Source organism: Sceloporus undulatus, chromosome 1, assembly GCF_019175285.1.
Source record: "Sceloporus undulatus isolate JIND9_A2432 ecotype Alabama chromosome 1, SceUnd_v1.1, whole genome shotgun sequence".
NCBI lineage: Eukaryota > Metazoa > Chordata > Lepidosauria > Squamata > Phrynosomatidae > Sceloporus > Sceloporus undulatus.
Window position 1 is genome coordinate 256,174,952 of NC_056522.1, and position 60,908 is coordinate 256,235,859.

Here is a 60,908-nt window from a genome sequence, read left to right on the forward strand (position 1 = left end):
AAGAAAATACAATATACAACAATAAAAACAAGCCCCACAAAACCGCGACCCAACCCTCCCTCCCAACTATAAAATTAAACAGTAAAAAAAAATGTTTAAAAAATACATAACAATACATCAAAGTTAAAAACAAATCACAAGTAAGAAAAATAATAAAAGGAGGATTCAATTGGTTCTGGACATTATCAATTGGGGAAGGCCTGCCGGAAGAGAAAGGTTTTTGTCACCATTTTAAAAGCCTCGAGTGAGGATAATTGGCGAATCTTTTCTAGCAGGTCATTCCAAGTTTTTGGAGCGGTGACAGAGAAGGACCTCCAGGAGGTCATCGCCAGTCTGGTCTTTCTAGACTGTAAGAGGTTTTTCCTGGAGGATCGGAGTGTGCGGGAAGGATTGTATGGGAAGAAGCGTTCCTTCAAGTAGACTGGACCCAGGCTGTGTAGGGTGATAACCAACACCGTGTACAGTGCCCGGATACTAATAGGCAGCCAATGTAGTGATTTTAAAATAGGTGTAATATGGTCGAACTTGGATTTTCCGGTGACCAGTCTGGCTGCCATGTTTTGAATCAATTGGAGCTTCCGGACATGGCACAAAGGTTGCCCCATGTACAGCACATTGCAGAAATCAAGGCGAGAGGTTACTAGAGCATGTACGACCATTTCTAGGTCCCGCTGCTCCAGGTAGGGGCACAACTGGCGTATCAGCCGAAGCTGATAACAGGCACTCCTGGCTGTCGCATCAATCTGAGAAGACAGTTGAAGTGACGAATCCAGGAGCACCCTCAAGCTGCAGACGCAGTCTTTCAGGTGAAGTGTAACCCCATCTAGAACTGGCAAACTTATCTCCATACCCGGATTGGGGTTACCTATCACGAGTACCTCCGTTTTATTTGGATTCAGCTTAAGTCTATTTTTCCTCATCCAATCCATTACCAACTTCAGGCAGTCATTCAGGGGAGAGAAGCCCTCCTTGGTCACTGAAGCAGCCCAAGACATAGAAAAATAAATTTGGGTGTCATCAGCGTACTGATAACACCCCGCCCCATGTCTCCGGATGATCTCACCCAGTGGCTTCATGTAAATGTTAAACAGCATGGGGGACAGCGCCCTGAGAGACACCAGATGTCAGCTTTCTCGTAGAGGAGCAGCTGTCCTCCATCTGGAATCCGCCCGAGAGGTAGGAACGTAGCCACTGCAAAGCAGAGCCAGTGATTCCCAACTCTCTCAGGTGTTCCAGAAGGATACCATGGTCGATGGTATCGAAGGCCGCTGAGATGTCCAAGAGCACCAACAGGGCCACACTTCCCCTGTCAATGCACAGATGAAGATCATCGACCAGGGCAGTCTCCACTCCATATCCCGACCTGAAGCCAGTTTGAAATGGATTGAGATAATCGGTGTCATCCAAGACTGCTTGGAGCTGGTTTGCAACCGCCCTCTCAATCACCTTACTCAAGAAGGGAAGAAGAGATACTGGCTGATAATTGTTTTTGTCCAGGGGATCAAGGGAAGGTTTGTTTAGAATGGGATTCACCACTGCCACTTTCAGGTTCAATGGAAAACAACCTTCCCTGAGGGAGGCATTGATTATGGATTGTAGCAGCTTCAAAGTTGCCTCACCTCCCTGGATGGCCAGCCAAGATGGACAGGGATCGAGAGGGCAGGTGGTCTTTTTTACCTTACCAAGCAGCTTGTCTACGTCATCAGTACTCAAACACTGAAACTGATCCAAGATTACCTCATTAATGGAGTCACTAGACGCCTCTCTTATTGACTCTGTACTAATGCCGGGGTCCAAGTGGGCCCTTATCTGAGAGATTTTATCTGCAAAGTGGTCGTTAAAAGCATCACAGCAGGCTCTCTTAGCTTGAAAAAGAGGATTCACGGTGGAAGGAGTTTGAATCAACTTCTTAACCACCTTGAATAACTCTGCTGGACGGGACTTTGCAGATGCAATAGATGCAAAGTCCTCTGGGTTGTAGCAGTCAACCTGGTCTTTATAGGTTGCAGTAAATTCTTCCAGATTATCTAAATGTGCAGGGTGAATTATACGGAAGGAGGCGATTCTGTTAGATAGGTTGGACCCAAGCCATGTAGGGCTTTAAAGGTTACCAACATAATGGGTTTTATTTAGTGTTGGACTACAATTGTGAAAATCCGCATTCCAGGGCAGACCCACCCACCCTGGATCCAAAGGGCTGACTGTATATGCAAATTTCTTTTTGTAAACTTTATTCTGTCCTAAAACCTTGATTATATAATCCATAGTAGACCTTTGAATCTTCAAGTATCCCATAAACTTGAATGGTATGGTGCTAGGGCTTCCTAAGCTAAAGAAGTCATAATACTTTCATTAAAAATATAATTATGGCAAAAGGATGTAAAGTCAGATCTGCACTCCTATGCCTAACAACCAATCCAAGTACAGGGCTTTCTTCAAAATTGAGCAAGCCAATGTAAACTTGCACTGTGCTGCCTATTGACTGTACTTGTGGCCTGTGAGAGGAACAAAAACTGCTTCTCACATCTGACTGCAATATGTTGCAGCCCAAATCAATCCTGGTGAACACCACACTCACACATTACAATTTTTCTAATTGTAAAGGCATTTTACTGCTCTGACATGAATATTTCCATTATATTTTATATCAATTTATTATAAGTCATAAGAGAGGTCGAATCAACCTAAGCATACAAACAAAACTGTCACCAGGATACTTCTCTTAGAAATGTCCTAAGGATGCCAGAGCAACTAACTTAACCGTGGGACATTTTCCCTAAGATCCTAAGAACATATTTTCCATAGTTTGCATTGCCTGTTACAAGTATCTCATTTATAAACATTATTTTCAATGATGTAAACATTTAGAGCCCTGGTCTACTTCAGAGGTGGGAATCATTTGGCCCTCGACATGTTGTTCAATTACTACTTGCAGCTTTCCTTGCTGTTATTCATTTGACTGGTAGACTGATTTTTTTTTGTTTTGCAAATATTGACCAAGATGAATGTTCAGACTGTCACATGAAATAAGAAACACTAAAAAATATATTGATCTCTAGATAGTAGTGACACTAGGAGTAGAGGTGGGTGACACTGATGTAAGATCTCACAGAGACAATAGCAGTGACACCATAGTTAACATATGTTAGCACTGAGCGAAGGGAGGCAAAGGTGAACATCCTTGCAAGACCGTCTCACCAAGAAAACTCTATCATGAGACATCCTCAAAAGAAACAAAAGGAATGACTAGTACACAGAGACGTAGAAAGGAACAACTCAGAGATGGCAAGTCAAACAGAATACATGTTCAACAAGGCAAAACTAGTTCAAAGCAGCACTACACACATCATTGGAATGTGGAATGCAAGAAACATGAGCCAGGGAAAGCTAGAAATAGTAAAAAAAAAAAAAAAAGGGGGGGGGGGGAATGAAATGCATTAGCATAGCAATACTAGGGGTGAGTCAGCTAAAATGGATAGGAAGGGGTCACCTTGACTTAGATAACTACACAGTGTTCTACTCAGAAATGAAAAAAGACAAAGATACGGAGTATCTTGAGGAGAGATATAGCAAAAGTAGTCAAAGGATACAAAGTCAGACTGAATCATACCAAAAAGGCTCAAGGGAAAATGTGTATCACCATAATCCAAGTACAGTCAGCCCTCTGTATCAGTGGGCTTGTCACCAGTGGATTGGAGCATCCACGGATGGCCCTATCATGTTCTCCTCAATCGTGGTGCATGGCCATGGCCATGCTAACATGGTCATGTGCACGCTGTGCCATCGTTGACTATAATGGGACTTGAGATCCCATAGTATTTGACATTCATGGTGCTGGGAGCCAGAATAGAACCCCCGCAAATAAAAAGAGCCCTAAATTCTAAAAAGTGGAAATTGAAAAGTGAAAGCTGCAACAAAAGAAATTGGGGAAAATAAATCACCACTGGATGATTATCCAATTGAAGGATGATAATCCAGTTGAACTGCTACAATCCATACAGGTAGAATCAGCTCTATGGAAGACAAAACGGTGGCCAACAGATTGGAAACAATCAATTTACATTCCCATCCACAAAAAAGGAGACACAAAAGAGTGTAGCAACTATGGCATGGTACAGAGCACCAGGAAGAGGCGGCTGGGAGCTGCCTCTCTTTGCTGCGTGGTGCAGCTACGCAAAAAAGACTGCTAAAAAGCGGCTCCTTTTTGTGCTGTCGCAAACAGTTTGCGGTGCCACAAGCACATCACTGCTGTGCGGCTCCATCTGGAGGCCGCACAGCAGTGACGTCAGCACTATGTGCGCGTCTATTCAGCGCCGCGCAGCAAGGATGCCCTCATCACGTGTGAGGGGTGAAGGGAGTGTGGGCAGGGTGCCCCTCACACATGATGAAGATGTCCTTTTCAGCCCGTCTGTACCAGGCTTATAGGACTATAGCATTAATTTCCCACACAAGCAAAATTATGCTCAATTTTGCAACAAACTCCAATCATACATAGAGAGAGAAATCCCAGAAGTCATGCAATTTAGAAAAGGAACAGTCACTAAGGACCACATCACAAACATACAATGGCTAACCAAGGAATTCCAGGGGGGGAAATCAGCATGTGCTTTATAGACTATAGCAAAGCATTTGACTACACAGATAATGAAAAGCTATGGATGGCTCCTAAGGTCATGGGAGTGCCACCATATCTGATAGTCCTGGTGAGAAATCTGCACTTAGGACAAGAGGCTACATATTAGAACAGAATATGAAGAAACAAAATAGTTTCCAACTGGCAAATGGGTCAGGCAATGCTTCATTCTATCATCCACCTATTCAACGTATATGCAGAAAATATACAAAGAGCAGGTTTAGACTTAGAAGGATGAGAAGTGAAGATAGGAGGAAGGAATATCAACAATCTAAGATATGTGGATGATACCATACTACTAGTGGACAGCACAGATGTGGAACAGTTACTAAGTAAGGTCAAAGAAGAAAGTGCAAAGGCAGTCTTAATGTTGAATGTAAAGAAAACAACAATTATGACTACAGAGGTTTTTGTGGGTTTTTCAGGCTATGTGGCCATGTTCTAGAAGAGTTTCTTCCTGATGTTTCACCAGCATCTGTGGCTGGCATCTTCAGAGAAAAGACTACAAAGGAATTATAGAAAAGCAACCTAGATACTGAGGAAATCAGAATAGTTAAAGAGTTCCCATATCTTGGGTCAAATATTGACCAGAACATAAACTACAGTCAAGAAATCAAAAGAAGACTAGGAATGGGAAGGGCAGCAATGAAAGAACTAGACTAGATCCTAAAGAGTAATGATATATAGCTGAAAACTAAAATTAGAATTATGCAAGCTACTGTATTTCTCATCACCATGTATGGATGTGAGACAATGAAGAAAGCTAACAAAGAAAATAAGCTCATTTGAGATGTGGTGCTGGAGAAGAGTATTATGGACAGCCACAAAGACAAACAAATAGGTCCTTGAACAGATCAAACCAGATCACTCCCCCTGGAAGCCAAGATGACAAAACTGAGGCTATCGTACTTTTGCCACATCATGAAAAGACATGACTCACTCAAAAAAACATTAATGATTGGAAAGGTGGAAGGCTGTAGAAAGAGAGGAAGACATCATACCAAATAGCTAGACTCAATTAGGGAGGTCACAGGCTTGAATCAACAGGATCTAAGCAGCCATGAGGTGGGGCTGACTTGAGGGCAGTTAAAAACAACAAGAAGCTAATACAGAAAAAGTGTGCAATGTTGACTCAGATAAAGTGTGTACTTATTTTAAAAATAAGATAAAGTCAACTGAACTGACAAGCATCCCCTTAATTTGTACAAAAAAAGAATGCCAGATGTTGTTCGACTGCAAGCATTCCTCAGGATTGTCCAGATGGCTAGTGAGAATTGAGTTTTTTGTTTTGCAAATATTGACCAAAGGCATATCTAATTTGTCACATGAAGTAAGTTTATCAATTCCTAGGTAGCCCTGAAAACAATATGGGCTATTGATCTGGTGAAATTGTATTTGTTTGAAAAATCAAACAAAGAAGATCAAACTGAGCCAATGATACACATTCACTTAATTTACATGAAAAGAAATTATCTTCATCAAAGTCAACGAACTACTCCCCTTCAGATACAGATGTCCATCTCCATTCCTCTCCATAGTGTTAGCCAAAGAAAAGTAGGGGGTACTTGAGAGGTCCCTATCAACTGTCACCATTACTCCAAATATTGGGGAAATTAGTTTTGCAAGAGGCTGGGTAAACTTTAAGACCATTTGCACCTGTATATACCATTAATAACTTGGGAGAACTCTAGATTGAGGTGAATTAAGATGATTTTATTTTGAAAAATGCAGAGTGCAATCACACAGAGACAATAGCAATTCACAGAGACACAGCATTCAGAGCTAACTTAAACAGAAATATGGAAATGGTACAATGGATTTTGAGGGGTTTAGAGGGCAATATTTATTTGTCTGAAGAGTACACCGTGGAAAGTGGGAATGGCTCCTTCCTCCAGAGGGCGGGATTTCTCCCCTGCCTTTCCTTGGCCACCAGCTGTTTCTGAGAGACAGCTAGAAGCTGGGGAAGGTCCGGAGGAGGGCAGTGGGCATGCGCTGGTTCCTCCCCCTGCCCTTCTCCCGGCCTCCAGCAATCTCTGAGGCAGCTGGAAGTTGGAAAGGTTCCTGGAAAGGAGGAGGGATAAGCACATGCCCGTTCCTCCCCCCCCAAACCTTTCCCTGCCCCCAACTGTCCCTCTGGAGGCAACTGGGGACCTGTAAAGGTCCCTGGGGAGGAGGGGAGATGGACCTTTCCTTGCCTCCTCCTTTCAGATCTTTCCCTGCCGCCAGCTCTACCTCCGGAGGCAACTAGGGGCTGAGAAAGGTCCCCGGGGAGGAGGAACAACGGGCACACACCGGTTGTTCCTCCACCCTTATGCTGGTCCCCAGCTGTCTCCAAGAGACAGCTGAAGGCCAGGAAACATCCGGGAGAAGCAGCAATAGGTGCATGCCTGTGGCTCCTTCTCCCCAATGGCCTTTTCCCAGCTGTCTCAGAGAGGCAACTGGAAGCCAGGAGAAGGCAGAGGGGAGGAGCCAGAGGGGTGCACCTGTGGCTCCTTCTCCCCAGTGCCATTTTCCAGCTTCCAGCTGTCTCCAAGAGACAGCTGAAGGCCAGGAAATGTCTGGGAGGAGGATCAACAGGTGAGCACCTGTTTCTCCTCCTCCCTGACCCATGCTTGGTGAAATGGCATCACATGCCACCTGTGGCACATGTGCCATAGGTTTGCCATCATGGCCTCAGGTGGTATATAAATGAAGCTGCTATTGCTATTGCTACCAATAGGCAACATCACTTTAGTCAGAAAGCAGTTTCACTTACCACTGCTGCTGTTCTTTGCACCATGCACAAGAAATGAAGTTCTGGGCATCTCTCTGTGTTTTCTTGTGATCTTCTTGATACATAGTGAGTCCAAACTGAGTTGATGAAGCCGCAAACTGGATTATTTCTGCAGTGTGTTTTGGGCCTTAGTTTATAACATAATGAAAAATAACTTCACTCTTTTTTTTGGTGCCATAAAATAAAATTGTAGTACTCATTAAACTGAGAGACATATCATTAAATTTTTACTCATTAAAATGGGAGAGATCCTTTGTTCCCATGGCTTCTCTGACACTGGCTGGGAACAGTAGATTAGATCCTCTGTTCCACTTGTTTAGCTGCTTTAAAATGTCCCAGTTTCTCTCTCCTGCTTCCACTTTCCTCCTCTGTCCTCTGGTAACTTCCATTGCTGAAAACTGAGTTCAAAGTGCAAAACTAGTTTGTATTCAATTCACTGAGCAAGGAGGAAAGGGGAGGAGGGAGACAGAATCTTGCTTTCCCAGTAGGCTCAGGCAAAAGCAAACTTCTGCAGCCTCTCCTACCTTGTCTGTTCTTCCCCATTAATAATATTTGCTATCTTAACCATACTCTAATGTTCCTTGGCCACACACATCCCAATTTTCATCTGTGAAATGTTGGAGAGTAGAAATTCATGATGTTACTATAAGTCGACAAGTGACTTGAAGGCATGCGCGCGCGCACACACACACACACACTATCAGTGATAGGATGCTCGACTTATTGTTCTTTGTTCACTTTTCTCTTGGCGCTGTTACCTTTGCATCTCACCAAACCCAGTCCCTCTAGAAACAGAGTGAAAAGAAGTTGGCAAACATTGACCAGGAAGAAAGGAAAGCTTAAATCTCTCAGGTTCTGGGTTTTACTGAACATTAAGGGCTGTTGACCTGCTGTTGTGTATTTATTGAGAAATCCAATAAGGAAGAACAACCTGAACTGAATAGAAGAATTTGCTTAATTTGCATGAAAAGAATTTCCCGTATTTGCAATTGCTCCACTTCAAATACAGCTGCCCATCTCCATTCCTTTTCATGGTCAGCAGCAGCAGCAACCTCAACCAGAGAACAGTTTCATTTGCTGCTTCCTCACTTCTTGTTCTTTGCGGCTTCTCCAGAAATGGATTCCTGGGCATCTCTCTGTGCCTTTCTTCTGACCTTCCTCATACACGGTGAGTTCACTTATGAGCAGGGCGAAAAAGAACCAGAAGGCTTCTCATAAATTAAAAGACAAGTGAATGTATCCATTTTACAAAATGTGGAATTCCCTTTTGAAATGGAAATCAGAGCATGGAAGTAACCAGTTACAGATAAATAGTTTGTAATTAATTTTTTTACCTCTAATAATGGAATTATAGTTAAGCTACATTTTGGTTAGAAAACATGTTAGCCATGTAGCAAAGTATAATAACACCCCAAACCCATGAAACAGTGATACCGTCATTGAATCAACCAAATGCAAAAAATACATGTTGCAAGCTTTCAAATCTTCACTGGCTTCTTCATCAGGCAAATAAGAGTTTCGTGATTTTTAACATCTTTGCCTGATGAAGAAGCCAATGAAGCTTCAAAACTTACAACATTATTTTTTTTGCATTTACTTGGCCCAAGGAAGGCTTTGTGCATTTTGGATGTTGCTGTACTTTGCCACATGATTGTCACTCAGTGAGGAATAACATCAATCCTTTTGTGGTATAACTGTACATGTAATTAGTTTTATAGTTAAAAGGGTATTGCCTCCCTAAATAGGAGGGGAGCAGATTGTTTAGGTGCTCACTTGTGCTTTGCTCTGGTTGAATGGATGGACAGGAGGAAACAGCATATGTAATAATAATAATAATAAAAATAATTATTTCTATTTCCTGCCTCTCCCAATGGATCGAAGTGGGATTACAAGCATAAAACCACAATAACATCTAGATTACAATAAAATATCATTACTTAAAAATACAATTCAGGACAATAAAAACATCATCTAACATGCAGAATTACGGCCAAAAGTAAGATTTTCTTTAGGTTCTTCATAGGAGATCCGGTGGGAAGGCCCACCAGAAGAGATCCATCTTTAGTGCCTTCTTAAAGGCATCTAAGGTGGTAATAAGACAGATCTCTTCCAGCAAGTTATTCCATAACTTAGGGGCTATGGCTGTATATGCTCTGTGGGTGGCTTGGAATATTCAGATGCTGTTAATGGTTTTATTTTTTTTTAAAAAAGGTATGACTTTAGTTATTTGGGATCAATTGAAAAGTAAAGGATTGTTTTTAAAACCTGAAACTATAAATAGCAACTATTTTTAGTGGGATTAGTAACTAGTTACTTTTTCAAGAAATCTTCTGAATTCTGAGAGAAATGCAGAAACAAAATAAATGAGGAACATGAAGAGAACTTTAGTACCAGTGTTCAAAGAAAGGGATCAGATGTCCATTCTCCTGCCTATTGAGAGTGAGATCAACATAATTCAATAGTTAAACTATCTTCCTAGGAAGCATGCTTGGTATTGCAGTCTTAAAAGTGATCTAAAACATCTTCTTGATCATGGACCTGTGTTTCTGCAGATGAGTAGCCTGTTCTATTTTTGTTCTGGTTGATTTGAGCCATGGGGGGGGGGGGTAGGTAGTTGTGTTAAATGTCTGCTCCTACCTGGTATGAGACAATTCTAGCTTTTGTTTATTGGAGGATTTTCAAAGGGGGGCCTCTATAGAGACAGATTAACCTGACTGAAGGGAATGGACTGGACTAAACAAAGCATAGAACTCATGGAGAAAATTGACATTTTTATACCTTGTGTGTGGCAGTTCTTCCAACACGAAGGTCTCTCACTATTTGGCACATCCTAAATCATTCCTGAGAATCAGTGTGGTGTAGTGGCGTCCCTTCAGGCACACAAAAATAACTGGCCCAGAGGCGGGTTCATTTTGGTCCCTCAGGAGGCCACAGCATGTGGTTGCCGTGGCCTCCTTCTGGGGCAAAAATGAGTGGCATTTAGCCACCTGTCTGCACAGCCCCACAGTCTCAGCTCCAGAAAACCCTATGATAGGTTCATCTTAGATCACCATAACTCGGAAATGACTTGAAGGTGCACACAACAACAACAAATAATTCCTAGGGGACTAAGAGCTTTGTATCTGGATTCATCTGCTAGGTAATTTTACACCACCATCCTTTTAATATTCAGCCTACTCTCTGTAATGTGGGAAATAATGATAATTGTGAACTATGGGGGGATACAGACAGGGGGAAAGGGACAGCAAGATGCCACCCCTTTTTGCCCCCGATGGAGCCCACAGCAACCAAATGGCGTGGCCTCCGGCAACCCTAAAAAGTACCTGATCCCAGCAGGTTTTTTTTAGGGTGCGTGTACAGCACCATTGCCACCCTCATGCATGCTGATGATGTCCGTGTGGCCTGGTGCCATTTGGATTCTGCACCATGCGCATGTCATCATGGCGGCCCCCATGTGGACGGGGACGAGCCATTACGGCGTGGTACGGCTTGGAAGCATGCAGATGCTCCGCTCTCCTGAGCCCTAAAATTGGCCCCAGGCTGGCGCTTTGCACCAGTCGGTATCAGGCCCAAGTTGCAGAGTTGTTCTATCTATTGAATCACACAAACACACACACACACATATGAATAAAAAGGTACAGATTCTGTGGGCAGAGTCTGAAAGAGGTTGATCATGTAAAGAATAAACAGAGTTGGGGTGGACACTCAAGGATAGTTAGCAACAACAAGGAATTAAAAAAAAAAGACTGAGGACTGAAGTAACAGAAAAAAGAAACCAAATTTTGAGTCAAAGATGAAAAGCAGCAAGTTAGGAAACACTGGAGTTTTGTCTGTGTTCTTTTGAGATGCATCAACTCTGTAGTTTAGACATGAGTTTAGAACAGAGAAAGAGTGTACAATCATTTTAGTTATAAATGGGAGGTGTTTTAACAGTCATTGGAAGAAGAAAGTCAAAATTAATACATGTGTTAAAACACATGCTGCTTTGAAGGCATGGTTTCCATAAACCAATATTTTCCTGATTTGAAAATAATAAAAACTAGAATTTGTCCCAACCATAAAGGGTCAATTGGAACAACTGAATCACAGGCTTAGCATACTTCTAAAGAATCAATGGGGTATTATCCTTTCATTCATAGTTATCCTATTAGTATCTTTCAAATGGGCAGGTGGGAAAGAGAAATATACAAGTATGTAATACACAGAAATGCAAGGCAATCTAATATTTCTTCTTGACCTCTTAAGTCCATCTTCTCCCTGCATTAGATACCTCTTCCCAAACATGTCTTTGTGCCCGTGGTTTTTGTGAGACTGGCTGGGTGCAGTATATGAATGCCTGTTATAAAGTCGAGACGGTACCAAAAATCTGGACAGATGCTGAGGCAAGTGTGGGATGTGGAGTCAAAGAGGTTATGGGGGGGGGATGAATGGAGCAACCACATGTTCAGCAAGAAAGCTTCTAACTCCCTTCGTTAAAACAGGTTCACTGGCTACCAATTCATTTCTGGGTGCAATTCAAATTCCTGGTCATAATTCATAAAGCCCTTTATGGCTTAACGTCCAGACTATCTCCAAGACCATATCTCCCTGTATGAACCTATCTTAAGATCTAGAGCAGAGGGATTTCTCTCAATCCTGTCACCATCACAGGCTCACTTGGTGAGGACACGTGAGAGATCCTTCTCAGTGGCTGCTCCTACCCTTTCAAACTCCCTTCCACATGAGAGGTTAGGGTGGCCCTAGCCTGTTTTCTTTTTGCAAACAGGCAAAGACATTTTTAGTTTATATTGATTTTTAATATGTAATCACTTGTAGGGAGTTTTCTTATTTGGGTGTGTGCTTTATTTTTTCCAACTTTTATATGCTTTTATATGCTTTTTTCAACTTTTATTCTGTTTTAGTATTGTGATTTTAATTGTTTTTAATAGTTTATTGGATTTTATTCCTTTTGTGAGCCCTTCTGGGTCTCATTCTGGGACAAAGGGGGCATATAAATTAAATAAACAAATGAATAAGTAAAATGTTCTTGGCAAATTCCCCTTTTTGTACCACCCTGGCCCAATTCAGGAAGGACCTGAAAACCTTCCTGTTCCAACAGGCATTCCCCGAATAAAATCCTGTGGGCCTCCCTCCTCTTCCGTGGCCAAGAGGTTGGGCTATGGGGCTTTTTTGCCTGTTATTTTTATTGTGTAAGATGGCTTTTGATACTCTGTATTTTAATGTTTTATGTATGAATGTTTTTAACTTTGTTGTAAGCCGCCCTGATCACAGGAAGGAGCGGGATAGAAATAAAAACTTTATTATTATTTATTTATTTAACATCCTGAGTCGGTCCTTCCTGCCTTTTATTGAGCCATTTTGTGTTAGGAAATATAGGCATGCAGTTTTGAATATAGAAAACAGTATTGCACATGGGTGGCTTACTATCATCTGGAACACAGAGGAACATCTCTCAAAACACAGACTGACATATAATGTTAAAGAAATGTAACTACAGTGGGTTCTTGATATCTACTGGGGTTTAGTTCTGGGACCCCACCCCACCCAGTGGATACCAAAATCAATAGATGTTCAAGTCCCATTAAATACATTGTCATTGAAATGGTACCCCTTATATAAAATAACAAAATTAAGGTTTGCTATTTGTAATACACACACATTTAATTTTTTCAAACCTTGGATGCTTGCATCCATGGATAAGTGATCTGTAGATATGAAAGGCTAACTGTACATAACTGAAACAGGCCCAGGTTTGTCTGCTTCCAGACTAAAAGCTAGCATGTTCTGCTAGCACTAAAGCCTTCTGGGCAGGCCTTTTAAGACTGTCATCTCCAAAACGTCTAATCCAGAAACATATTTGATTCTGGGAGGGAGGGCAAAAGACACAGAAAACGAAATGTACAAAATTGAGACCCAACTAAACATCCCACTAAACACCCATCCACTTCTGGGATAATAGATAAGTATATCTGGCACCTTCAACACATCACCTGGTAGTCATTCTGGATTCTGTGTCCCTGCCGACTCTGACAGACCAATAAACAGACATACGTACACAACCACCCCCCTCTTCTTCCATATGACAGTTCTACTCTGGGGCCAGTTATCTTTGTTTTTGGAAGAGGTGGCACCCAGTGTCCCTTGGCTGTGTCCAGTTTGGTAGTAATAAAACAAATAATGCTAAATTTGTTTTAATTTGTAACGTTTAAGCTTGAAACATTGTCAGACTAATTACATAATGCTGAAAAATCTAGTAGCCATGATTATGGAGAAATGCTTGAGAACAAGCAGACTATAGCTTTAGTGACTGGCAGAATTTGAGTGGCATATTTGATGGGCAGAGGGTGGCACAGTTAGTGGGCTCTTGGGGATAAATATGAAAGTAAACTTCCCTGTGAATTCTCCTCAGATGGCTTGTCAGAGTTATGGCTGGAATGCCCACCTTGCCTCCATCCACAGCACAGAAGAAAATGACTTTATTTTTCACTTGATGGGCAAACCACTGGATTACACCAAAGGGCAGGCTTATTGGATTGGTGGTCATGACATTTTCAAGGTATATGTATACCAAAGTAACTATTCAGAACTGCCAAAGTCAACTTAAACTTTAAAAACTAGTCTAGAAATGTTTATTGCATTCAGAATCCAGCTCTGTCCTATGAGGTTCACAAGACCACTATAGGTAGATGAGGTTTTGTCTCCTTAGCTATGGGTAGAAAAGAAGCATTTTCAGTCTAGATTTTCAGATGATTTAATTTTAATTGAACCAGTACTATTGGTTCTCTAAACTAGTAAGCAAAGCTCACATGAAATTTGCACCTTCCAAGGTTGTCCAGTCAAAAATGTATAGAAAAATGTTCACATTAGTAGAAACAGAGCACAAAAATTCATGTCCTGCTCAAAATTGTTTGCAAAAAAGCATTGCAAAAAGAGAAAATTACTTGCAAAACTGCATACTTATACAAAATGAGCCTTTGGATGCCTAATCAGGAAAGACACTTTTCTTGCCAAATTCAGTGTGATTTACTGTCAAGTTTTCAGAGAAGTAGCCATGTTATTCTGTACAGTATCTGAAGAAGTGGGTTTACATTAATGAAAACTCATGCTGACATAAAAACCAGTTTAGTCTTAAAGGTGTTCTGTTTCTCCTATATTCCTTTTCCCCCTTCCTCTTCCCTTCCTCATTTTTTTTTACTGCCAAGTTAAGTATATATTGGACTATAATTCAGGATGTAGTCAAATTGCCAACAGTGAATAGTTAGTTAAAAGACTAGCATTGCAGGCAGTTTGTCTTTCTGCAGTTCAGGTGTTTTTGAAAGCTTACTTTGCTGGAAATTTCTTAATCCCAATTATGGTCACTAACTCTGTGACTAGAGAGTTTCTATACTAACATAGTATAGTGGTTTGAGAGTTGGACTACAACTCTGGAGAGCATGGTGTGAATCCCCACTCAGACATGGAAACTCAATAGATAACATTGGCCAAGTCACACTCTCTCAGCCTCAGAGGAAGGCAAGGGAAAATTCTCTTTGAACAAATTATGCCAAGAAAAGCCCACCTTGGGGTCACTATAATTCAGAAATGATTTGAAGGCACGCAACAACACACTCTGTGAATTTCTCCATAGGAGGGAACCTTTGTATGGACGGATGGTTCTAGATTTGATTTCCAGTCATTTCCTCCTAATCAGCCTGATGGACTCTTTGGAGAAAACTACCTGATGTCCTGGTATTTGCAAAATGGTGAGAAATTGTGCCATACCTTTTAACAAACTCCAGCCTGCACAATATGCTGCATGGTTTTGTGGGTAGCAGGGAGGTCAAGATGAGTGCTAATGCTCCCTCACAAGTAATTTCATTCTTACTTGTCTTGACGGCCTCCAGAAAACCCTATGATAGCCTTATGGCCTTAGGGTTGCCACAAGTTAGAAAACACTTGAAATGACACAGCAACAAAAGTAAAGCATTGGTAACCATATGTACATGCATACACACAGTCTGGGAAGACAAGAATAGATAAGGAACAAGTAAACAAGAGAATATGGAATTCCTTTTTTTCCCTCCCCACATCAGCCTTCTTATCCTCAATGCTGAGTGTTTGGAACACTGAGCCTTATCACATGGAAGGTTTTGCAGCTCTATTTTGATGCGACTGCGGGTCCAACCATGCGGATTCATGCTAAAACGTGATGTATTATCTCACATGATTGCTTTCTATAGGGGGGTGTTCCGAGGCGCTTCTGCAGACAATCCAAAGTGACTCCTCATTTTGGTGAATTCGGTTACAAGTGAATTCACAAAAACTGCTTCTAAGCTCACTTCAATTTCACTCCGAATTGGTCTGGTGTGGAATGCAACTTTGCTTCCATCCTGGTATACCTTGCAAACCTCCAAGGTCCCACATTTCCCATGATGCTGCACTGCAATTTTTCCCCATTTGCTTCCGGTGCTCCTTCAAGAATGGAGAGCACGTTTGGATGTAGCTGACAGGGATAAAGGGAATGAAACAGGAGGCTGGGGGGGGGGGAGATGGGAGCAACGGAGGGGGCCATCGGAGGCTGGCGGGAGCAGCAAACTACAACTCCAAGAATTCCATAGCCTTGAGCCAAGGACCCCACAACAAACACCAATTCCCAGAATTCCATAGCACTGAGCCAGGACAGTTAAAGTGGAATCAAACCAGATTATCTCCTCAGTGCAGATGCAGTCTAAGGGAAGGCAACTGTTACAAAGGGAAGGAGAGTGGATTGGATTCAGTGAGGTGGTATTTTAGGGAGCATGGAGAATAAGGTAAACCGGATCATTTCTGTACTCCTCCAAAATGGGTCTCCTTCAGATCCAAAGGATTTACTTCCAAATAAAGCTGCAGCTGCTACACTGATTATTTTGCAGTGAAAGAATTTTTTAATAATAATAATAATAATAATAATAATAATAATAATAATAATAATTGGATGTGGGATCTGACATGAAGGATAGATTTAGATGTGGCTGAAATGGATGGAGGCTCTGACATGGAGGACCCCTTTGGATTTGGCTGCCAGGGATGGGAAAATAGAAGGGAGGAAGAAAGGGGAAGCTGTCATTCGCATGAGGCTAGCATTCATGTGAAGATAGAACCAGGAAGTGGCCCTCTTCTTCACCCCGGAAGTGCAAAGGTTCACGATGCGTTCAGACCCCCACTGAGCATGCGCAAGGGTGCCGATTCGAATTGTTGAATCCACATGGTATGTACTGGTATGGCAATTCAATGTGCACTGGCTGCACTTTGACTCAGGAATCACCACAATTTCGTTCTTCAAGTATGATAATTCATCACGAGAATTTCATTGGATTCGAATTGACTTTGCTTCTCCTTCACTTCAGATTGGCTCTGGATTTGAGTTCCAGTCTCATGTGTGATAAGGGCCTATGTCTGAGCTCCCACAAAGCTGACAGAGTAGCTAAGTTGTATTCCAACACATTTGGAAGGGACTCAGTTCTGGAAGTTGCCTTCATGTATCCCAAGATGTCTCAAACAACTAACAAAAAGCTTGGTGTTCTCTCTGCCTCTTTCAGGACAGGTCACCTGGAATGACGCTGCTGTCTCGTGGAAATTCCCATCTGTTTGCAAATACTACTTGGGAAATGGGTAGGAACAGGATTTGCTTCACTCAGAGCTATATCTCCTATGCCAGGAAGCTTCTTGGGATGCATTTATGTGCACAGGAATGAGCATTCCCCATATGTACAGTAGCTGCCAGACAGCTGTCTTTTCAGTTGGGATAATTTGTGAGAAAGGGTCTCATTTCCTGGGTTGTTGGGTTGTTGTTTTTTCCACTATTGAAACATTTTCTTGGCTCTTTCTCAGCCCCTCAGTCCTCCCAATGAATCTAATTGATAAAGAGGGGACTTTTGGTTGGGGAAGATGTTTGTCTAGTTCTTTCTGTGCTTTTTAACCCTCTTGCACCACCATGGTGCAAGTCATATTTTGCTATAGAATTCACACAGAATTAGACCTATAATGCAGGAACTCTATGCTGTGGGTGCCTGTATAGTGGCAAATAATGTCCCCAAATTTCTGCAAAACTTGCAATGTATAGGCGTGTTATCCTTATAAGTAAAAAATCCTTGGGACAAAAACAAAAAGTCCCCAAAAATCTATAGATGTTTGCCAATAGGATGTTTTTTGTCTCAACCACTGCTATAAATTAGGACCATAATAATAATAATAATCCAATACTGTTATTTGTTTCACTTGGCAAACCATGAAGTTATGAATCAGAAGTCATATATGCTGCTTGTCAGCAGATTGGTTCTATTTAGGGGACATTTAAATTTCTTTTGGGAGGGAAGACACTGGAATTCATCAAGTTTAGGAAATCCCCCACAATTCAAGAAGTGTATGTTTTGTATGATTCAATTTAATTTTTAATCCAACTTTTAGTTGTGTAGAACAGACTTTGTTCTGCATTTCATGCACTCCTGTACACATTTTTATGTGTTCCAATACATTCTCATTAGAATCCAAAAATGTACCACAATTCAAATGGTGCAACTTAGTGGAACAGAGTAAATTGGTTTACACATGTTACTGAATGATACAACCAGAGGATTAAAAAAAATCTGTATGGAAGCACCAATCCACCCTAACATAACTTAGCTAATCACTGACTCTCCTCTAGTAAATACATTCTGCCATTGAAGTGTAACTTATGGTTTTCCAGATGTTGTTGGATAGCATCTTGCTGTAGCTCTAGCCAGCAAAGCTAGGGATGATTGAAGCCGCAGTTTCTCCAGTGGGGAATTTGTGGAAATACAACATTTATGTGGAAGAACAATTGAACACAATCTTCTGGATTAAGCTGCAAAAATGTGACTTGACCATGTGCCCTACAGACCCAGCTGGTTGTCACAAAACTTGTTCTTTGGCCTTCTTCCAAGCCAACTGGTGGCCAGGCATTTGGAATGGGGGCTGCCTTAGGAACTCATGATAGCCCTGGAAGTAAAAGGCCCCATATCTGGCTACCTTCCTTCCTCAAGGCCGACAGCCTCTAAAGCCCAGCACAACAAACCTCTTTTCCAAATTCTCTTATCATCTAGGTCACACAAGCATTTACAGTTGCAGTGTAGACTTTTTGCAGTTCTAGGCACACTTGGAGGTTCATTTGAAAACAACTGGGGTAACCTATGAATACATATGCATTTGACTTTGCTATACCTTTTCCAGTCTGACCATCTGCTGTATCTCTTTTCTTCTTCTAAACAGTATGTGCTGTGCCTCCTCAGGATCTGTGCAAGGCTGATGTGGAAACGCTGGCATGGAAAAATTAGTGCAGAGACAGATTTACTCCAGCCCCATGGATTCCTTTTAAATGTTTTGCTCTTTCCTGGGCAGCCTTGTACCTCTCTCTGGATCATTTCTGAAAGGATGATGAGATTCTGGAGAGTGCTTTTCAAATACTCATGTTGTGTGGACACCAATACCACCTACTGGATTAAAAACTAAAATGCATGAAAATTAAACTCTCCCTGACTGCTATTGCTCTTTATAATTTATAGAGCACACATTGTTTTTGTTGTTGTTTTTGGAATTGTGTGTCTTCAAGTCATTTCCAACTTATGGTGACCCTAAGGTGAAACTATCATGGGGGTTTCTTGGCATGATTTCTTCAGAGGGGGTTTGCCATTGCCATCCTCTGGGGCTGTGAGAGTGTGACTTGGTCAAGATCACTCAGTGGGTTTCCCTAGCTGAGCCAGGATTCGAACTCTAGTCTCCAGAGTCATAGTCCAATGCTCAAACTTCTACACCACACTGGATTATTGAGAATTACCATCTTGTTTTCAAAACCGCCTTATGAAACAGACAACTGTCCCTCCTGCTTTACACAGTGGGATCTGAGGATGAAAGAGAGTGCTAGCAGCACTGTAAATGCTGGACTGCAATTCCCAACATGCCCTCCACTAACTATGCTAACTAAAGCTGCATCTACGCTGCAGAATTAATGCAGTTTGACACTGCTTTAATTGCCAAGGCTCAGTGCAATAGAATCCTGGAATTTGTCGTTTTGTGAGAGATTTAGCCTTCCCAGTCAGAGAGAGATCTGGTGCCACAACAAACTACAAATCTCAGGATTCCACAGGATGGAGCCATAACAGTTAAACCATTGTCAAACTGCATTAATTCTGGGATTGCTCAATTATTCTCTTTGCTGTTGCTCTCCTGGAAACCTGGCTTTGGGCTGCTACAGGTTCGAGTTTCACCTCTGACAGGCTCTCTGGCCCTTAAAAAGAATAGAGGACTCCTGGAGAAACTAGAATCCATAAAGTGTCAAAGGTAAAGGAGGAAAGTGAACTGCTCTAAGGTATACTGCTACTGCTGCTTCCACATGGACCATGGGATATCCCAATCCTCTAACCCTGTCTGTTCAGGGGTCAGTCCCATGGAGTTCAATGGCATCTCAGTACATCACTAAGGACAGCAGTCTATACATCCCAACCCCCAGGAGCAGGAAGCTCACACATGATGAGAGAGCCAGAGAATGAACCACCACCTCTTCAAAACCTTGGGGAACCTGTACAACTAAGAATTTCAGACTTTCCCACTGTTGTTGTTGTTGTTGTTGTTGTTGTTGTGTGCCTTCAAGTCGTTTCTGACTTGTGGCGACTCTAAGGCGACCCTATCTTGGGGTTTTCTTAGCAAGATTTCTTCCAAGGGGGCATACCATTGCCCTCCTCTGAGGCTGAGAGAGTGTGACTTGCCCAAGATCACCACAGTGGGTTTCCATGGCTGAGCCAGGATTTGAACCCTGGTCACCAGAGCCCTAGTCCAGCCCTCAAACCACTACGCCTTTTGCCTTGGTTTATAAGGAGCAAAATATATGAAAGTTTAAAGTCTTTGGGATAGTTTTTTGGCTATTTAACTGGGAAATCTAGTTGTGGCTCACTTCAGTTTCTTCAATTTTATTCTATTTTATGTACAGTGCTGTGTAAAAGTTTAATAACAATAATGATAACAACAACAACAACAACAATAAAGGATCTGAGCTTTCTCAGTGGTAGGGATCCTTTCACCCTCAAAAGATCAGGGCTGTTGGGAGTCCAACTCACAACTTTTGGACTCTGAATTCGCTCTGCGTCCACACTGCAGAAATAATTCGGTTTGATACCACTTTAACTGCCAAGGCTCAATGCTAGGGAATTCTGGAAAGTATAGTCCCCCCCCCCCGGAATATCCCTTTATCTGATCATTATCAATACATACTATATTAATATTAATAAACCTTGGGTCACATACAAAGTTGTGTTACTTTACACATTCCAAATACCTGGCCAGTTAATATATTTTAATTTATAACTGTTTCAATCCTTTAAATTGTTTAATTGTTTTTTATTTTATATTTATGTATTTTAATATTTTGCATTGTTTTTAAATTGTATTGTTTTATACTTGTTCGCCGCCTTGAGCAGCGAAAATGCAAAATGTTCCCAGGCTTCGAATTTGTAGTTGCTACAAGTTTGCAAGCTGAGCAGAGCAGGAAACCTGGTTGTAAAGGGATCGATTCCTGTTTCAGAGAGGAATCCACTGGATTAAAAGCAATCCCTACCAGAAGTGGGGTTCGAACCCACGCAGACAGATGTCTATTGGATCTTAAGTCCAACGCCTTAACCACTCGGCCATTCTGGTGTCTGCCTAAGGGCCTTGGGAAGTCCTCCAAAACCCAAGTGACCTGCAGTCCAGGGTTTGACAACCTGAGAGACTACTAGATCTTCCAGCAGTGCCACCAAAACCAAGGGGCTACCCATGGCTACAAGAGGCAGAAGTAAGAGTAGTAGGGGTCTGTCTCCAACTTCTTCTCCCTGTTGTAGCTCTTGAGCACTTCCAAAAATGGCTCTAGCTGGCTGGCTGGACTTCTTTGGAGATCTACTGTGTTTGAAACCTTGTTTAACTTGGACATTGCATTGCTCTCTTGGGATGAGTGAATAATACTGTATTAGTTTAACTCTGTTTTAATGTCCATTTTTGTATATTTTTCACTGTATTGTTTTAATTTGTAAGATGCTTTGAAACCCATCTTTTTATGGAAGTTGGGATGATGATGATGATGATGATCATCATCATCATCTTAGGTTCCAAACACACTGCAGAAATAATCCAGTCTGAGACCTCTTTAACTGCCCTGGCTCAGTGTTAGGGAATCCTGGGAATTGTAGTTTACTGTGGCACCAGAGCTCTCTGACAGAGAAGGCTCAATGTCTCACAAAACTTCAGTTCCGAGGATTCCCTAAGACTGAGCCAGGGCAGTTAAAGCGGTCTCAAAGCGGATGATGTGCAGGTGCAGCCTGAGACTCTAGCCCTCCAAATGTTGAAAGGAGTCAGCAAAATAACAAAGGAAGCCCTGGTTCTGTTTCTCGCGCGGCAGGAGCTGCCTTTGCTTCTACCGCCTTGGGTCCCTTCTGGGAGAAAGGCGGCATACCAATGCAATGTTATGATCCAGTTTAGCTTCCTAGATGAGAGAGGACTGGATGCCTATTGGGTTGGGATGCCTTGCACCTTCCTCAGGGGGAGAAAAGGTTTAGGAGAGGGTTGCTATGGTTCATTAGAAATGTATGAAAGGCTGCATCCGCACTGGAGAGAGAATCCGGTTTGACACCACTTGAACTGCCCTGGATCTATGCCAAGGTCACCCAGTGGGTTTCCAGGGCCAAACCGGGATCCTAGAAAGCATGGAAGGAGACAGATGAAAAGAGGGAGGGAGAAGAGGGAGAACTAGAAATCCCACCAAAAGGGTCTTTTCAATAAAAGTCAGGAAGGTTTTTTTCTTAAAAAATGAAAAATAACAAAAGCCAAAGCCCCTCCGGACTAGTCCCCTGGCTCCCCTTGCGACGCCCTGCGACTCGTCCCCCAGCTGTGTGGCTCTCTTGTGCCTCTTCAAAAGGGCCTGACTCTGGCGGGACTCGAACCCACAACCTTTGAATCGCTCGTGCCTCCAGCTAGAAGTCCAATGCGCTCTCCATTGCGCCACAGAGCCCTGCGCCGGAGTGCCTCGTCCTCCGCCCGGGCCAAGAAAGCCACAGGCGGGGACAGGACAAGGCGCCCGAGGGGCAGCGTGGCCTAGGGGTCTCAGCCTTGGACTCCGCTCAGCCATGGCACACTCTCTCAGCCTCAGGGGAAGGCAAGGGCAAAGCACCCCAGAAGAAACGTCCTTTGTTCAGAAGGAGGGGTTTGTCATTGCCTTCCTCTGAGGCTGAGAGAGTGTGACTGGGCCAAGGTCACTCAGTAGGTTTCCATGGCCGAGTAGGGATTTGAACCCAGGTCCATCCACTAAATAAATCATCCTTGCAAATGCCACCCTGCCTTTGCACCTTTTCCCTGGTTCTGTGCGCGACATTAGTCTCGACCTGGACATCTTCCTGTATTGATCGCATCTTGTTGGTTACATTTCTATTCCTCCAGGGTTGCTTTGGACCCATCAGGAAGAGACGGGGAATTGTAGCCGGCCTCCTTTGGTGGCCATCGCAATCCCTCCCGATGTTGGGAGTGAAGGTTGCATCTTGTGTGATGCTGGGGAAGAGGGCAGGAGGAGATTTTCTTGTCTCATCTTGGGAGCTAAGCAAGGCCAGCCCTGGTGAGCATCTTGGGTGAGAAACCACCAATAAATACCAGGCGCCCAGCAGGCTGTATTTCAGAGGAAGGAGCTCAGCATTTCTTGCCAAAGCAAACCCTATGAAAATCATGGGATCGCTATAAGTGACTTGAAGGCCCACCTGCACAACCTGAGCTTGTACCTTTTTGTAAACTATTCCTTCTGACCATGCCATTGGGATTTATTTTAGTAGCCATTGGAGTGTGGGTGAGGAAACATCCTCCCTTGTCTAGAGTGCTCCCTTGCAGCACTTTTCACACTCTCTGAAAGAAAGAAGTTGGCAGCATGAGCTTTCGTAGGCTTCAGTCTTCTTCATCAGGTGCATCTAAGGAAGCAGAGTGAAGTCCATAAAAGCTCACCCTGCCAACATTGGTGCCCACAATTCCCAGAATCCCATAGCATGGATCCAGGGCAGTTCAAGTGGTGTCAAACCAGATTATTTCTCCAGTGTGGATGCAGCCTTTCATACATTTCTAATGAAACATAACAATCATCTCATAAATCTTTTTTTCCTATGGAAGGTGTAAGGCATCTCAACCCAATAGTTATCTCCTGAAGGCATCAAAATTGGCAGCATGAGCTTCCCTAGACTTCAGTCTACTTATCAGGTGAAGAAGTAGACTGAAGTCTAGGAAAGCTCATGCTGCCACCTTTCTTTCTTTCAGTTAGTCTCAAAGGTGCTACAAGATCTCTCTTCGTACTCTTCCGCACTTTTGTCTTCTTTTGGGGGTCAGGAAAATCCCTCCAAGGCCTTCCTCTTTCCTAATGCTCTCTCCTAATACCAAATGAATTTTATTTATTAATACATATATAATGTAGGAGTTATATAGTGTCTTGTTCCCACACCAAGTCTGTTTGAAGGGCCAATGGTAGATGGTGGCATGGATGAGACCCCACCAGAAAGAATGATGAACCACCAGGCAACAGTGAGTACCCCCATCTCATTGTCAGTAACCATGTGGGGTTAGTAGGAAGGGAGGAAATGCAACCAGTGCAGAATGTTAATTTTTTCCCCTTTTCTTTTATAGACAACCATACTGAGAATGGTGAGAGAGAACGAGAAGGAGAGACTATGGAAGAAGGCAGTCCAGAGTCGGATGGGAGTAAGTATTAATCTACTCCTTACAAGGAGTCATGGGAGTTTACAGCTCATCTCAAAGGTGCTCAGGTGGGAAACAAGTTTTAAATACATGTTAGTAGTCCATTACATGTTTTTCTGGAACTCACTGCTTTACTATTATTACTTCGTAACTGAAACAGTCCCATCAGCATGTGCTAAGGCTAAGGAAGAACTGACATTCGTGGTGGCTGCCCAAGATCTGCATATAACAATAATGCCCAGCTCTCTCGCTCTCTTTTTTGAACCTGTTAGGAAGGATCGAATTAGGGGAATTTAATTAGCTCAAATTTACGAGAGGCGTGTCCTAACAATGCACGCAGCAGGATCGTGTCCCTATGTGTATACCAGAGGTCATCTAGTCCAACCCCAAGAAACAGAGACTCCAATGCCAATGAGTTGCAATTAAAATATAAACATTTATTAAAGCCACACAACAAAAGGGATCATACACGCACACACACACATTCAATGCTAAAGCAAGGAAGGGGGAGAGTTTGGGAGTAAAGGAGAAAGGATAGAGGCACCATTGGAATAATTACCTTAGGAGTCTTCTCCAAGCGACGGATGTGAGGGATGGTGGATGGTGAAACACAGCCGCGGGGAATGGGGAAAGCAAGTGGCGACTGCGGTGGCTTGAGCTGAGTTCCGGAGGGCTAAGCTAACAAGAGGCCCAGTGACAGTGAGTTTTTGGCTTAGCTCGAGTGATTTCAGCGGAGGCCAAGGCTTGGGGGAAATCAAGCCTGGAGCAGCAGCTCAACAAGCAAGGTTTGAGGTTTGGAACTTCAGCTCGACAAGCCCAGCTTGGAATCAGGCTTGGAACTTCTGCTTTACAAGCCCAATGAGGGCAGAAATTGGGGTCCTATTTATTCTGCGAAACATATCCTCAGGCTATGACTACCTGGTGAACAAAGGTCTTGATGGCTATCTTTTGTCTAAGCTGAAACTTACACAATGGATACACAAAGAAGAGGACTGACACTTTTCAGGGGAGGACAAATATCTAGATGGCAGAGCTGTTAATACAATCACTCGCTCATTAGGAGAGAGGCTATCTCATTGTCCTCTTCTCTTTGGGCTGCCTGTGAAACTTGTAGGGCAACTCCCAAAACTGCCTTCTGAAAGGTTTGCATTTTACCGTTTTTTCCTGTGACCAAGCCTAGCAGCTTTCTGGCTACGTGGTCGGCTCGCTTTTAGGGTAATGACGGCTTGCGATGGGGTCAGTCCGGGGTCATGATTTTTGATCACTTGGCACCCCAAATTTATATAAAACCAAACTCGGTAACAAACCATTCTAGAATGCATGATAGAAATCAGGTTTCCCTTTTGGTTACATTGCCACAAAGCCAGAGCAGCTCTGTGAGGTGTATTCTAGCTGCTGCAGTGAGCCAGGATGGCATAGTGGTCTGAGTGTTGGACTATGGCTCTGGAGACCAGGGTTCAATTCCCGTTCAGCCATGAAACCCACTGGATGACCTCGGGCAAATCACATGCTCTCAGCCTCATGGGAAGGCAATGGCAAACCTCCTCTGAACCAGTCTTGCCAAGAAAACCCATTACAGGTTTGCCTTTAGGTTGCCATATGACTTGAAGGCATATAACAGCAGCAGCAGCTGCTGCTCCTACTGCAAGGGAGCATCAAATGGTTTTGGCAGGTAGGTTGAATACCAAGTGATAGGGAGTGGCCATAACATAGTGCAAGGGCCTCAGTGATGCCTTGCCTGCACATGAAATTGAAGAGCATACTTATGAAACATGTACGCTTAGTAATGTGGCATGAGTGTAACATTCAATGAAATATTTATTTCAACAGTTGATGCTTGAAGAAAATCACTTCAGAGTAACACTTTTATTTCTGTGAAGGATTTCCCTAAAATGCATATCACTACTTTGTCAACTTTGTCTTTTATAAATCAACCTTGTCAGACTATCAGCCCACTGCAGTTAGTATAAATGTATAGATTTGTGGGGGGAGGGGGAGTGTGCGTGTGCCATCAAGTCACCTATCAACCTATGGTGACACCATGAATTGCCCAGGTTTTCTTTGGCAAGGAATCCTCAGATGTGATTACCAGTGCCTCAATGTGGCACACTCTGCTTAATGTCTCTTGAACACATTCATAAGCAGAGGTGTTAAGCCGAGCTTAGCATCTATTGTATTTATATGTAACAGCAATTAAATCCAGTCTATTCAGCTTCTGTGGGATTCTTTCAGCTCGTTCCTTATCATGTTCTCTTTGTCTTTCAGAAGTTTCTACAAACTGCACCCCTGCATTGATAGGGTCTGTCACACTTACATTTTTGCATGGAAAGATTCGCATCTGTGAATTGATTCAAAATCGATTCACCATTCCCACTATGTGACCTGAATTCCCAGGCTCACACAGTATATATATACACCCACTTTTTCCAGGCAAGTATTCTCTGACGATGCCAGCCACAGATGCTGGCGAAATGGCAGGAAGAAACTCTTCTAGAACACGGCCACATAGCCTGAAAAACCCACCAAAAAACATTCCCACTATGTTTTAAGGCAGAGAATCTCTCCATGACATTTAAACCTGGTCTGAAGTTCCCATTGGCTACCATTACGGATCAAAATGGAGGTGCCTTCATTTCCTGAATGGTGACTGCGCAATCTGAATTGATCCAATAGCTTACTTACATTATTGGAGATGCGAATCACTGTGGTTCTTAAAAAAAGAACTGCTAAGGGATCCAGCGTCAAATACACCGGTTTAAATGGGCTTTTCGGATTTAATGAATTTAAATGCTGCCCTGTAAACTGTACCGAGTACAATCGGTGTAAGTCTGAATGACAGGGAAATAACCCGGTTTCCAATCTGGGTTATTTCATAATTTGAATGGGGCTGATGTCTCTTAACACCAGGGAAAAAACACCTGGGGAAAAAACAAAAAAAGGCATCTCAGTGAGGGCATTGCAAGCCAGTGCAGAAGCTCACCTCTCTCATGTTACGTCCAGGAGCATATGGAGTTTCTTGAGATCATGGACAGGCAGGTTGTGTTGTGCAATGAAGTGACTGATGTGTTCAAGAAGGACATCTCAGCAAACAAAGAGGAGAGGCATGAACTATTGGTGCACATGCATATTGGTACTATTCTCCCAAAGCAGAGTGAACGACCAATGTCAAAGCAGTCTGCCAGGAAAATGTGCAGCGTCTTTCTGTGGTCCTTCTGCTGTTGTTGTTTTGGGCCTTCCAGAATGGCTTGTACACCACAGCTTTGTTGTGTAAATTAAAGTTTTTTCCACCTCATGGTGACACGAAGGCCTATCATGGTGTTTTAAGGCAAGAATTGTTAAGAGGTTTACACTGAGAGAATATGACTTGCCCAAAGTCACCCAGAGGGTTTCATGGCTGAGCTGGAAATTGAACCCTAGTCTCCAGAGGATCATCTAACACTCAAACCACTATGCTATGCTGGCTTCCCTTTACCATGCCTGAAAGGAAAGGCAAGCACCCCAGCCTGTGAGTAAGGGGCACGAAGGACGCAAAAAACACCATGTAAGGCCAAAGAAGTGAAGCAATATAGCCCCTGAAAAGCAAGAACATCAGATCAGTATTTTTTGAAATTGTGATATGTAATTTTTCAAATTGCAAATTTAATATTCATTTTATATGTGATATGTAATATATCAAATGTAAGACAGTTTTATTGATTATTTACTATTTACTATTTCAAATATAGAAAAGTTACATGTTATATTTACTATTTACCAAACCACTGGTGGCACAGTGGTTAAATGCCTGTACTGCAACCTCTTACTCACAAACCATAAGATGGTGAATTCAGTACCAGCCAGGGCTCAGGCTTGACTCAGGCTGGCATCCTTTGTCTGAGGTCACTAAAATGAGTGCCCAGCTTGTTGGGGGCAATTAGCTTACAGTTGTAAACTGCTTACAGACTGCTTAGGTGGTATGAAGCGATATATAAATTAAGCTGCTATTGCTAATTGATACAGCAGTTTGGAGGGAATTCAGAGGTAGGTACCCTTCTAACACACATTATAGAGTATCATGGGCATTTTGATAATGCACTGTCTTTTCACTTTAACAGCCACAGCTGCACTCAATGGAAGCTGGGTTTTGCGAATATCACACTGACACCCCCTTAATGGCCATGGATCCATTCCCTGGTATGCTGGGATTTCTGCTTTTTTTTTCCAGGGCAAGTCACTGAAGACCCTAATGACAGAAAATAAATACTAGGGTTCCACATAGGAAAGCAATGGTGACCTGCATTATGGCAGCAGAGGCCTAAGGAGTGGGGAGGGGAAATGCAGACACCCCCAGATATCAAGGGTGTGTGTGTGTTAAAACTGTTGTGGCATTTCTACCATATATCACACCAAATTCCATATTTCTGCTGCAATTGCTAAGAGTGATGGCTTTCCCTGATCCCACCTCGGCCATCATGTAATGACTTCCACCTATCCACCATTTCTGACATCAGCTGTGGGGCCTGTCTAAATAACCTCAAGGTCACTAGGAGGGCTTAGGTAACTTTCCCACTATACTCAATGGTGCCACCACATACATTTTTCAGATACACAGATTTCCAGGAGGCTGAAAGTGTATGAAAATAAAAACAATTCTTTAGCTACAGAACCTAAACATAACAAGGTTTTCTGTTGACACTGAAAACACCACATACTGTTACACCACTCTTCTAGGTAACTCAGCTGCTTATTTAAATACTGCTTGGTTCCCTTTCTGGGAGAGAGGTGGCATAGAAATGAAATGAAATGAATAAAATACTAACCCTGACTCACTCTTGAGAAGAGTCTTGGAGCCACATAGCCTGACAACCTAGGAGGAATGGTGGGAGGAAAGTGGCCCAGCTCCCAGTCAGTCTCTCAGGCTGGTGAGGAAAGAAAATGAGGGAGCTACATAGCCTGACAATGGCAATGCAACTTGCAGTGAAGATACACAAGGCAAGCATGCAATTGCACACATGGAGAAAAGGTGTTTATTAGAACAAAAGAGAAAGGTCAATGGAACCAAACCAGTTCAAGAATGAAACAGAAGGTTTCCATAAAAATGTTAGACAGCATGTAGTTATCAACCTGCAATCACAGCTTCAATTGCAGCTGTAACTTTCCCCCTCTCCTTGGCCTACCTGCCATTATATTGCCTGTATTCAGGATCAATCCACATGATAGGGTGGGTGGGAAAGGTAGGTCTAGATCAGGGGTTGGCAACCCCCAGCCCGCGGGCCAGAGGCGGCCCGCGGAGGCGGCAGGACCGGCCCCAGCCCGGTCCTGCCGCCTCCTCCTCCTCCTCCTGGGCCACACAACCGTGCTGCCCTCCTCTTCCTCCACCGCGTGGAGGAAGAGGAGGGCCACGCGGCCTGGGGGAGAGGAGGCAAAGGGGGAAGTCCCGCGCTGCCCTCCCTGCCTCCCTGCGCGGCCCCGCGCTGCCCACCTCCTTCTCCTCTGCCTCCTCCGCAGATTGATTTCCACTGAGATGAATTGATTTATTTTACAATAAAACGATTCATCCCCAAAAACACCACTTTGGAAGTGGTGTCAGGAAACCTCAGGGTTTTTGCGTTTGCCCCATGTTTTTCCATCTGAGATCGATCTGATAAGGATCAGGATCGATTTCAAATAGGAATATACCTCAAATCCTGCTGTGATTTATATCGTAGTGGGAATGAAATCCAGAAATCCAAAATGACTTGAAGGCATACAGCAGCGACAATAATGCTGAACCTGAAGTGTTACTTTCTAATCTGGCCACAAGATGGCAGAATGCTGAGTGGTATGTCAAGTGACAAGTACCAGAAAACACACAGCAGGAGGGTTCCACAACAAACACAGGAAGAATAGCAGGGAGAAACTGCTATTGAAGCTGACAGATACATATCAGGTTCTTTTCATAACATGGAATGGGAAAAACCAAAGCAAAGATTAGAGAAGTATGGGACATAGTGCTGAGGTTTGGTTCTTAGTTCCTGATTTGTGTGGTAGTTCAAAAGAGAGCACAATTGGTAGATCTGAAAAAAGAACATTAAATATGTATGTCCCGGATCACTAGGGAAAAACAATAATGTTAAGAATGGTAGAGGGTAGAAGAAAGAGAGGAAGATCACAGATCAAATAGATACTCAATCAGGGGGTTTATGGGCAAAGGCTTGCAAGATCTCGGTAGGGCAGTGGAGGATAGAGATTCTTGGAAGCTAACAACAGATGTAAGTCCCATTCCCTGCACCTCAAAATGCATGTTCATGTGACGCAAGAGGCTATGCAGACGGCAGCATTGCTGATGGTAGGGCTCCCATATCAGACAGGCTTTTGCTGAGGAGCCAGACTAAATGGGCCAAACAGTTCCTGGGTGGCAGCAGCAGTAGTAGTGGCAGAGGGTCAGGAGTGACACTGGCAGAGGATCTCTCAGAAACAATGGCAGTGGCACCATAGCTAAAGCTTGTAAGCACTGTGCAGGAGGAGGCTCTGCTGAATCACTTCTGAACATCTTTTACCATGAAAACCCTATGATGAGACAAAGGTCTAATCTGCACTGGAGAAATAATGCAGTTTGACACCACTGTATGGCTCAATGCTATGGAATTCTGGGATTTGTAGTTTGGGGAGACATTTAGCCTTCTTTGTCAAAGAGCTCTGGTGTCCAGGATTCCATGGCACTGAACCATGGCAGTTAAAAGCAGTGTCAAACTGCATTACTAGATCAATGCCAGGGGGTAGAGAAAGTTCATTGGTAGTCTTGCCCCTACCAAGGAGAGTGGAATATTCTATATTCTTATACTACCACCCTCATAGTTACACCTGGTGGGAACACAGGACAGGACCTTCTCAGTGGCTGCCCCCTCCAAGCTCTGGAACTCCCTTCCCAGAGATTTTTTTCTTGCAGGTAAGTGAAGACCTTTCTGTTTAGACCAGCTTTTGTCAAGTAACCCTATAAGGTCTGTCTCACCTAAACACTGTACTGGATCTGGCTAATTGCTGTGTTGGTGTGCATTTAATGATGCATATTTTATTATTTATTTATTTATGGTATTTATACCTTGCCCTTCAGCCCTAAGACTATCACAGCGGCTAATTTTTAAATTAATTTTGTTATAACTTTTGCATCCAGTATAATTCTTGATAAGCATTTATAAGACTGCAGTTTTGCTTGATTATACTGTATATTTACCGTCTTTGTCAACAAAGTCTCAGAATCTATCAAGTTCAAGCTACATGGAAAGAAAGATCTCGTCTTTTTATATCGGGAGAGCTTATCGCCTTTTGTTATCATTATCCCTTTACTTACACGGATTTTTATGATGTTTTTATATTTTAAGACAAGCCTAGCTCCCATCTGCCCATATCTTCATCTACTGCACTATGGCAGTTTGAGTTTTCCCTAGACAGTGAAACTTTCCTTTCAGTTGGTTTGCTGTTGCATAATATTCTTCTTCCATTCAGTGACCTGGACACTATATTTATTATGTTAACCTGGTCTGGGATCCTCACTGCTTCCCTGCTCAAGTTACCAAAGTGACTTCACTACATTATGCCTTAATACCATGAATTCCTATTAGATAAGGCGAGGCTAAGAACTTGGATGCACACATTACACTGACTGCACAGCTGTAGGTGAAACAGAATATGATGGTTTTAATTTCACCAACTTTGAGAACTAGGTGAAAAGGTTGGAGCAATCCTCCCACTCCAAACTTTATGAGAGGGAGCTACAAGGCACGCTAAAGGTAGAGCATGACGCAGAACGTTAGGCATAAGTATTTTTGCCTTCCAAAACTATTCCGACAAGTGGCCAAAATATCACCAGCATACAATGGAACCAGCTCAATGTTTCTTGATGATTATTCAAGGATGTGGGGGTGAGTGAGAATGGCCCTTTTAAAAGAACAACTTTCTGGTTCCTGATGTTATCCCATTGATCAGGGCTGACCCAAAACATCTTCCTGAGACAATCTAGCAAATTGTATTTCCTCTTCACCCAAATCAATGTGCATTGTACCCCAAACCAAGATAGAGAGAAAATCCTACAAGTATTTCTATCTATTTCCAGCATTAAATAAAACGCTCCCACAAAATTAAGTAATTTAACAATTTCCTGCCCATTCATGGCACCTAAAATGTGCCGGCTAACTTGTGGTAGGGCTGGCTTGGACATGGATTAACAACTAAACAAAACAAAACACTTATTGTGTTGTTTCCTATGCAGCCTCAAAGCTACAGGTCTCTCCCTCAAGATTTATTTTTCTAACATGGTTTTCTACAAACTTCCAGATACTGTCAAATATCTCCAGATTTTAAAATGTGCCATTCATAGAAGCCAGTACTATGGTGTAGTGGTTTGAGTGGACTGGGATTCTGGAGACTTAGGGCTTGAACCCTGGTTTGGCCACTGCGACCCACCTTGGGCAAGTCACACTCTCTCAGTCTCAGAGGATGACAATTTCAGTTGCAAATCCCCTCTGAAGGAACTTGCTAAGAAAATCCTGTGACAGTCGCCAGAAGTCAGAACTTGAAGGCACACAACTCATTCATAAGGATAGACATCTGGTGAATTTGTACTTTTAAGTATTAAGAACAGTTGGTATTGTGGTTTTAAAATATTTAATTGTGCTCCTCAAATTGAAATCCATGATAATAATGCACTTAGTTTTATCGATCCCTTTAACATCTTTTTTTGAGGGGGAAATATGCTGTTAATATACTGCCCCCAAAATGTGTATTCTAGGAGACTAGAAAATTTACCTGGCTTTACCTGAGTTGATTGAGACTATTTTATGGAAACAGTTAAAGATAATCCATATGTGCTTGTTTAGTCAGATGAAGTCACTTACAAAGGAAAATCAGACTTCTAGAACCCCAACCTATGCCATTCAGTATTTTAAATAGCCCCCCCCCCCCCTCAAAAAGTTTGGCTAATCTACTTTTTAGAAGCAGATCACAGAACTTCCCAGTCAGTGCAGTAGTCCAAAAACTAACATGCCTTGAGCTTTGCCACTGTCCTGTGCCCATCACAAATGCAGTTGTCATTCCCTGAAACACACCCACTTGCTAAGTGTAGCTGTAGCTTTTGCCACAGTAAAGTTGGTGAGCTTGATGGAAGTCACAGAAAAGTCATTAAGTTGGGCAAAGGTGTGATTGTAGAAGAGAGCAAGTCAGTCCGTGGCTTAAGCCATCTACCTTGTGAAGGGCAAGCAGAGAACGATGCTTTTTGGACTATAACTTCTAGAGCTCCCCAGCCAGCTTGGCTATTCATCCTGCTGACTAAAGGATAATGGGAATTGTTGCACCTCCCATCTCTGTATATATTCCAAACTATGGTCCCAGCATGGACGAGGATACATGATCATTGAGGCACGGTGCTTTCTTAATAGTCATAAATGTCAGCACATAACACTGGGTCTCAAAGAATTTTTGAAGTTATATTGGATTTAATCTTTAGAACATAGTTACTGTTGTTTCAGTAAGCAAACAATTTTTTTCTCCCCAGCTCCCCAACACATGGGGAACAGGCAGTCCTGCAAATGCTGTTGGACTACAAGTACCAGCTTACCTCACCATTGGCTAGGCTGGTGGGAATTGCAGTCCAGCATCTGGAAAGCTACAGTTCTCATCTCTGCCCTACAAGAACAGGGCAATCCTACAGTGAGCCAGTAAGAAGCCAAGACCAAATGAGAAGCCATGCTGCTTCAGGCTCACAACAGGGCCAACACAGGGATCATGAGACCAGACACAATGGCGGGATACAAACCGCACCCCCCTAACCCTAGTACGTATCCTATACGTACAAGATAGCGGCGCCCCTTCTACATGGGCGCCGCCATCTTTATATACTGGACGCATAGCGTCCAGACGTGTCGCGGCGCCTATGACGTCGCGAGTCCGCGCCAGGCGCCTCGCGACGTCATAGAGGCGCCGCAAGAAGAAGCTCCAAAATGGAGCTTCTTTTTTGCTCCGCACGGGAGTCGCGCGGTTTGGCTGCTGCGGCTCCCGCGCGGAGCAAATGGCGGCGGCGGGGGAGCGCCGCAAATCGGCGGTTTGTACCCCGCCACAGAGACATGTAGACTCACAGTCGCTGGTCTCACATGCCCATAGAACATGACAGGCCAAGACACAGCGTGGAAAGAGCATGTCTAGGTCACACAGAGCAAGTTATACATCCCAAGGAGAGACTTTGAAGAAGACTATGTTGCTAATTCTTTATCTCTGACAGTGAAGTGATACGCACACACACACACACAGAATCTTGAATATTTCAGGTTTTATTATTTAATTTAGTTTTCTTGGAAAAAAGATAGTAAGGCAAAAAAAAAACCCCAAAAATAGAATTGCAGGGATATTCTCTCTCTTTCTTTCTTTTAAAGCCTGCCATTATCCTACACAACAGGGAAGGGGAAGCTTTGGTCTGCCAGATGTTATGGACTACAAATCCTATATTCTCTAATTACTGGGTGGAGCTTCTGGGAGGTGGTAATCCAAAACATCTGGAGGGCCAAATATTCACCACCACTGCTGTACAAGGAAGTTATCAGCCTCCAACAGCTGCAGAAAACAAGTTTTGAACAAAAATTGAGCAGCAAATAGTATGGAGCCCTCACCCAAACCCCCCTTTCGTTCTTTGACGGCTGGAAGGCAGGACTCATGGCTCTTCTCACCCCAGCAAGCCTCCCTCCGCTGCTTATCTTTTCAGCAGCTAAAGTTGGGAAAGTCAAGCAACTAAACAAAAAGAAGGAGAGAAAACACAGAAGGAAGGCACCTCATTGTGTCATCCTTAGCCAAGGGCAAGGGGCTGCCATAGAATCCTCCACCAGTGTCTGCCCGATGTGTGTGGGCCTGAATTGGCCAGCCTCTATGCCCTTGTCCACTTCCACACAGCGGTAGCACCTTTTTCAACCTTAGGACTCAGCTTTGGCAGCTGTGATCATTGCTGTCATAGACCAGCTTGGGAATTGCCTTCTTACTTAGCAAAAGAAAGAATGGATACGTGGCTTGTGCCTGCACACAGTGAGGAGCCTTAAGATGGATGCCATTGAGTTCTGGCTCTGCCTCAGATAGAATTTATTATCATCATCATGAAAGGCAAGACAAATCAATGTTTACTGTCATACTTTCTGCAGAACATCTCCCTGGATCTGAGGACAGTGGAAGGAAACAGCAAGGGCAGGTGTTACAAAATAGGGTCTGCAGGATAGGAGGAAGAGGGGGAAAATGTCAGAACAAAAGTTAGATCTCTTTCTCTCTCACACTCTCTCTCACTACATATATATAATATACATATAAACAGGTGTGCATTAAGCCAGAAGTTGCTTTAGGCTGGGGTTTTAGGGAGTGGGAGGTTCTATCCTGCACCATCGCTTCTCATCTAAGTGCACACAGAGGAGGTGCTGGTGTCTGGCGTGAAGAGTGGATTAGAAAAAGGGGGACAGCAGGTTCAATTTCCTACCACTCAGTGAGTAGCTGATAATGCCCCAGAGGAGGGTTCCACCAAGACCAGTGTTATTCCCCTCCTGCCTTAACACGATTCAACTAGTTGTTTTGCTTTGCTACCTGTAAGAAGTTAGAGACACGATAACTCTGGGAAAAAACTGGCTTCCTTCCCTTCACTGCTCCCATCTTCTCTTCCCCCACCCTTCAGAAAGCTCACTTGTATTTAGGAAACCTTACAGGGATTGGGAAGAAGGAACAAGACAGCAACTCCTATGGTCAGAGCCACAGGAAGGCCTGTATGTCTTCCCAAACCATCCTCCTTGGGGCACACTTTCATGATCTTGACTACATACCACTTCTCAGTTCCTATCAGAAAGCAGGAAAAGGGATTGGGGAAGGGCAATCCAAAGAGCACAGTGTTGTTCCCCTCTCTTCCTCCCCAGAAGTGAAGGACCATGAGCACAGCAATACTCTTGTGGTGGGGAAATGGGGGGTGCAGTCCTCTATTCCTATTTGTCCCCAGCCATTCAGGAATCCAGACACCAACGTCAGCTTCAATCAGCTAAGGCAACCCAGCCAATCACCACTGCTGGATTCTGCATTGGGTGATTGATTCAAAACAAGTGATTGGTTAAGACAGACAGATTCGGTGAGGAAAGCACTAAGCAGGAAGTCACATGATCAGCTGCTCCCCTCCATCCTTCTTCCTCTACTCTCTTCATTCCCCCATCCTTGTAATAGTCCTGCTGCTTCTTCCAGCTCTCAGAAGATATCAGGGCACATGCTCCAGTCCTGTTTCTCTTTGCTCTCCCAGTAGCCTCCCCTATACACATGGGCTACCTCCTTTGTGTCAGGATCCTTTTTGCGTTCAAACCACAATGCTTTGTATGGATCATAAGGAGTTCCTGAAAGGAGAGAGAAAACATTCAGAGGGACAAAAAGGACATTCCTCTTTGGAATATAGTGCCAAGTTTTCACGCTCATCCAGAGCCATGCCATTGTACAGTACATGCTCTGTATGCAGGCCAGAGGCTTTATCTCTGGAATCGCCAATCAAAAAAGGACCGCAGAATTACTAGGAAAAAATCCCACACCTCTGCCTGATATACTGAAGGGGAACTACCAGCTGAGAGTAACCCCTTACCATGATGGTTTTATACTGGCTGGAGCTTCTGGAAATTGAAGTCAAAAATATCTGCAGGGCCAAAAATTTTCCACCCCTATCCTGTTATCTTTTAATGGATGGCAAACACTTGGTCCTATAGGGGCAATTGGGACAACTCTTACCATCCTCAGTTGCCTTCATGGCTTCAGCTTCACGTTTTTTCCGAGAGATGCGCTGTTTCTCCTCTAGGCGTTGCTTCTCTGCATTAGCTTCATCCCAGCGCCCATTCTCCATGAGTCGTTGGTCAGGTCGAAGTCTACTATCTGTGGGAGCAGTACCACCTTCTGGAGCATTGAGTGTCAAAGCCAGCTCTGAGAAATAGTACATGTTTTCAGCATTCTTCCTGCATCCAAGAGAGGAGAAAGAAGATTCAGGTGGCAGGAAGACTCCAGTTTGGACTTCAGACTTCCCAGGTATCAACAGAAGAAGTTAGAATAGGCAGAAAGGAGATACAGACAACCTCTGGGATTGCTAAGCCCCTTAAGAGGTCAGGATACTTTCACCTAGGGTTACATACATCTTAGAACTACACCAGACATTGCAACTTGACAGAATTTATCCCCGAGAAGTAAGAGTTTGCAGCTCTTATGACAGTTCTGAATGTGTGGGCAGTGCTCGGTGAAAAAGGTCACAAACACACTGCAGAAATAATCCACTTTGAGCCCACTTTAACTGCCCTGGCCCAATGCAAGGGAATCCTGGGAAGTGTAGTTTAGTACGACAGTTAGCCTTCTTTGTCAGAGACAGCTCTGGTGCCACAATAAACTACAATTCCCAAGATTCCCTAGCACTGAGCCAGGGCAGTTAAAACGGTCTCAAAGTGGATTATTTCTGTAGTGTGTTTTGGACCTAAGTTCAAGAGAAGAAAGGTTAAGATTGAAGCTGCTATAGAGCAAGACAGCAAGGCATGTATTCTTTGGCTCATCCCTAGACTAGCAGAATGGATATGTATGTAAACACACAAAGAGGGAATTTATTTAAAATTACCCTTTTTGATGCATTTGTTGAAGAGGACATAAACACAAAGAGGGAATTTATTTAAAATTACTTTTTTTGATGCATTCGTTGAAGAGGACATAAACTTCATAAAATACTCAACATCAACAATGGTGTTACCTAAATATCCTCCTCCACTCAACTAAAGCCAATTGGAATAACACTTACATTGATCAATCTCTTCTTTATTCAAAGGAGACCATAGCCATGCACTGGCAAGCTACCACCCTTACTCACGGGAGTGGGTTCCTCTTCCACAATATGACTCTGCTGTCCTCAGCTTCATGTACTCTTTGTCGGGTATCACCACCATTCTCCACAGTAGGAATCACCCTGAAGCAGTCCATCTTCTCATCCCATGTTCCCAGCAACATATAATGCACTTTTCCTGATGAATCTAACACCTCTCCAGTGACCTGTTACAGAAGGATTTCGAGGGTGTGATGTAGCAAGGTTATCTAGCTATTACAGTTCCAGTAAAGTTGCAAACAAATCCTTATGGAAGGATTTTATAACTTTCCCCAGGATAACAGAGAAGCTGAAAAACACTCTTTATTCTCAGGGGCTGCTTCAATAACAGTTATCTCTGCAGCCAGCATTTCACAAGCCTCAACATCAACTGGACTAGTTCACATGGCAACTACTATACATCCACTTATGTATGGCTCCTCTTGCCCCATCCCCTCCTTTGTTTTCCTCTCTGCAAAGAAGCTTTCATGCTCTTTACCAGCCTAGTCTATAATGTTAAAGAACATCCTCTTACCTTCCTTGCCACATCTCTTGAGAAGTAACTATAAGGAACAAATTTAAGAATACACTTCTCATTGGTCTTATGGTTGAGAATCTCAATCTCGCCAGACTAAAAAGAAGAAAAGTGAGGAGGAAAGTCAAAAAGGTTCAACACCACTTAGAGAACATGCTAAAATGGTTGTGAATTATTCAAAGCAACAAACTGATGGGAGATCTGAAAAATGGATCTCTTAGATCCTAATTCCCAACATTACTATCTGATCGCAAGTGACTTAATACTAACTTATATTCACTCCCAACTCCTGTTTTGACTCACCTGGTCTATCCATAATTTGCCCACTATGATGTTGTGTACTGTTGTGGTGACCTTTTTCCATGTATAGTGATTGCCAGTTGCATGAAAGATACAGTGGATGGTACCTAGAAAATAGGAAAATAGTGCTTTAAACTAATCTTTATTGGTGAAGATTCCAATAAAAAAAGATACACCAAGCCCACGATATGAAGGTTCTAACCCTTGCTCAGCTATGGATTAATTGTTTTTTTTTCTTTACTGTCTATTCTCTTTGTTTTCTACAAATGCCCTTTTATCAGCTCTTGAAGTATGCAAGTGTTCTAAATATCTCCAAGGGAGCTACAGCAGCAATGAATACATTATTGAAAGCTGTACATTTGACAAATATTCACTGCACTTCTCTGCTGTGTTCCCACACAGCCTAACTCCACCAACATAGGGGTTGCGGACCCCAGACTGTGGTACAAAATGGAGAGCACAGATTCACAATTGGCCTTTCCAAAGGGCAGTATTAGTCTTGTCATGTACTCTAGAACAGCAGGCTATAGTAGTGATGATTCAGTGGCAAATGCTTACCAAGTGGCATGATTGAGAGGTATTTGCCACGAAACTTGCTGGTGATTTTAATTTCCTGACGAAGGGTCCAGCCATGCTTGGAGTCAGCATGATGAGCAGCTGCAGGAGGATGGTGGCTCACCTATGGGAAACAGGAAACAGGTAAGGGCAAAAGGCAGATTCCATCTCAGCAACTGAGTCTCCAGAGACATGCAGACAAAAAAAGGAAGAAGTAATAAGAAATATGAAAGACACCTTGACTAGGAACAAAAGAAACATGGGGCACATGTTCTCCTGGTATTAATGGAACCTGATATTCTTAAACTGAAAATATCAAGAAAACTATCCTGGAATCATATATTCTAGCTTAGGTTAAGAAAAGGAATGCACTCTATTTCTTACCTGCTCACAGATGGAACGGTAGCCGTTCTCTTCCAGCCGGTCTAGCTCAAAGGTTTCCCCTAAGAGGGGGTTGAATGGCTTGCTAGTGCGGAAGACAGTGGTGGAGTAAGACGATACAGTAAAGGCAGCCACATAACAGAGTTGCTCCAGGGAGCTCTCACACTTGGCTGCACGATCCAACAGGTCATGATATTCCAGATCCTCTGTCAGGCGCTGCAGCATAGATAAGGGCTCGTTGAAGTTAACCTAGAAACAGAAGAGGCAGGTTAAAGCATGTCAGCAAGGGCAGACAAAGCAAGCAAGGCATCTTATATATGGCGTTTGTTGCAGTGCAGAATCACTCTCATCAACCAGGACAAAAGGGGCATAGGAGATGGCTCCCCATCCTTATCTTCCCCCCATTCAAGATGGCACGGAAGAGGTAGCACACCCTCATTCTTCCTACCCAAACCTGGGCATGGGGGACTCACTGGCATGGGGATTTTGGAGAGTTCCTTGCCAATGCAGTTCTTCATGATGCTCCACAAGTTCAGACTGTAATTTGGTTTGTGGGGAATTCTTGTTCTTTTCTCCTTTTTGGTGTCTTCCAACTGATGTTTATACTTTGGGAAAAACAGAAGATTAGTCAAAGCCAAACAGGGAAGGTGTCAGCTGATCAGTGAATCTGAACAGCTTCTACATATATTTCCTAAGAAGTCTCACTTTACTTGCCTAAGGCTTATAGCTAAACTACTACTCTTTTAAAAAAAACCATTTATGTACTAACCTTGTTTCACAATCACTTATCCTTAGTGTAGTTAGTCTTAAACTTCCAAACACGCAAACAACAACAATGGAATAAGGCTGGTGCTGCTACCAAGATCCCACCTGGTTCCTAACCTAAAATAAATTCCCTCTCAAGGTATATTGCAGGGTAGATGGGAGGCTTAGACAAGAATGAGCCACAATCTAATCAGTCAGTCCTCTTGACAAAAACATTCTAATCTTGATCATACCTTGTATTCCATTTACCCTTCAATCTTTCTACCTAATTAGCAAGCAGGACCCTGCAGGACAAACTGCTGGGTGTCTTCAGAGATTTGAAAATGGCTCACACATTATAGTATCTTGCTTTGCCAGACAGTCAGCCATATATTTGACTAAAAACCATTACAAATCCAAAAAACCCAATAAATGAATATATACATATATGTACATGTACAGCCATACAAAAAGTCAAATTAATGAATCTCTGCACAGTCTATAAGAATATATTTCAAATAATGGCATCTTGCTTTGCAGCGTCCCACTAATACCTGATGAAAAGGCTCTTTCTTATCCCTCCCCCTCTCTTCAGATCAAAGACAGATTACCTGCTCATCAAGACTGATGTCACTGCTAGCACCACTGATGTTGCTGCCCGTTCTCCTAGAGGAATGAGAAATATGCACCATGAGAAACTAAATGCTCTACCTGAGATGAGACCCGAAATACAGTTAAAGAACACAGTGCTACAAAAAATTGACAGAAAAAAATGAGGTCACCTGTTCTGGCAGAGCTAGAAGTCACTAGGCACAGTACCAAACATTAAAGATCTGTTGCCCTTCTAAGCACATAAGGCCACTCATCCCTATTTTATTTCATTTTTCTTTGTATGTGGAAGGGAAGCACTTACTGAGGGTGTCACCCATCTCTGCACCATGCTGCAGGCAGGAGCCTGCAAGAACCACCAGACACAGCAGCATCTGCTCCAGATGCCATCCAGAGCAAGGAAAAGAGTCAGGTTGCAAGACTCTTGGGCAATCCCAGGTACATTTGGTTAAGCCCAGTTGGTTCCATGAAGCTGAGACAGGTGCACTAACAAGGGTACTCCAGGAGAACACCCTTTTGATCTCTCTTGGCATTGTCAAGAAGACTCACTAAAAGGGGATGAAAAAAATTCTTTGCCAGTTAGTTGCTGTCCTTGTTCTAGCCCAGGCAGAGTAGTGCCAGGGAAAGTAGAGAAGACAGGGAGATTGTTGGAAGCTTAAAGTGGCAATTTGGGACTACTGAGGACAGTAGGAAGGAGGTGGAGATTGCTTGTCAGTGCCGGAGAAGTAAAAGGGACTTCCTCATACCTCCTAAACTGAGTCTGCCTCCCTGTTAACATTCAAGATTGAGCCTGGCCAATCCTGTACACACTAAATGCTGCAACAGCCCAAATCCCATACGTAACTATTCTCTCATTGGAACAGATTCTGAACAGACCTGTCACCCAACAGGATTGATCCTGCATGCACTTACCACCTTCAGCCAGCCAGTCCTGGACTTTCCTACCTCCTGCTTGAGCCTGGCTCTGCTTCTACTTCTATCCCACCCCCAAGGCAGTCCATTTTCACTCAACCACATCAGTAAATAACATGAGCACAGCAAAAGAGTGTCTGTGACTTATTGCAAACTAGACACGGTAGGATTTATGATATGCTTTTTCCCAAGGATGTGATGGCCTTGATGACAAAATTAAAAAGCAAGGTAATTACCCTGAAGTTCCAGAAGACCACTTTAAGAGTTAGTATGATGTGGTGACTTGACACGTCTCTCACTCCATTACACCACTCCTTTATTATTTACTACATTTATGAGTTTCTTTGTAAACTGAATGTTCTCAGATTGAACAACAGCCATAGAATAAACACCCACATAGACACTCAAATATGAAAATCAACAAATAAAAAGTAACACAAACAGCTATACTAATATCAATTAATACAACAAATATGAGAGCAAATTGCCGAAGGACAATAACTCAATACAGAGTCTAAGGATTTTATCAATACTTCAGTAGCATCAACTAAATTAAAGCATTACAAACATTAAATCAATACTATCTTTAAAACCTTGGGACAACTCTTGGAGGGAAATAAAGAAATTTACTGTCTGCCAAATCTATAAAGAGAATTATGTGAAAATGCTATTTAGGTGGTACATGACTCCTTGAAAACTTAATAAAATTTATAGCATCGGGGATTTGAGATGTTGGAAATGTCTGAAACATGAAGGGACCTTTTTCCATCTTTGGTGGAGTTGAGAAAAGGCTAAGGAATTTTGGAGGTACCGTATTTTCCGGCGCATAAGATGACTTTTGAACCCTTTTAAATCTTGTGAAAAGTTGGGGGTCATCTTATACGCCACGTATAAGGAGGCCAGAAGGCAGCTCCATGGGCCGGTGTGCGCCTGCCCAGCGCTGGCCTTCCAGCGCTTTGGAGGCCCGCTGGCGCACGCACGGCCTTCTCCTTCCTTCCCAGGCCTCCACAGAGGCCGGAATAGAGCAGCGCAACCCGGCATGTGCACCTGGCCTGCTCTGTGGCCTGGCGTGATTGCCACCGGCCTCCTCCTGCCTTCCAGGGGTAGTCTTGTATGACGAATATATAGCAAAGTCTATATTTTTGTTTGAATAGTTGGGGGGTTGTCTTATACGCCCCGTCGCCTTATACACCGGAAAATATGGTAAATAAAAATAACTGTTATTTTTGCATGTTGACATACCATTAAATCCTTTTATTATTTTATTTTTTTATTATTTTTTTGCTTAACATGACTTGTAAACTTGAAAAGGAAATAGCTAAAAAATTCTCCAGATTAATTTTGCATATGGTCACTCTGGCTAGAATTTTGTATGCTCTGTATTGGAAAAATATACAAATCCCTAAAAAGGAATGGATAATTAAACTAAGAAAGCAAGGAGACTGGACATTTTAACTGCAATTATGAGGAACAAATCAGTAGAGAAAACAAAAGAGGACTGGTCTTGTTTTGATCTTTTTTGTAATATTAATCTTTAATATTATCTCAGGAATCATATAAAGTTCTTTTTGAGAATTAGAGGTTTAAATATTGTTGACACATCGAAGGAATATAGGTAAACTAGGTAATCAGGTCATCTTAGGTTACCTTGGAAGTGACTGAATAGTATATTTCTGAACTTAAGTACAGTATATCAGTATGTTATTTGTAGTATTTGTTCTGTTTCATTGTATTTGTTATGTGATTGTCTTAGTATGCATTGTTGCTTTGTTTGTGGTTACTTGTCTTTTAAGATTTGTACAATAAAAGTTAAAAAAAATAAAAGCTTGGGACAACAAAGAAATCCTCTTTGATAGTGCCAGGGAAGACCCTCCCTTGCATAGTCATCTCTGTGTTTTTGGTTAGGGAGTACCTTTAATTTGTCCTGGACACAGACTGGAAGTCAATGAAGGAAAACATTTCTGCAGCATGTGTTTATAATGCTTAACTCCAGTCAGCACTCTTGCCACCACAGGCTGTACTAACTGGTTGTGGGTCTGTTTCAGTAGCATGCATGTTTTGCATGCCAATATTTTCAGAGTTAACTCCTGAGCAACCCCAGGTGCTTTTGGATGAAAGCAATCTACTTCAGTCCAGATTTCAACCTTGTTGTTAGGACAACAACTGTCTTATCCATTGCAGACACTCACCAATGCCAAGAAAAAGATTCTCTCAGAGTCTGATCCTGTTTATCCCTGACCCCCAGATATCTTAGAGACATCCAATATCATAAGTCAGGAGCTTTTCTTTAGCCCCTTTGTAGAGTGAAGTTGGAGGCACTACTTTTTGGTGGTTACTGAAGGAAGAAAACAGTAGATGTTTTCCGGTGGGGGTCCAACTAGATCCAAATTTTGTCACTTATACCATTTAATATCTACATGAAAACACTGTATGAGATCATCTGGAGTTATGGGTTTGATGCCATAATTATTTTAATGACATACAATTCAAATTCTCTTTTTTATATAATCCAGATGTGGCAATAAATTCCTTGAATGAGTGTGTTGAGATTAGGGCTGGACTGAATGATGGGAACAACTATAACTTAATCTAGACAAGGCAGAGATAACAATGGTGGGGCTTTGGCTGATAGAGAAATATCAGGGCCTCACTTTCCCAGAAAGAAAGTTTTGCTCCCAGGATCTTAGATGTAAACTGTATATGTAAAAAGTCATCATTTCCAGATTCAAAAGATTTAATAGTTCCATCCTCTGACTTAAGATTAAAGTCAGCCTACCCACATCCAAACCTTGACGAATAAATTATTGGAACTCACTCTATATTACAACTGCACTTTGCAGTAACTTCAGCTGGTATATGATTCAACTGCACAATTACTGTCAATGTAAGACACTATGATCACGTTACAGCTCTACTTTAAAACAATTACAACAACTACCAGTTTGTTTCCAAGCCTAATTCAAGGTACTGGTTTTGACCTATAAAGTTCTACATAACATTGGACCTATAAAAGATCTCAGCAGTATGGATCCTGATCATTTAAGTAGGAACTGGGCTAGATGGATACATTATTTTGCTTGGGAAAATATAGATTCATTTAGTGAAGTGATTTCATCATATCGTTTCTCCCTGCATCACACCCTGCACCTTTTCTGTTCTTTCTCCATTTCTTCTATCTTAATGTCAGGTCAGTGAGATTGCCATATTATCCATATTTATCACGCACATGCCCATACAAACAGTGCATACGCAGGAAGAATTACAAGGAATTTGTATCAAAATGTATGATTTCACTTAAGGCATGCTATGCTGCCTGTCAGCTGACACAAGTTATGGAAGGAGAGAGATATTTAAAGCCCAAGGTTTTTTGGTTTTTTTTGGGTCGACTGGGCATTCAAAGTGCCAAGGGATAAGGGGTACAAAGCTCTCAGTGGAACAAGAGAATACTCACTTGTGGCCCAAGCTTTCAGGCATAGTGATGATCTCAGGGGCATCAAAGAATTCATTATCATCATCTTCATCACTCATATCTCCCTTTGAGGAGCAACATCGATCTGAAAAAACACGTATTGAAGTTATCCTCCCTGGTTTTGATTACATATCACTTTGGTACCTGAGGGATAGTGCTTAGGATTGCTAGACTGGATATTAGACAGGGCTTCTGTAATTTTAATTTTTAACAGATCCTGGAACATGACAAGAACCTGTAAAGCTCCATATAGTGGGACCAAGGTAATAGTCTTCTGTCATCATCCAACCCCCAACTTTCAGATGCAGGCATCCCCTCCCAACATGGCTACTGCAGAGCAGGGGGAGGGAGCATAAAAACAATGGCCATGTTAGTAGAGAGCCCCAGCACTCGCTGCACGCTTCACTGGTGATGCAATAGTTGTGTTGGGAGGCGACAGTAGTTGGGGTTTAGAAGATGAAGAAAGACAGAGGTTCGATAGAGCTTTATGGTATCTCATCCTGCTCCACAAACTGTTGGGGATTAAAGTTAAAGGAAGCCCTTTCTGTACCCAACCTGACGACCCTTCAAGTGCTTTCCATGAAGGAGTATTCTGACTAAAGAATGCATGAAAGAAAGCAAGGTTCATCAGCAGAGGGGAATGTCAGGCTAATCACCACTTAGTGGAACTTGGTTCATGGATGTGAAGGAGAGTCAAACCCTGACCACCTCCTACCTTTAGAAGAATCCATGCTGCCAGGAGCATTGGATGGCAGGACTGTGACTCCACGGAAGGCTCTTTCTAGGTGATTATGCTGCTTAGCCAGCTGCTCTAGTGTTTCCTCTAGGCGGATACGTTGATCTCGCTCATACTGAAGAGACTTTTGCCATTTCTTGCTGTGTGTCTGGGCCAGCATTAGGAAATCTCGGCAAGCCTGTAGGGGAACACCAAAGAGAGGTAACAACTGTAGCCTGTGTTGGCCCAAGATGCTTCACTTGTCCAAATGTGACCCCTCACCTCCACTAAAGTCAACATTTTGGATACCGTTTCACTATGCTATTGTATTTCATGGGACTTGAGCATCCACGGGTTTTGTTATCCACGAGGGTTCCTGGAACCAAGCCCCAGCAGATACCAAGGGCCCACTGTAGTCTCTTCCTACTGCTGCTGTTCAAGTGGTAAATATTACTTTCCAGTTACTTAACAGGATCGTGTCCATTAGAATCTACCTGGGCAATTATGCTGTTTCTCCCCATCTACAGACCAATGATCATTCAGCACTACCCTCCTAGTAACTTCAGGAAGGCCAATGTAGACTCTTCAGAGGGGGGTTACCACTGCTATGGCTGAGAGTGAGTGAGTTGCCCAGTAAATTTACATGGTTGAACCCAGATTCAACCCTGGTCTCCAGAGTCATAATCCAATGCTCAAACCACTACACCATGCTTGCTCTGCAACAAGGTCACTAGCAAAGATAAATTCATTCAATCTCATGAGTTGCCCCCAATAATTAGAACCATTTAAAAGTTTTGTTTGTTGTGTGCCTTCAAGTCATTTTTGACTTCTGGTGACCCTATTATAGAGTTTCCTTGGCAAGGTTTGTACAGAGGGGGTTTGCCATTGCCTTCCTCTGAAAGTGTGACTTGCCCAGGATCACCCAGTGAGTTTCCATGGATAAGCAGGGAATTAAACTCTGGTCTCTAGAGACATAATAGGATGCTCAAACCACCACTTCACACTGGATTACATCTATCTATTTGATTTGTCCTCACAGCAAAACAAAGCAATAATTAAGATTGCTAGTAAAAGGTTTCATCTGAACGTTTATATACTTTAAAACACTTATACCTAGAAGGTATAGGAGAAAGCACAGCCCACTATCTTCAAAGTAAAAAGGGATTAAAAAACAGATGTCTAATCACTCTAATAAGAGGCTCTAAATATCTAGATGTGGAATTGCCACTTCACAAATCTAAATGGAAAGTTAAGCAAGGTCAGATTATATAATAGAGGTATGGCAAAAAGTGAATAGAAAGAAGTGATTCTTCTTCTCACAATACAACCTGTAATGAAGCTGAATGCTGGGAAGTTCTGGACATAGAGAAAGAAGCAGCTTCCTCAAGATGTGGTGACCACTAGCTTACAAAGGCTTTAAATGGAGATTTGACATAGGATAAGACTACCAATGGCTGCCAATCATGGTAGCATGCTCCTTTCAGGATCACTATGCCTACAAATACTAATAACTGGGGGAGCAGAAGTTGGAGACAGGATACTGAATTAAATATGAAAGACATGACTGGAGAAATAGCCTGATCGACAAAGTTCTTCCTATATTGTTATGGGGGAGCAAAATGAGCGCATGTTAATTCTATCAAAAGCAAGATACACGTTTCAGTCTACATTATATATTTGTAGCTACACAAAAGAAATCTCAAATTTTAATTTCCCCCTTTCAAAACCCACCCTAAGGATTTCTGCATATCAGGGAGGCAACCCTGGTTAAGCATAAGGTTTTCTAAAATATAGTCTCCATTTCATGTCTTGAGCAATTCTCAGTGTTTAAAGTCCTTTGCAGTGTAAACTGCCCACTGCTAGATAAGGACATTTTTTTAAAGGACATTGTGATGTCATTCCATCCTCAAAGAACAGTATTCCAGCCCTTTGTTTAACAACTCATCTGGTAGCCAGTGACAACCAGAAATTCTGCAAAAATTCTGCAAAGGTGAACGTATGGGGTTCCATGGCAAGAAGAATGCAGGTTGGCAAAAGAGGGCTGGATCATCCATTCCTCTATGGTAAGAGATATTTTTGGTTATATATTGTTAAAAAATTATCTACTATTCTCTCCTCGAGTGTAGTGAGCATGGAAGCACCAACTATGTGCCTCACTGGAAGTTAGAAAATAATGTTGCAAGCTTGTGGACTTACTGATAAAGTTGTAATTATTTCCTCAATGAGGGAGCCTGGCCTAAGAATGCAGCCCTTGTTGCAACAGCTGCCATTCTCCTGTGGTTTAAAAAAACCACACACACACTTATGACAATGGCCATTTGATTGAGAGAACAGAAAATCTAGCCCTCTAAAATGATTTAAAGTGGCCTGTAGAAAATTGGTCATTCAAGTTATGACACTCTGATCTATGGTGTTTAATGTGCATGCCAAATCGCAATGTTAGAATGCATTTCCATAAAATTTTTGAAATTACTTCTGACATTTTAAAGCAAGTCACTCTGCGCAAAAGTTTGTTTGCTCGTGCCCCAGGACTGCACCTAAAGCTGTCCCAAAAACTGGTACAATTTGCTTGACCTGAGGAGGGATGGGAGGAATGTATGAAAAGCATCAGATTTAAACAAGTAGATAGACACCTGCACGTTAAATTCCTGTCTGCTTGTATATCACAGGCTCCTCAGCTCACCTGGGAGTAAAGGAAAGCATGCTGTGGTGCCAACTGAAACGATACAAGTTCTGAACAGAAATCTAGCTGACTTATGCTCAAGTCCCTCCAAAACAACATCCTGGATCCTGGAGTGTCCAAAATGACTCACTAGGCCATGAAAGCTGCCTGTGAGACATTATTAGGTACTTTGTTCTATTGAACACACAACTTACACTTGGCCTAAAGATCAAGAGCATTGCTACAAGATGTGCAGCCTTATGCAGACATTTACTCCTCTGTGTTCAACAGAGCTAACTAATCACATCTCATTGCCTCTTGGGATTCTGTTTACTCAAAGTTCTCTTGTCTGTGGGAAATGCATTATCCTCCTCTGCAGCCCCAATCCTCAAACCTAGCCTGATGGCAGCACTGAGAAGATGGGGAAACAAAGCTGCAATTGTGTCATCACGGAGGCGAGCAATCAAGGTCACCAAATCATGGCATTTTCCAACCCTCATTAATTCTTCTAAAGATTTTTTTCTATGCTGCCATTTTTAGCTGACTCTTTTCCTCTGCTTATCACCAATTTCAAATATCCAATTCAAAACACTGCTTTAGCCATTTGCTGTTCTTATAGTGTCTTTTCAATAGCATCCACTCTGGTTTTCACTGACCACAGTGAGCAGAAAAATTACTAGCACTTTAGGGGATTCAGGACAAGAAGGAATTTTGTTTGTAAGGCTTTCAAAAAACCAAAAACAAACAAACAAACAAACAAAAACAAAAAAACCCAACCAAAAAAAAAAAACCCCAACAAAAAAACCCTAGAGGCTTAAATTTTTGCTAATATGTGTGATGTCACAGGCAGCTTAGGAATTCAAAAGCTTAGTGACAAAAAACATCAAACCACTTCTCCTTTATCAGGAGCAGAAAGGCGAGTTCTGGGATTCTTACACCAGCCTTAAACCTTCTATTGTGAACATTCCCAAAACCACTGATACGAAGCACCCCTCGTGATTTTTGCTGGCCAGAGTCCTTTTCCCAACTGGGTAGCCTCACAACCAATATCTGGACTCAGGCTTACATTGATCATGGCGTTGGAAGTGATGCGGAAGAGAGTGGCTCGTTCATTGACCTGCTTGATCTTCTCGTTACTCTCAGCAGGCAGCTTGAGGGTCTCCAGTTCACTGAGGGAGCGCTGCAAAGCTGTCCCATGCTTAGCAATTAGGTCATTACAGGTGCTAAGGTCCTCCACCTTGCTGGAGAGGGTGCGCAGGGTATTCTGGAGTTCTGTCTTGTCCGTCTGAGATACAGATTCTTCATCACCTGACTCATCTGTGAGGAATAAACAGCAGTTGTAACACCTTTAAGCCAAGAGAGGACTTCACTGTAGAAACAGGCACATAATCAGAGACACTCCCCCCCACACACACATTTGGCACAGAGGCCACTACTTTCACAGAACTATGGGGAATCAACACATCAAAACAGTAACAACCTTTCAGCCATCTAGATTAGGATGGGCAACTTCTAGGGGCTACCTTATCCACATAACCCAGTGCGGCTACATCCTCGCCTTCTCTAGCATTGAATCTGCAGCAAATTGCCATGGTTTACATATAAGCAAGACATGTGCTGTTTATATTTATGTGTTTTTTCTATTAAATTGCTTCTGATAATTCTAATTCTAGATTGATTATATTTCAATAATTGTACAATATGAGCTTTCATCTAGTTTTAAACTTTTGTAAGCCACCTTGAGTCCCAGGGTTGGGGAAGAGGCAGGATATAAATAAAATAAAACAAAAATAATGTATGTGAATGACATACGCCTTATTTTTAAGGGGAACCATGCTTTCTGAAGGTCTCTAATTCTCTTAAAAATGAGGCACCTACCAAGTGCATAGCTATTTACAAGGGGGAGAAAGCCTTGATTTTACAGTCACTTCAACAACAAATACTGTGGCAAAAGACAAGCAGGACACACAAATATGCCTGGGGTTTCACATGTGGTCCACATATCAACCATCCTTGATCCAGAAATGGAAAGATAAACACTAGAGGGATTAAAAATCCCTCTGTCTTCCCACTTTAATGATGTAAAGGGTGGAATTTCTATTCCTTCAGCTGGGCACTATGGCCTAAATCCAACTGGATCTCCAACTAGAGCAGACCCACTGAATCAGTTGCTGAATGCCCAATGTATGTTGCTTCACTCGCTCTCCTCTATTTGGATCTAGCAAGGGGGTTTAGGTCTACGGTGTAATTTTCTTTAATGCAAGTATTTATTAGTTTTAACTTAGTTTTATCATTTTTTTCTCCATATACAAATAATGCAGCTCACAGAGATTCAAACTCCAACTGCGGAGAAAAGAACCATCACATCAGTAAAATAACAATCTAAAAGCCAATTAGCAACAATAAAAGAAGCAGAAATTGTTAATGGATAGTTCACTGGAAACCTCCAAATTATTCAAAAAGCAGCAGCATAGGAGACCTGATTTTAGTGCCAGAGATACCTAAAGAAAAAAGTAGGATACAAATTAAATGAATTAGTCCTACACTAACAACAAATGCGCCCAGAAGGTCCCTACTCCGAGCAATGAGTGTGACTTAAACATATAAGCATACCTCAGTTAACAAAGCTCTGAAAGCAAAGGTGCTTTTTACAAAGGCTTTTAATGCCTGTCCATCCTCTCTTTCCTGGTTGTCTAGCTGTGAGTTTGTAGCAGCCTCTTCATTGACAGGATGGTGAAGGAGGATGGAGAAACATCGACTTTCAAAGTTAGGTTGCAGCATTGTGACTGCAGTAAACAATGCAATAAAGCTTAAATTGAGAAAGAGCAGGATTCTACTATATCCAGTCCTGCTGTAGCTATGTGTGCCTGACTATAACAGGTAAGAGAAAGTGCAGAATCCCCCCAGAATCCCTTACTGAGCATGTGTGAACAGAAAAACGGAGAGAAAAAGGAAAAGCAGATACGTCTACATTTGTTGTTGTTAACTCCTGTCAAGGTGGCCTCAACCCATGGCAGCCCTAGAATGAGAGACTTTCAAGTAACCTTATCATCTTCAAGTGCTCTGCTCAGGTCTTGCAAACTCAGGACCATGGCATCCTTGACTCAAGTCTATCCATCTATAATGCAGTCTTCCTCTTTTCCTGCTGCCCTCCACCTTTCCAAACATTAATGATTTCCCTAATCTTCTTAAGATACAGCCAAAGCACAACATTACTTAGACAAGAAAATATTCATCCAAAGTGCAATTAACACATGAAATACACTTGTCTGAGAAACAACAGGTTACTCATCTGTAACTGTGGTTCTTCGAGTGGTCATCTGTGCCCTCACACAATTGGGTATTGCGCCTGCGCAGAGACTCCATTTGGAAGCTGAAAAACTGAGCAGATTGGTGGGAGCCCCATCTCCTCCCATGCACTGAGCATGCCCAATCCCATCAATCTAGCTCCTCCTTCAGTTCAAGTTCGCCGCAAAAACATGGCACGGACCTCACCGAGGGGAGGGAGGGTGGGATTTGTGTGAGGGCACAGATGACCACTCAAAGATCCACAGTTACAAGTGAGTAACCTGTTCTTCTTCTTCATGGCCTTTGTGCCTCACACAATTGGGTGACTAGAAAGCTAACCTAAGGAGGTGGGAAGGTCACTGCAAAATAGAGGAAAGGACAGCACGACCAAAACTGGCATCTCGATGAGATCTGGAATCAAGCCAGTAGAGCCAAACAAAAGTGGAAGGCTGGGACCACGTCCTTATAGACATCAGGCAGAAGGACACCTCTTAGGAAGGCAGCAGAAGAAGCAACAGCCCTGGTTGAGTGAAAATGTACACCAACAGGAAGAGGGCGTTTGGCCAGCTCATAAGCCAGAGAAATAGTCTTGAGTAATCCATTTTGAGAACCTTTGTGAGGAGACAGGGTGGCCCTTCCTGGATCCACCGTAACAAAAAACAACTTGTTGGTCAACCTGAACTCACCAGAATGTTGAACATAAAAAGCCAAAGCACAGCGAACATCCAGCATGTGCATAGTCTTTTCCAGAGGCGTGAATGGATCTGGGTAGAAATTGGGTAGCACAATGTCTTGAGAAAGGTGGAAAGGGGAGACCACCTTTGGGAGAAATGAAATGTCAGGTATGAGGATCACTTTGTCTCTGTGGAAAACAAGAAAAGGCTCGTCAGAGCGCAGTGCCATCATTTTGAAAGCACATCTGGCTGAAGTAATGACCACAAGGAAAGACACCTTTAGCGTCAACAGTCTCAGAGAGGCCGAGCCCAAAGGTTCAAAGGGAGGCCTAGTTAGCTGTGTAAGCACCAAAGAGAGAGACCACACCAGGGCCAAAGGAGGCATAAGAGGATAGAGATGATGGAGGCCTTTAAAGAACCTTTTCATAGTCAGTGTGGTGAAAAGCAGAGCTGATGGTGAACCAGGAGGCTGATTGCCTATAATGGCAGACAAATAGACTTTGAAAGAGGAGAAGGCCAAACCTTGATCACAAAGGTGTTAAAGGAACTGTAAGGCTGTAGAAAGGCTCACAGGACTGGAAGGTTCAGCTCTAGCTGTATCAAATTCACAAAAATAATTCCTTTTGTAGGATTAGGATCGTTTAGTAGAGTCTTTTCTAGAAGCTGATAAGACTTTGAGCAATTCGAGAGTGTTCAGGGTCTGATCCTCCAAACGGTCAGGTGTAAACTGAGGAGGTCTGGATGAAGGACTGCTCTGTGAGAGTGAGACAGAAGGTCCGGCCAATTCAAGAATTTGAAGTATTGACCCCTGGACAGGTGGAGCAGGGGTGTGAACCAGGGTTGTCTCGGCCAGAAGGGGGCCAGCAGAATCACGCTGGCTGTCTCTGGTCATCTTGGTCACAACCTTTGCTACAAGTGGTAGCAGAGGGAAGGCATAGAGGAAGTCTCGGTTCCAACTGTGTAGGAATGCATCTCCCAGGGAGCCATATCCCCTGCCCACTCTGGTGCAGAACTGTGGACACTGGGCATTGTCCGGAGTGGCAAAGAGGTCCTAGGATGGAGTCCCCCATCAGGAGGCGAGAAATTGGAAGGCTTGAGCAGACAGCATCCATTCATGATGAAAGACCTTGTTGTCCCTGCTGAGAGAGTCTGCCAAGACATTGTCTTTGCCAGCGAGATGAATCGCTACCGGGTGGATGGAGCGATGATGGCACCAAGTCTAAAGCTGTTGGGCCAGATGAAGTAGGACATAGGAATGTGTGCCGCTTTGTTTGTTGATGTAACGGACTGTTGTTGTGTTGTCTGTTACCACTTGTACAACTCTGTGAAGAAGATGGGGTTCGAAGGCCCAAAAGGCCTTGATCACAGCCAGGAGTTTGAGGGCGTTGATGTGCATCTCTCTCTCCAAGGGAGACCAACAAGACCTCTCAGAGGTCTTTTAGGTGAGCGCCCCAGCCCGTCGTGGACGTGTCTATGGTGACCATCGTAGAAGGTTCTGGGGCCTGGAAGGGTATTCCCTTGAGGACATTGTCGGGAACAAGCCACCAGGAGAGAAAGTCCTTGATTTGTTGGGGGACGGTAAGTCTCTTGGATTGTTTGTCTTCGAGGTGATTGAAGACAGAAAGAAATCATCTTTGGAAGGGCCTGAACCTCAAGCGAGAGAGACAGAACACAGCCATGGTGGACACCATGTAGCCCAGAAGCTGCTGAATGTCCCTCGCTGTGGGACAGACCTTGGAGAGGACCAGACGGAGATGATCCCACAGGGAGTCTGCCCTTCTGATGGGCAGGTAGGTACGTGCCATGATAGAATCCAGAGATGTGCCTAAATATTCTATCACTCTGACTGGTTGAAGGATAGACTTGGTGGGATTGATGGTGAGGCCCAAGTCGGTGATAAGAGACAAAGTGACATGAATGTCTTTGAACAACTGAGTTCAAGAAGATGACACCAGAAGCCAGTCGTCGAAATACGGAAAAATCATTATTCCCTGTATCTGAAGGTGAGAGATGACTGCAGCCATGCATTTGGTACACGCGTGGAGCGGTGGAGGGGCCGAAGGGAAGAAAGAGATCTCCATTGATGGCAAACCGAAGAAATTTGCAGTGTTGTGGTCTGATGCTGATGTGGAAGTAAGCATCTTTCAGATCGATCGATGCAAACCAATCTCCTTGATGGAGGAGGGGGAGGATTGATTGGAGTTACCATCTTGAACTTGGGCGGTTTGATGTAAGAGTTGACCCCTCTCAAGTCCATAATGGGATGGAGCCCATCACCTCGTTTCAGAACTGTGAAATACTGAGAAAAGTAGCCATCCAGTCTGCAACTGGGTGAAATGCGTTGGATGGCACCTTTGTCGAGAAGGGAGACGATCTCTTCCTGGAGAGTAGGGGAAGGCAGAGTGGAACAAAAAACACCACGTGGAGGAATATTTGAGAATTCTATGGCGTAACCCAAACGAATGATGGTAAGGACCCGGGTGTTGGAGGTGATTTGACACCATTGGTCGTAAAAATTGCACAGTCTGAGTTGGGGGGCAGACAGAAGGAGAGAGAGAATGGATGATGGTGTCGTCTTGGTGGAGTTGTCAAAAATGGGACTTAGAAGAGAAAAAAGGCTTCTTTGAAGATTGTTGTTGATTTTGGCATTGTTGGTGCTGGTTATTTTGTGGTTTGTTGTGTTGTTTATAGGGCCTTCCTGAAGACTGTTGTGAAGAGCCCTTATATTGGGAGGAGTTTCCAGAATGCGGTTGAGAATAATAAGAAGAAGGGGCTGATCTGTCACGTCATTGCTGTCTCTTGTAGTGTTGTTTATTTGTGGTTAGACGATTTTTGGCCAGAGTGCTGAGAGAGTCATCTGTATTGGCTGCAAACAGGCCCTTGGAATCAAAAAGAAGGTCTTCAATTTTGTTTCTGGCTTCATCAATAAGATCTGTGCTCCTGAGCCAGGCAAACCTGCAAAGGGCGACAGCACCGGAAATGATTTTAGCTGAATAGTTGATGGACTGTCTGGCTGAGTGGAGCTGTTGGTTAACCAAAGAGAGGGCCTCAGCATAGAAGTCCATAGCTGCAGATTTTTGTTCTTCAGGCAGATAGGGGATGAAGGAAGCCATCTTGTCCCAAAGAAACTTCTGGTAGGTTGCCATACAGGCTTGGAGGTTGGCGACATTGGCATTCAGGGCAGCAGAAGAATAGAATCTGCATCCGAAGATGTCCATACGTCTGCCATCTTTGTCTATTGGGGCAGAGTGAGTCTTGCCTGATGATTTTGTAGTGGATTCAACCACCTGAGAATTGGGTGCAGGATGGGTGAAGATGTATGGAGCTGTATCCGGTTGAACCTTGTTTCTTAAACGTTGGAGGCATAGAGGCAAGTTTGTGCCATGATAGGGCCATTACATCGGACAAGGAGGCTGAAAATGGAAGGACCGCCGGCTGGTAAGGAACAGGCAAAATACCATAAACCGGGTCCCTAGGAGGTTGATCAACATGGAGGCCTATAGCCATGGAAAAAAACTGGGAGGTGATGCCCTAAACTAAAACAAGCAGATGAATAGACAAAAAGTTTAGGGGGGATGAACAGTAAGAATAAGTAAGTGACTCATACTTATTTTATTTTTACAGTTTTAATTGACCACTGAGGAAGACGCTCCAGTCGAAACACGTTTGGTCTCTGTTTTGTATATCTTTTAATTGTTATGGGCACACTGTGTTATCCCTCTTCATTTGGTATCTATTGTGCAATCTCTTACTAAGTGGACATACTATGTCATCTCTTTCTATTCCATTTTGAGAGGCACAAAGGAATTGGTATTTTGTGTACTTTACATGTTTTCATGGGATTTGCAGTTTCCCAGCCCAGTACTGACTGGTCTTTTTAGCCTTGAGTTTGTTAGGGCATGGCTTACAGGCCAGAAGAAGCCTTTTTGTACTAAGGATATTATATACCTTTTACTTTGTATACCTTTTTTTAAAAAAATTACCTTTACAGCATTTGAGTGCAACACATTTTCTTAATAAATTTGTTGAGTGTTTCATGTTCATCCCCCCTAAACTTTTTGTCTATTCATCGGCCTATAGCCATGGACATCCTGTCAACAACATCAACCTCTTCCTGATGGAGAATGAGGGGACAGCTCTGGCTCATATGTGGACTCTTCACTGAGTGTAGCACAGTAGATACACAGAGGGCTGCAGAGGAATTGACAACAGGACCGTCAACGTCGAAGGAACAATTGGGATTATTGATGGAATGGGTGTCATCATCAATGTCGAGGTTGACGTCGAGACAAGGGTCTCTGCTGTAGAGCGAATAGGTGAAGCTGGAGGGCGGGAGACAGTGGCTGTAGTTTGAGGCAGTGGTGATGGGACACGGTAGCGGCCATCATCTCTAGGAGAGCGAGATCGAGAACGACGCCAAGAAGGTGATCGACAATGACATTGACAAGGTGAGCGAGAGCGGCAGCGTTAACAAGAAGGTGAGTCATTGCGGAGATCACGGTAATGATACCAATCTCTATAGGAAGGAGAGAAGGATCTGTATGAGGAAGGCCGTTCTCTCCAATATTCTTCAGCTCAAGAACAAGTGACATAGGACCCTGAAGAATGAGGCGAATCGTATCTGTATCCGTCTTGGTCTCGAGGCAAAAAGGAGCGTCTGTATGCTCTCAATGGAGTTGCCAGGATCTGTGCCAGTACCGTAGTTGGGACAAGAGGTAGAGGAGAGATTGTCATTGGGACCAGAGTGGCGACAGGCGATGGCATAGGCATAGAGATAGCCATCGACATCGTGTGCAGAACCCCCGATGCCGAGTTTAAGACAGTGACCAATATGGGGGGTGGCAAGTCATTTGCCGATGTCGAGGTGGGCATCAAGAAAGTCAAAGTGGAATCAAGCTTAGCCGCAGCTAAAGCTATGGATGTCGATGCCGGAGCAGACAACGAAGTCGAGGCAGATGTCAGCACAGGGACGAAGTAGTTGAAGGGGCAGCCGCCACTTTACGTTTAGGCTTCTTCCTGGGTTTGTTGTCAGAAGCAGGAGAAGCGTCAGGCCTCTTGGCTTTCTGAGGTCTCTGTTGGGAGACAGAGGGGACCTCTTGTGTCAATGATGACTCTGAAGAAGATGGCTGCGACATCGAGGCTGTCGACGTTGATGTCGCTGATGATGCGGGAGCCGAGATCGATGTCGACGTCGAGGTAGCAGCTGTCGACGTCGAAGGTCTTGAAATTTTGGGAATTTGTGGAAGTTTGTGGATGGGAATTCTCCCCAAAGGATCTACAGCCAAAGCGGATTTTTGGGCGACAGAGAGAGAGCGCTTCCACAAGAAAGATTTACGTTTGGAGGCTCTATTCCTGAGAGTCACCGCAGTGAAAGCTCTACAATGAGGGCACCTATCAGAAATATGGGCTTCTCTTAAACGAAAAAGGCAGTTAGAATGACCATCATTGAAAGCAATTTTCCGGTCACATTCGGAGCAATTCTTAAAAAGGGCGGGGTAGGCCTGTCTGGGCTGGCAATACTTCGCTCTCACAAACAATCAAAATTTTAGAGGGCAATACTTGAGAAAGAGGGAGAAAAGACAAAAATCTACCGTACAGTAAGGGAAAGGGAGAAAAGACAAAAAGTCTACCATACAGTAGAAATCTACTCAGCTCAGCCGCAAACCAAAGGAGATGTTTCTTTTCTGGTGGACAAAAGAGAACTGAAGGAGGAGCTAAATTGGCAGGATTGGGCATGCTCAGTAGATGGGAGTAGGCGGGGCTCCCGCCAATCTGCTCAGCTTTTCAGCTTCCAAATGGAGTCTCTGCGCAGGCGCAATATCCAGTTGTGTGAGGCACAGAGACCACGAAGACGAACAAGCATTATCACCAGTTAAATAGCTTTTTAGAAAAGCCTTGGACAAATGAATATAGGTCTATTCCTCAGCTGAGTGATTATGTGAAACTGTTGTCCAAGCAAAGTGATTTTCCAAGATCTAGAATAGGCACCACCATGTTCTCTTCCTCAGGAAAAGTATGAAAGAGGAGTACATCAAGAAATCAAGCAGCATTTTTAGAGGAACTGTGAATTAAATATTCCTAGACCTTGGGTAAGCCATATGCTCCCAACCTCAGCGGAAGGAAATGGCAAACCTCCTTTGAACAAATCTGGCCAAGAAAAGCCCATGATGGGTTTGCCTTAGGTTGCAAATGACCTGAAGGCACACAACAGCAAAGAACAGTCCTATCAGAAATTAGCAATACAACTCATATCAAACCTCTATGTTGAGACAGTATATATCTCCAAATATTAGATGAATAGGGTAAATGGGAGGAATGATCTCTTTCATGATCTTGTGAAATTCTAAAACAATTTAGACAGTGTTAGATACAGAATGCTGGATGAGATGGACCTTTGGTCTGATTCAGTAGGACAGCCTTTAAGTTCTTCTTATTTCTTTTAAAAAAATGAAGAAGAAGAAGAAGAAACACCCCTTATATTTTTTTTACCTTGCTCTTGCATGTTTCACTACCCACAAGTAATGAGTCACAAGGTAAGACGGTAGAGAGTTGCTTACAGAGAACTGTCATTCGCAGGGAGATTTTTCAGCAGAACTAGTAACAATGAAGTGTGTGGTCACCGAGTGGAAGACAGAGTACAGTATCTATATTGCAGAATGCTGGGTGTCAACGTGGCAAAGAAATTAAATACTGTGAAGTCAAAGGCTTTCATGGCTGGTGTCCATATATTTTGTGGGATTTTCAGACTATGAAGTCATGTTCTAGAAGAGTTTGTTCCTGACATTTCGCCAGCAACTGTGGCTGGCATCTTCAGAGAATGCTGGCATAAAAGAGAATGGGGTATATATACTGTTGGTTGAAAGGAAGCGATTTACATGTTAATCTGTGTATTGTTCTGTTGTTAAATTAAATACTACTATCACCACCCCGCCAGTACATACAAATGTTTAGAAATGTGGTTAGTTTCAGGTTCAAAGTTTTTTGTCTTACATATTTAAAACTATAAAACTAAATAAAAGCCACCCTCTCTCAGTATTTCCTTAGCCTTTGAAGGAGAGGAGGAAAACATTAATGAACAGTGGAATAAAAATTAAAACTAGTAGACTAAATTTACAGAACAGGCCATTGAAATGAATGGGATTTCTTGGTCAATGAGCCCACTCTAGATAGGTTTAAAACTGAATTTAGCTCTATATTTGCAACCATAAGGCTTCAAACATAATTAACACTACTGAGCAGAGAGTATTTTGTTTGAAACCCTGTACAGCTGCCAAAATACCTCGTTATTTTTCAGATCCTGTGTCTTTACAGTTTCATGAAAATGAAGCAAACCATCCAGCAATAACCAGTGGCACATTTCCCACTTGTTTCCCCTTCAACAAAGAGTAAACATTTACTATCAAGAACTAGAGACAATCTGGGGAGCCCTGTGCCCCAAGCATTCTCGATAAGAACCAAAGGCTTGTTTGAGATACCAGTATTTATAACCCAGCACAATTGCCTTGGGAGCTGAAGGCCCACAATCTCTTCAGTGCAAGGCTTTACCCTATACTGAAATTTGACAATTATTTTATCTAATCAGGTATACAAAATATTCACAGACCTTTGAGTTCAGGAGCCACTGAGGTTACACTGCATGGCTTTGTATATGAGGTACTATGCAGACCTGATTGGTATCTACTGAATCTTGCTTTTGTTCTAGAAAATGGGAACTCTTAGCAGGTTCTGAGAAGTCTGATATATAAAAATATAAATGTAAAAAAAAGTCTCCATTTTCCAGAAGTCTCACATTAAAACCACAAGAGCCCCAGGTGGCCTCTTGTCTTGGTATGTCACATGGATGAATCAAAGGACAATGAATAGTTTGTCTGAGTAACAAACATTTGGTGTTTGGAAGAAAACTTTGCCTCAGGGAGCTGGAACTCTAAATAGGATGAACAAGACAAACAGGAAGAGATACTCAGTCATATTAACAGCAGGCTTAGAACTGACTGGGTCTCCATAGGTCCTCCTCATTTTTTACATATATTTTAAGTGTAGCCTACTATCTATCTATCTATCTATCTATCTATCTATCTATCTATCTATCTATCTATCTA

At 42.9% G+C, this 60,908-nt stretch overlaps 2 protein-coding genes and 2 non-coding genes across 5 annotated transcripts in view; 1 reads left to right on the plus strand and 3 right to left on the minus strand.

The window, feature by feature from the left end:
- Positions 1-8,416: 8,416 nt before the first annotated feature.
- LOC121915614 (lectin-like) lies at positions 8,417-18,910 on the plus strand. Of its 2 annotated transcripts, XM_042439974.1 has the most exons (6): positions 8,417-8,574; positions 11,673-11,788; positions 13,816-13,962; positions 15,034-15,148; positions 16,964-17,036; positions 18,654-18,910. In XM_042439974.1, the coding sequence occupies exons 1-6, from the start codon at positions 8,523-8,525 to the stop codon at positions 18,688-18,690; spliced, it is 540 nt and encodes a 179-aa protein (XP_042295908.1). In that variant the 5' UTR covers positions 8,417-8,522; the 3' UTR covers positions 18,691-18,910. The 2 variants fall into 2 exon arrangements, with proteins under 2 accessions (XP_042295908.1, XP_042295917.1); XM_042439983.1 differs by lacking the exon at positions 16,964-17,036.
- A 2,078-nt stretch (positions 18,911-20,988) lies between these two features.
- On the minus strand, positions 20,989-21,071 carry TRNAL-UAA. The gene has a single exon. It is a non-coding gene; the product is annotated as a tRNA-Leu (tRNA).
- Positions 21,072-22,327: 1,256 nt separating this feature from the next.
- On the minus strand, positions 22,328-22,416 carry TRNAR-UCU. Its single transcript is given in 2 exon segments — positions 22,328-22,363; positions 22,380-22,416. It is a non-coding gene; the product is annotated as a tRNA-Arg (tRNA).
- Positions 22,417-34,393: 11,977 nt separating this feature from the next.
- LOC121923189 (oxysterol binding protein) overlaps positions 34,394-60,908 on the minus strand; it is a 43,554-nt gene continuing 17,039 nt past the window's right edge. The window contains exons 3-14 of the mRNA XM_042453373.1: positions 49,914-50,164; positions 46,186-46,384; positions 45,453-45,555; positions 41,092-41,146; positions 40,210-40,341; positions 39,740-39,985; positions 39,359-39,479; positions 38,804-38,907; positions 38,501-38,596; positions 37,975-38,153; positions 36,864-37,084; positions 34,394-36,481 (exon numbers count right to left, since the gene is read on the minus strand). Of these exons, the coding sequence (XP_042309307.1) occupies positions 36,339-36,481; positions 36,864-37,084; positions 37,975-38,153; positions 38,501-38,596; positions 38,804-38,907; positions 39,359-39,479; positions 39,740-39,985; positions 40,210-40,341; positions 41,092-41,146; positions 45,453-45,555; positions 46,186-46,384; positions 49,914-50,164 (1,850 nt within the window). The 3' untranslated portion in view covers positions 34,394-36,338. The remainder of the gene's footprint in view (positions 36,482-36,863; positions 37,085-37,974; positions 38,154-38,500; positions 38,597-38,803; positions 38,908-39,358; positions 39,480-39,739; positions 39,986-40,209; positions 40,342-41,091; positions 41,147-45,452; positions 45,556-46,185; positions 46,385-49,913; positions 50,165-60,908) is intronic.

What these genes read in the sequence shown, in the direction of transcription:
- LOC121915614 (XM_042439974.1), top strand. Translation starts at nt 8,523, where the DNA reads ATGGATTCCTGGGCATCTCTCTGTGCCTTTCTTCTGACCTTCCTCATA. An exon ending in AAATCTGGACAGATGCTGAG is followed by an intron (nt 11,789 to 13,815) that starts GCAAGTGTGGGA and finishes AATTCTCCTCAG; the next exon opens with ATGGCTTGTCAGAGTTATGG. An exon ending in GTGGTCATGACATTTTCAAG is followed by an intron (nt 13,963 to 15,033) that starts GTATATGTATAC and finishes ATTTCTCCATAG; the next exon opens with GAGGGAACCTTTGTATGGAC.